The sequence below is a fragment of the Elaeis guineensis genome, chromosome 11 (assembly GCF_000442705.2).
Source record: "Elaeis guineensis isolate ETL-2024a chromosome 11, EG11, whole genome shotgun sequence".
Taxonomy (NCBI): Eukaryota; Viridiplantae; Streptophyta; class Magnoliopsida; order Arecales; family Arecaceae; genus Elaeis; species Elaeis guineensis.
This window is the reverse complement of record NC_026003.2, coordinates 64838654-64910742: the sequence shown is the minus strand read 5'-3', so window position 1 is coordinate 64910742 and position 72089 is coordinate 64838654. Positions and strand designations below refer to the sequence as shown.

The window sequence follows — 72089 nt, the reverse complement described above, 5'->3', positions numbered from 1 at the left end:
CCTACAGCCAGAGTCGGGGATGAGGTCCGGCTCCCGTAGGAGTCCGGGCAAAGTCTACCTGCAATTAAAGTCGGAGGCGAAGTCCGGCTCCCGTAGGAGTCCGGACGAGGTTTCCCCGTGGTCGGAGTCGGAGATGAGGTCCGACTCCCGTAGGAGTTCGGACGGAGTCTGCCTGTAGCTGGAGTTGGAGACGAGATTCGACTCCCGTAGGAGTTCGATCGAAGTCTACCTGCAATCAAATCAGGGATGAAGTCCGGCTCCCTTGGGAGTTCAGATGAAATTTACCAGTAGTCAAAGTCGGGGATGAAGTCTGACTCCCGTAGGAGTCCGGACGGAGTTTCCCCGTGGCCGGAGTCAGAGACGAGGTCCGACTCCCGTAAGAGTCCGGACGGAGTCTGCTTGTAGCTGGAGTTGGAGACGAGATTCGACTCCCGTAGGAGTTCGATAGAAGTCTACCTGCAATCTAAGTCAGGGATGAAGTCCGGCTCCCTTGGGAGTCCGGACAAATTTATCAGTAGTGAAAGTCGGGGATGAAGTCCAGCTCCCGTGGGAGTCCGGACGGAGTTTCCCCGTGGCCGAGTCGGAGACGAGGTCCGGCTCCCGTAGGAGTCCGGACGGAGTCTGCCTGTAGCTGGAGTTGGAGATGAGATTCGGCTCCCGTAGGAGTTCGGTCGAAGTCTACCTGCAATCAAAGTCAGGGATGAAGTCTGCTCCCTTGGGAGTCCGGACGAAATTTACCAGTAGTCAAAGTCGGGGATGAAGTCCGGCTCCCGTAGGAGTTCGGACGGAGTTTTCCCGTGGCCAGAGGCGGAGATGAGGTCCGGCTCCATAGGAGTCCGGACGAAGTCTGCCTGTAGCTGGAGTTGGAGATGAGATTCGGCTCCCGTAGGATTTCGGTTGAAGTCTACCTGCAATCAAAGTCAGGGATGAAGTCTGGCTCACTTGGGAGTTCGGACGAAATTTACCAGTAGTCAAAGTCGGGGATGAAGTCTGGCTCCCATAGGAGTCCGGACGGAGTTTCCCCGTGGTTGGAGTCGGAGACGAGGTCCGACTCCTATAGGAGTCTGGATGGAGTATTCCTGTAGCTGGAGTTGGAGATGAGATTCGGCTCTCGTAGGAGTTCGGTCGAAGTCTACCTGCAATCAAAGTCAGGGATGACGTCCGGCTCCCTTGGGAGTTCGGACGAAATTTATCAATAGTCAAAGTCGGGGACGAAGTCTGTCTCCGTAGGAGTCCGGACGGAGTTTCCCCATGGCGGAGTCGGAGACGAGGTCCGGCTCCCGTAGGAGTCCGGACGGAGTCTGCCTGTAGCTGGAGTTGGAGACGAGATTCGGCTCCTGTTGGAGTTCGGTCGAAGTCTACCTGCAATCAAAGTCAGGGATGAAGTTCGGCTCCCTTGGGAGTCCGGACAAAATTTACCAGTAGTCAAAGTCGGGGACGAAGTCCGGCTCCCGTAGGAGTCCGGACGGAGTTTCCCCATGGCAGGAGTCAGAGATGAGGTCTGGCTCCCGTAGGAGTCCGAACGGAGTCTGCCTGTAGCTGGAGTTGGAGACGAGATTCGGCTCCCGTAGGAGTTCGGTCGAAGTCTACCTGCAATCAAAGTCAGGGATGAAGTCCGGCTCCCTTGGGAGTCTGGACGAAATTTATCAGTAGTCAAAGTCGGGGACGAAGTCCGGCTCCCGTAGGAGTCCGGACGAAGTTTCCCCATGGCCAGAGTCGGAGATGAGGTCCGGCTCCCGTAGGAGTCCGGACGGAGTCTGCCTATAGCTGGAGTTGGAGACGAGATTCGGCTCCCGTAGGAGTTCGGTCGAAGTCTACCTGCAATCAAAGTCAGGGATGAAGTCTGGCTCCCTTGGGAGTCCGGACGAAATTTACCAGTAGTCAAAGTCGGGGATGAAGTCCGGCTCCTGTAGGAGTTCGGACGGAGTTTCCCCGTGGCCGGAGTCGGAGACGAGGTCTGGCTCCCGTAGGAGTCCGGACGGAGTCTGCCTGTAGCTAGAGTTGGAGACGAGATTCGGCTCCCGTAGGAGTTCGGTCGAAGTCTACCTACAATCAAAGTCAGGGATGAAGTCGGCTCCCTTGGGAGTTCGGACGAAATTTACCAGTAGTCAAAGTCAGGGACGAAGTCCGGCTCCCGTAGGAGTCCGGACGGAGTTTCCCTGTGGCTGGAGTCGGAGATGAGGTCCGGCTCCCGTAGGAGTCCGGACGGAGTATGCCTGTAGCTGGAGTTGGAGACGAGATTCGGCTCTCGTAGGAGTTTGGTTGAAGTCTACCTGCAATCAAAGTCAGGGATGAAGTCCGGCTCCCTTGGGAGTCCGAACGAAATTTACCAGTAGTCAAAGTCGGTGACGAAGTCCGGCTCCCGTAGGAGTCCGGACAGAGTTTCCCCATGGCCAAGGTCAGAGACGAGGTCCGGCTCCCGTAGGAGTGCGGACGGAGTCTGCCTGTAGCTGGAGTTGGAGACGAGATTCGGCTCCCGTAGGAGTTCGGTCAAAGTCTACCTGCAATCAAAGTCAGGGATGAAGTCCGGCTCCCTTGGGAGTCCGGAAAAATTTACCAGTAGTCAAAGTCGGGGATGAAGTCCGACTCCTGTAGGAGTCCGGACGGAGTTTCTCCATGGCCGGAGTCGGAGACGAGGTCCGGCTCCAGTAGGAGTCCGGACGGAGTCTGCCTGTAGCTGGAGTTGGAGACGAGATTCGGCTCCCGTAGGAGTTCGGTCGAAGTCTACCTGCAATCAAAGTCAGGGATGAAGTCTGGCTCTCTTGGGAGTCTGGACGAAATTTACCAGTAGTCAAAGTCGGGGACGAAGTCCAGCTCCCGTAGGAGTCCGGACGGAGTTTCCCCATGGCCGGAGTCGGAGATGAGGTCCGGCTCCTGTAGGAGTCCGGACGGAGTCTGCCTATAGCTTGAGTTGGAGACGAGATTCGGCTCCCGTAGGAGTTCGATCGATGTCTACCTGCAGTCAAAGTCATGGATGAAGTCCGGCTCCCTTGGGAGTCCGGACGAAATTTACCAGTAGTCAAAGTCGGGGATGAAGTCCGGCTCCTATAGGAGTCCGGACGGAGTTTCCCCATGGCCGGAGTCGGAGATGAGGTCCGGCTCCCGTAGGAGTCCGGACGGAGTCTGCCTGTAGCTGGAGTTGGAGATGAGATTCGGCTCCCGTAGGAATCTGGATGGAGTCTTCCTGTAGTTGGAGTTGGAGACAAGATTTGGCTCCCGTAGGTGTCCGGTAGTTGTAGAAATCTGTTGTTGGTGAAGTTCGGCTGTTGGTGAGGTCTGAGGCAGTTCGGGTTGGAGTTGAACCTGGCTGGAAGAAGTCTAAAAGTTATTTGGGGAGCGACTGACGGCCGTTGGAGGTCGGCTGGCAGCAGAGCTTAGTGAGCACTTGGGGCGGCTTGATAGACGACTGGGAGAACTCATGTTGAAGGAGTTTGAGGTGGTGCAGTGGGAGTTCATCCGTCGGTGGAGTTCAGTCAACACCGTGGAAATCTGGCTGTTGGAGAAGTCCGGAGAGGTACCATCTGCAGTCGAAAGTCGGAAGAGTCTCGGGAGGATCAATCCTGCTGTGAACTTCGGCTGAGGTTATTTTATACCCAACACCAGTCCCCCTACTTTCGAGTTCGAATTTCGAATGAAGGAAGTACAGAGAAATTTTCGCAGCCGAAGTTATCCCCTTGAATCCTGTGCGTGACCACCCCCAGATATTTTGGCATTAAATGCGCGCGTGATGGAGTCTTTTCGAATCGGGGTAGTTCGAAGGGACCCTTCGGAATCCCCGCTGGCACGCTGGCCCAGATACGGCGTAATAATGGATCCATCAGCTGTCAGCCACTTTTAGCCGCCTGCCGAGGTGAGTGGGACACGTGTCGAGTGTGGGTTGGCCTGGGGGGATTCGCGATCATTATGGTGCCGGATCCCAGGGTCTATTTAAACTCCCCTTTCCGCCCGAAAGTTCTACCGGTATCTGCCTTTTCTTTGAGAGCCCTGACCTCAATTGGCGTCTTCCTTGGCCCTAGGCGTCTTCCGAGTCATCCCTGTCCTCGCCCTTCTGCATCCTCCAGAGCGATCTAGGTTAGTCCCAGAACCTTTGTTTTTCTTCTTGCCACCTAGGGGGCCTTTTCTCCTCCATTTTCCTCCGATTTGGTCTCCCGCAACCTCTCATCCTTTGTCTCATCCGATTTCTCTGGGATCTTTAGGGCTTTCGTCTGAAGTCATTCGAAATGTCTTCCAGCATCTCCGCCCCTAGCAGTTCAGGGAGTTCTTCCGCCTCAGCCCCCCAGGACCCCCATTCTGTAGACGAACCCACATCTGGGACTGGGCTTCGCCCAATTTTTGCACCGAGCACTATTTCCTGCTCCCTGACTCCGGATGAACTCCTGCTGATAAGCGTTCAGTACGGAGTTCCTCCGGAGTATGACCTGGAGCTTCTTGGCCCCTCCGATCGGGCTAGCACTCCCCCACCCGGTCATTTTTGCCTGTATCAGGAGGCATTCCGTGCCGGACTCCAGCTTCCGCTTCCGCCCTTTGTTGTTGCCCTTTTCCGCTTCTTAGATAGCTTTTTGGCTTCAGTGGCTCCGAATTCCTTTAGATTTTTGATAGGGTTTCTTTTCTTTTGCCATGTAGTTGAAGTTCAGCCATCCCTTTCTTTGTTTAGGCATTTCTACACTTTCAAGCATCACCCTTCGACGAAGGACTGGTGGTATTTCTCTCCTTAGTTTGGCAAAAAGGGGTTGCTGAAAGGTGCTCCCTCTTCAATCCATAACTGAAAGGGGAAATACCTCTTCGTCCACTGCCCGACCCTGAGGCTGGCCTGCCCCCTTGGGGCTCTCTGAGGGACTCTGTCCGCCGGGCTCCCAGCCTGGGAGAGGATGACCTTCCGACCGTCCGGAAGCTTCTTGACTATTCCACTCCTTCCCTTCCCAACCTTCTAAGGGAGCAATTTTTGTTCAACATCGGCTTGAGCCCCCAAGATCCTGCGAGTATTCTATCTTTTCTCTTCTCTTCTTTTCCTCCGTCCTCCTTCTTTCTCTTTTCTTTCTCTTTTTTTTTTTTTTTTTGCATGCCACTTCTTCCTTTTTACCCTATCACTGATCTTCGATTTTTTTTTTTGAGAATGGACGCCGAAGCAGCACGGATGCTCGCCAGGGGCCTCAAGGCCCACAAAAGAAGAGGTGCCGCGGCCTCCAGATCAGCAAAGAGGGCCAGAGTGGAGGAGACGAGCTCGATCGTGCCTACCCAGGTGGCTCCCGTGATCGACGTTCCTTCGGACGCCGAACCGTCGGCCCCCCGGGCCTCTTCAAGGAGCCCGCCGACTGGGGCTCCCGTTTTGGGGGTCCGTTCCATGGAGGCACCCGGAGTCGAGAGGGGGATGAGAAGGAAGTCGACGGCCCGCAGGGGGAGTAGCCACCGAGCCGCCGTTGAAGAGTCCCTCTGTTCTGAAGAAGGGCTGGAGAACCCCTTCAATGACAGGGACCTGATCAAGCGGCTGATCGACGGCTGCATTCTGCCCGAAGTCGTCGAGAGGATCGACCACGCTGATCCTGAGCAGCGGGTTTGGGACTCCTTAGGGTCCTTTCTCGAGGTAAACAAATCTTCATTTAATTGACATTTCGACCCCTACTCTGATCCCCAAGCCACCCTTGCAGATTGGGCACCAGCTCCTTGCCAACATCGAGGCGATGAACTGGGCGAGGAGGAACACCGTCCAAGTGGAGGAGCATCGCCGGGCCGAAATCGTTCGTCTCGAAGAGAAGGCAGCCGAGGTAATCGCCCTCCAAGAGGCCCTGGAAAGAGAGAAACAGGCCCGGGAGGAAGAGAAGCAGACCTCAGAGGAGACGGTGAGAAAGGCGGAGGTCGAGGTCGCCAATTTGGCTGAGCAGATTCCAGTCCTGGTCTCGGAGGCCAGGGTTCTTGCGGTAGAGGAGTTCAAGGCCTCCGCGGAGATGAGGGACCTAAACGTCCGATTCAGCCAGGAAGCATTCATCAAGGGGTTCGAGCTCTGCCAGGAGAAGATGGCCAAAAAATTTTCAGAGCTCGACCTCAGCTTCCTGGGTGAGGAGTCTGAAGATGAGGCCGGTCCCTCTCTTGCAGCCACCGCTGCCGTAGCCCCCCTTCTAGGGACACCGAGCTCCCTCACCCCTACCACAGAGGTCTGAGACCTCCGACCTTGTATTTTTCTTTTACTGTAATTTTTCTTTTTCTTTTTATCTTTAAGAAATATTTAATCAATAAAGTTGAATTTTTTGTCGTGGATGGCTTCTCCTTCCTTCCTTTCTTCTTTCTGCTTTTCTTTCTGTGATGAGACGCGCCTTGACACTTTTGCCTCCCAATGGCAGTACCCTGCTGAAGTACTTTCCCTGCCCTTGGGGATCTCACTGAAGTCCACGATCCGGCGACTGAGGAAGGAAGTTCTTCACTTGACAAAAGGGGCAAAGAAGATGGAAGGCGAACTTCGCAGGTTGAGAGAGGGTCACTCTGAAGCCACCGCGGAGGCCACCCGCTTTCGGAATCTCCACGTGAAGGGGATCATGGAGTATAGCCAGAGGAAGGCGGACTTCGCAAAAGAGCTTGAGGAATACAAGAAGAGCGCCAGCGATCGAATTTGGGCTCAAGTTACCAAGATCAGTGCTCTCAGGGTGGAACTGTTGGCTGCGAAGGAGAGGATCGGCCAGCTGGAGGAAAGTTCATCCCAGCTCTTGGCCCGGGCCGACGGTGACGAGAGTGGTCGAAGAAGGTCTCTGACCTTCAGCAGTAGCTTCAAGATGCTGAGGTGAGCTATGACGTGCATCGGGCCGGCTGGCGCAGGCAGGTGGATGAATACAAAGAAAGACTCAGGGTGGCGACCGACGAAGTCGCCCGTCTTCAAAGGCAGTTGGCTGACAGCGCTCAGCTCGCTTCCTCTCGGGACTCCAATGAACTCCAATCCTTAAGAAGAACTGTAAAAGGGCTTTCTGTCACCCTTGGGGAGGGGAAGGCCGAGCTGCAGCAGTTGAAGATCCAGTGGTGTGTGAGCAGCAGGCCGTCAAGGACGCTGAGGCAGAATCCGAGGTCCTGAGGAAGAGGTGTCGAGAGGCGGAGAACGAAAGCCAGCGACTCTGTCGGGCACTCCAGATGCGCTGCTGAAAAAGGGAGAGCTAGAAGAAGAAGTTGAAAATCTGAGGCAGTCCTGGATAAGGGGCGAAGCAGACAATTTGAGATCGGAAGGAGCAGAGCTTCCCTAGGGCTCTTTTTGGCCTTCCATCTTTCTATGCATACATTTTCTCTTTTGTTGTTTTGTTTTGCTCTCGTCATTTTGTTTTGTTTTGCTCTCATCATTTTGTTTTTCTTCCTTTGGCCTTCTGGGCTTCGTGGTGTATATTTCGCAAATGGAATGAAAAGGGGATTTTGTGTTACCTTTTCCATGTATTGTGTTGAATCATCGCCTGTCGAACTTCTTTCGTCTTTTGACTTGTCCGACTCTGACGTCGCTTGGGGGTGTCCAGCCGTCGCTATGCTGACTTGCTTTTCTTGTCATCCATGGCCGTGGGCTCGAGCTTGGTGGTCCGAACTCTGTATTACCTCGAAGGTGTCGCTGCTTTCTTGACCTATGTCGAGAGCCTTCTTAGAGGCCGGGGATGTTTGGTAAGAACTTCCCATCTTTGTCGAGGTGAGGCTCCTTAGATCTTTGGTGCGGTTTATTTTTCGTCTGTTGCCGACGTTATTCGCCACTTTCCTTTTTAGTTTTTCTCCTCTCTTCAAGTGAGGATCCTCCCCTTGCTTTTTGAGGGGTCATGTAGAAGTATTGAGGTGCCATTGAGGGAACTTTTCCCTTTACCCAATTTTATTGGGCGGCTGAGTTTTTGTCATCGTCGGGATAAGGTTCTCCTTCTGTTCTTGATGTAGTCGACCTCCGCTTAGGTTAGGACGAGATTCTCATCCTGTCCCCAATGGGGCTGTGGGGGCACATAAGGGTCGTTGCAAGGGCCTCTCCCCCCACCCGGTCTAAAAGAATCGGGCCTTTGACTTTGCTCATATTAGGGCGAGGTTCTCCTCCTATCCTTAACAAGGCTGTGGGGTGCATGTGGGCGCTGTTCGACCTCTCCTCCCATCCAGTCTAAAAGAATCGGGCCTTTGACTTTGCTCATGTTAGGGCAGGTTCTCCTCTTGTCCTTAACAAGGCTGTGGGGGTGCATGTGGGTGCTGTTCGGCCTCTCCCCCCATCCAATCTAAGAGGAACGGGCCTTCGACTTTGCTCATGTTAGGGCGAGGTTCTCCTCCTGTCCCTAACAAGGCTGTGAGGGTGCATATGGGCGCTGTTCGGCCTCTCCCCCCATTCGATCTAAAAGAATCGGGCCTTTGACTTTGCTCATGCCAGGGCGAGGTTCTCCTCCTGTCCCTAGCATGGCTGTGGGGGCACGTTAGGGCATTGTAGGGCCTCTCCTCCCATCCGGTCTAAAAGAATCAGGCCATTGACTTTGCTCATGTTAGGGCGAGGTTCTCCTCCTGTCCTTAACATGGTTCAGGGGGTATTCGAGAGCTGTTAAACGGGCCTTCCCCCGATCCGATCTTACAATAATCAGACTTTCATTTGGCTCATGTTAGGATGAGGTTCCCCTCCTGTTCTTAACATGACCTTGTGTTAATTGTTCGAAGGGGTCATCCCCAATCGTGACAGATCCATACCAAAAGGGAAATACATGCAAAGTTCGAAAGAAATTTAGATTCAGAGCAAAGTCGTGAGCAGTACATTTACAGTTTCTCGAGTTCCGCGGTCATGAAAGGTCCACCCCTCTTTGAGGCCCTCCGGTGATGGAGTCGATGGTTCTGATTGAAGGCCGATCTCTGGGCTGCTCCTCCCTTTTTGGTGGTTCGGGTTGCAGTAGGGCCCTTGGCCGATCTTCTCTACCTTCAGGCCGATGTCGAATGAACCTATCGAGTCGACCTCACCGGATGAGCTCCTCGATCTCATCTCGAAGTTGGATGCATTCCTCCATGTCATGGCCGTGGTCGCGATGGTAGAGACAGAACTTGTTGGGGTTGCACTTCCCGGGGTGTGTGTGCATCCTCTCAGGCCTGGGGAGCTGCTCCCTGACCTCCATCAGCACCTGGGTCTTCAAGGCATTGAGGGGGGCATAGTTGCGAAATCTTCTCGGTGGAGAACTCCGCCGAACCCCACGATCCAAACTTCTCTGCCTACATACCCGAGGTGGAGTTTGGACATGCTTGTGCCCAAGAGGGGATCGAGAGCGTGGCCGAGCTTCTCTCGACCCTTTTTCGACTACGGGCTTACCTGAGTCTCCCGCCTGTCGTTCTCTCACAATCTCCTCATCCTTCATTTTGATGGCTTCTTCCGCTCGGGCGTACCCTTCGGCCCGAGCCAACAGATCAGCAAAATTTTTGGGGTACTTCTTCTCCAGGGAGAACAAAAGGTCATTCTTCTGAAGGCCGCCCTTCAGAGTGGCCATTGCTACTGACTGGTCCAAGTTCCGAACCTCCAGCATGGCGACATTGAAGCGGTTGATGTAGGCTCGAATGGACTCCCCCTCCCTCTGCTTGATATTGATGAGGGACTCCGAACCCTTCCGGGGGCGTCGGCTGCTAACAAAATGGGCCACAAATTGGTGGCTCATTTGATCGAAGGAAAAGATGGTACCTGACTTCAGCACTGAGTACCAGTTTCTCGTCGCTCCCTTCAAGGTGGATGGGAAGGCTCGGCATAGAATGGCGTCGGGTGGCCATGAAGTAGCATCATCGTCCGGAAGGCCTCCAGATGATCAATCGAGTCCGAAGTCCCATCGTAGCTTTCGAACTGGGGGAGTTTGAAGTTCGGCGGAATGGGTTCCTGCATGATCATTTGAGAAAAGGGAGGGTCGGTGCAAATATCCTCACCATAAGCGGGGGGTGCGTGGCGGAGTTCTTCGATCCGTCAGATCATCTCCTGGAGCCTCCGGTCTAGGAAATCCTCTCGACTACGGGTCTCGAGGGTCCTCTGGTAGAATGGGGGTAGAGATCTTCCAGGGGTGGAGTCGTGGTCGGACTGGGGGCTTTCCACCCTTGGATTCATCTTTCTGGGAAAGACTGGGTGGCTGGCCCAAGTGGCACATCCCGTCGTCGGGTTTTGGAGTTCCGACGATGCTCTTTCCGACTGCATCGATGCCTGCGGCTGCCGCTGCTATTGCATGGCCTGCACAGCTTCAGTTAGGCCTCTGACCTACTGCACCAGTAGGTCGAATTACTCCGTGCCAACTGCCGTCGTCGGAGGAGGAGGCAGAGGCTGGGAGACTGGAGGTGAGGCCAGAGCCTGTGATCTGGCCGTAGAGGCCGTAGATCGCCTTGTGGATGCCTTGCGGAGAGGCATCGGGCGAAGATCAGGTGGGAGAAGGAGGAGTGGATGTCGGAGAAGATGACCAGAGGTGGTCCCGTTGAGCGCTCCTTTAAGAACAAGGGTACTGTGAAGGTTCAGCCCTTCCTCTAGCGCCAATCCTGTTGGTGCAAAAATCCACTTGCGCTGGAGAAGCTGGAGTCGAGGGAGTCGCGGTCGCCGTCAGGACCTACAAAAGAAGTCTAAACCGGAGGTGGGGTTGCTCCGGCAAGACCCTCTGATGCTTAAGTCAGTCTCTGCCTCAACAAGAATGGAGTGCTCTAACGAAAATTTTAGCAGAGTTTTGGGTAAGAAAATGAGAGCTTATCGAATAACGTATCTGGGGTCCCCTTTTATAGGCAAAAAGGGGGCAATAGACTGATAGTGACATCTGTAACCATCTGGCAGTGGACTGTCCGGAGTTAGGCGGAGTTTGTTGCAAAGAGTAGTGGAGTGGGATCGTGGCCACCGTCGAAACGTGACATGTGGAGTCCGTTGCGGGTAGTGGAACGGCGCCCGTTGTCGCGACTTGCCAGGAGGTGGGAGGAATCGCGCGGTATCCATCGCAGGGAGTGGAGCAGAATCATGGTCATTATAGCAATCTGCCAGGGAGTGATGGAGCCACGTGGAATACGTCGCAGGAGGTGGAGCAGTATCTTGGCCGTTGCTGCGGCCTACCAGGGAGTGATGGGGCCGTGCGGAATCCATTGTAGGAAGTGGAGCTGAGTCGTTGCCATTACTGTGGCCTGCCAGGGGGTCCAGGCCTGTCGGTCAAAGTTTGGTTGGGGTGTCTGGCAGAGAGAGGTGGCTAGCTACCCATCTGAGAGGAGCTCGGATGCTGCAAATCCTGTTGGGTGCCTTGGGCGTTAAGGCGGCAGGCGAGGACCACTTGCCGTAGGAGCTCGGTCAGAGGCTTCCGCAGGTGTAGCCCGATTTCGTGCGGACATTGGCAGAGGGCCGATCGGTGGTGGATGTCGGATGGTGCTGGAGAGGTTCGTCCGCCGGAGGGGTCCAGCCACTGGATTCCGTGAGCATGGCACTTGCCCGCTTATAGAAGTTCGGTCGGAGTCCATTCTCCGTAGAAGCCCGGATGGGGATCATTTGTCGAGGAGTCTCGGCCAAGGCCTGTCCGCAACAGAAATTCGAAAGGAATTCATCCATAATGGAAGCTCGGGTGAAGGCTTACGATGGAAATCCGGCACGGATCGCTCGTGGTAGAAATTTGAAGTAGATCGTTTGCAGTGGAAACTCAGAGTAGGTCGCTTGCAGTAGGAGCTCGGAGTTCGGCTCCCGTAGAAGTCCGGACGAAGTCTTCCTGCAGTCGAAGTCAGAGATGAAGTCTAGCTCTCGTAGGAGTCCGGACGAAGTCTTCCTACAGCCGGAGTCGGGGATGAGGTCCAGCTCCCGTAGGAGTCTAGGCGAAGTCTACCTGCAATTAAAGTTAGGGGCAATGTCCGACTCCCGTAGGAGTCTGGACGAAGTTTCCCCGTGGCTGGAGTTGGAGATGAGGTCCGGCTCCAGTAGGAGTCCGGACGGAGTCTGCCTGTAGCTGGAGTTGGAGATAAGATTCGGCTCTCGTAGGAGTTCGATCGAAGTCTACCTGCAATCAAAGTCAGGGATGAAGTCCGCTCCCATGGGAGTCCGGATAAAATTTACCAGTAGTCAAAGTCGGGGACGAAGTCTGGCTCCGGAGGAGTCCGGATGGAGTTTCCCCGTGGTCGGAGTCGGAGATGAGGTCCGACTCCTGTAGGAGTCCGGACGGAGTCTGCCTGTAGCTGGAGTTGGAGACGAGATTCGGCTCTGTAGGAGTTTGGTCGAAGTCTACCTACAATCAAAGTCAGGGATGAAGTCCGGCTCCCTTGGGAGTCCGGACGAAATTTACCAGTAGTCAAAGTCGGGGACGAAGTCTGGCTCTCGTAGGAGTTCGGATGGAGTTTCCCCGTGGCCGAAGTCGAAGACGAGGTCCGGCTCCCATAGGAGTCCGGACGGAGTCTGCCTGTAGCAGGAGTTGGAGACGAGATTCGGCTCCCGTAGGAGTTCGATCGAAGTCTACCTGCAGTCAAAGTCAGGGATGAAGTCCGGCTCCCTTGGGAGTCCGGATGAAATTTACCAGTAGTCAAAGTCGAGGATGAAGTCCGTCTCCCGTAGGAGTCCGGACGGAGTTTCCCCGTGGCCGGAGTCGGAGACGAGGTCCGGCTCCCATAGGAGTCCGGACGGAGTCTGCCTGTAGCTGGAGTTGGAGACGAGATTCGGCTCCCGTAGGAGTTCGGTCGAAGTCTACCTGCAATCAAAGTCAGGGATGAAGTTCGGCCCCCTTGGGAGTCCGGACGAAATTTACCAGTAGTCAAAGTCGGGGATGAAGTCCGGCTCCCGTAGGAGTCCGGACGGAGTTTCCCCGTGGCCGAAGTCGGAGACGAGGTCTGGCTCCCGTAGGAGTCCGGACGGAGTCTGCCTGTAGCTGGAGTTGGAGACGAGATTCGGCTCCCGTAGGAGTACGGTCGAAGTCTACCTGCATTCAAAATCAGGGATGAAGTTTGGCTCCCTGGGAGTATGGACGAAATTTACCAGTAGTCAAAGTCGGGGATGAAGTTCGGCTCCCGTAGGAGTCCGGACGGAGTTTCCCCGTGGTCGGAGTCGGAGATGAGGTTCGGCTCCCGTAGGAGTCCGGACGGAGTCTGCCTGTAGCTGGAGTTAGAGACGAGATTCGACTCCCGTAGGAGTTCGGTCGAAGTCTACCTGCAATCAAAATCAGGGATGAAGTCCGGCTCCCTTGGGAGTCTGGATGAAATTTACTAGTAGTCAAAGTCGGGGACGAAGTCTGACTCCCGTAGGAGTCCAGATGGAGTTTCCCCATGGCCAGAGTCAGAGATGATCTCCGGCTCCCGTAGGAGTCCGGACGGAGTCTGCCTGTAGCTGGAGTTGGAGACGAGATTCGGCTCCCGTAGGAGTTCGGTCGAAGTCTACCTGCAATCAAAGTCAGGGATGAAGTCTGGCTCCCTTGGGACTCCGGACGAAATTTACCAGTAGTCAAAGTCGAGGATGAAGTCCGGCTCCCGTAGGAGTCCGGACGAAGTTTCCCCATGGTCGGAGTCGGAGATGAGGTCCGGCTCCCGTAGGAGTCCAGACGGAGTCTGCCTGTAGCTGGAGTTGGAGACGAGATTTGGCTCCCGTAGGAGTTCGATCGAAGTCTACCTGCAATCAAAGTCAGGGATGAAGTCTTACTCCCTTGGGGTCTGGATGAAATTTACCAGTAGTCAAAGTCGGGGACGAAGTCCGGCTCTCGTAGGAATCCGGACGGAGTTTCCCCGTGGTCGGAGTCGGAGACGAGGTCCGGCTCCCGTAGGAGTCCGGATGGAGTCTTCCTATAGCTGGAGTTGGAGACGAGATTCGGCTCCCGTAGGAGTCCAGACGGAGTCTGCCTTTAGCTGGAGTTGGAGACGAGATTCGGCTCCGTAGGAGTCCGATAGTTGTAGAAATCTATCGTGGGTGTAGTTCGGCTGTTGGTGAGGTCCGAGGCAGTTTGGGTTGGAGTTGAACCTGGCTGGAAGAAGTCTGGAAGGAATTTGGGGAGCGGCCGACGGTCGTAGGAGGTCGGCTGGTGGTAGAGCTTAGTGACGCTTGGGGCGGTTTGATAGTTGACTGGGAGAACTCATGTTGAAGGAGTTTGAGGTGGTGCAGTGGGAGTTCGTCCGTCGGGGGAGTTTAGTCAACACCATGGAAATCCGGCTGTTGGAGAAGTCTGGAGAGGTACCATCTACAGTCGAAAGCCGGATGAGTCTCGGGAGGATCAATCCTGCTGTGAACTTCGGCTAATGGTATTTTATACCCAACAGATCCAATCCAAATTGACCCAATCTCATTAGGTCAAAGCCAACTGGTCTAGGTTAGCTCAAATACTTTGAACCAAACCAATTTGGGAACTTGGGTTAATACAATGTGCTAGCATATCAAATTAACCCATAGAATTTATATTAAACTCGAATTAAATTAGACTGAGATCAAATTTCAAAATGTGTAACCCATTGGGTTTCAAATCTAGCCAATAGTGGATCCAGACTTTCAATGTAACCCTAATCCGATGAGATTGGATCACCCGAAGAGTCCTAATCATTTTGGACTCTTTCAAATTGATTCCAGAATCAAATTCTTTCAATTTTTATCAAGCTTGCAAGTTAAGATTGATGCTAGCAACATATCATGACTACTCAAAAGATTTAAAATTTTGGTGAAAAATTATCAAAATATCCTTCAATGGCAAGCTCCTGTGTAATTCAATCTTTTAGTCAAACAATATCCCAGATGAGCTATGGGTATGTAAATATATCAAACTCAATTACTTATCTTTATATATGTCGATCTGAAGATGATGATTCAGTTGATGATATATTAGAAATCTTTTTCTAATTACATCTTGCTTTGGCCAAAGACTTTCAGAATCACCATCCTATGAGATCACATAGGATGTTCGCTCCCCTTATTAAGAGTGACTGATCTATTATTGATCATTCACAACCTTCATGCATACTTTATCATATCCAAAATACCCCACACAAGGATCAGAGAATCAAGTTAGGTGTGAACCAAAATATGGATCCATATACACAAGGTACCAAGGTGACCTCAGATCAAAGGATCACTTACATAACTCCCACTAGAGAATTATCAGTTGATATGTAAATAAGACTCCATCTAATTATTCTCTTGTAGGATAATTTAGTAAACTCATTCTCTAATGAGCATCCATATTCTTTTATTAGTGTCACCACACAAGTAGTTGTAAGATCAACCACCTTCATTTCTGAGCATACATAGGATATGCCAGTCTTACCGGTATCATTGATCCCTGACTCAATGTACCATCGATTAAGAATATTTTAGATCAGAACTATTAAAAATTTATATCTCACTGATGTGATCTCATCACGACCCTAAAACCATTGTCTAGACCTATAGGGTTCATTATAATCTTAAGAATAATAAGATACAGTATATAATGAATCAAAAAGCCTATTTATTAATAATATTAATATCAATTACATGAGTTTGGAAGATAAATTATAAAAACTATTCTATCACATCTCATATGCGATTGGCTTGTAGGATATTATTCTTTCAGTTCGAACCTACAAGATCACACTCAAAAAAAGTTTCTAACTGATCATATGGCTAATCAGTGATTGAAAATCATTCAAGGATTTAATCATCAATTCGATTGATGGTTAATCTTGTGCAAAAGTTGAAATTAATTGATTCACTAAGTGTTAGTAGATTAATAGAGAATTAATTAGTAATTAGATTTTGATTAGCTTAATTTGATTGAGCAAAGAGGATTAAATCAAATCAAATTAAATTAGATTCAATTAGGTTTGACCCGATTAGGTTTGAGATGACCTAATCGCTAAGGAAGAATTGTCTCTGATTTGATCAGAATTTTGATTCAATCAATTCTAAATTAGATTAAAATTTGATAAAAAATTTATGAACCTAATTACATTGGGTTTCATCTATCTATTTGGGCCTAACCAAATATGATTTAGTTTGAAGTCAAATAAGGAAACCAAAAGTCCATGTAGTGTTGGACTCTTCCCATGCGCCACCCAAATATTGGATGCCCCCCTTCCTCATGTTAAAAGTAGTTTCGCATGAGGTTTCTCCACGCTAATAACATAGATGTTGCCCCTTTCTCAACACCAAATATGGATTGGTTTTGATAAGGAAAGGTTTGAGATTTGATTTCAAATTTGATTCCTTATAGGAATTTGTTCTCATTCCAACCACCTTCACGCCACACCTTGATTTCCTTTTCTTGTGTGTGATAAAAGGGAAGTTTTCATTGTGGGAAATCAGACGAGGATCTGATTTACCCTAAAAATAATTTGGTTTGGGGCGTCCAATATTTTTTTGGATGTTGGTTTTGTAAGAGGGGGCGACAACACATGCAAGAGTCCAAACATTGTTGGACTCTTCAAACCCTATCCACTTTCACATCAAAATAAAAGGATTTATTTTCTTGTGTGCATGTAAGGGAGAGATCCAAAAGAGGTCTTAATGGTGGTGGGTGGGGGCCTGACATATCATGGCATGAGAAAGAGGAGAGCCCTCTCCTCTTTGGGTGAGCAATACATAGAAACCCTAGGGTTTTGTTCCTAAGGGTTTGGGAAGAGAGAAAAAGAAGAGAGAAGAGTGTCTCTTCTTCATATTTCTTCTACATATTTATCTCCTCTAGATGTCCTTCTTCAACCTCTAAAAGGATTTGAGAGATTTGAAAAAAAGATCCATAACAGCCAACAAGGTGGTCTTCGTGCGAGCTAGCACTCTCAAGGAGATTGATCAAATCGGAGCTTTGAGTGGACTATGTATAGAGGTCAGACACATATGCAGCTGCAAGCAACTAGCGAGGACCCTCTTTATCATGTTTCTTAGTAATGGCGATCATCGATCTACACTCAGGTATAGAGTTTTGAACTCGATTAGAAGTAAATTTGATCTACTGCTTACATGTATGCATACAAATTTTATCTTCTAATTTTTTAGATTTTATATGCAACATATCATGTCATAGATCCTAGAGTAGGTTGATTTATTAATCTGATCATATGCATATTAGATTAATATGATTAATCTTGCTGCTTTTCACTACGATTTATTTCAAAAACTTTTGAAATACATGCATGAAATCACCAATGTTTTCCAACAACCCCAATAATCATGTGGATTTCTCTTTGAATAGGTTGCTCTTCTTCTGCCATTTGCCCTCCGACCTGCTATCATTCTTGCCATGTTGGTGCTTGCTATGGCTGATGTTGAGGTAGATGCTACTGAGGCAGAGGGGGTGGCTACTAAACTCTCAGAGCTCGACATTGAAGGACCACTCTTCAGACAAAATGATTCATCACCCCTACCCATAAGTCTCTCGATCTCATCGTGAAGCTGGTGGTAGTCTTTAGTATCATAACCGTGGTCATGAAGGTAAAACCAATGTCTACTCAGATCTCGATGGTATTTCGGCCTTGTTCTCATCAGTTGGGGCTCAAGAAACTCAGGCCCCACTTGTAGCAACACATCCCTCTGAGGAACATTCAGGGGTGTGTAGCTATCATACTGCCTAGGAGATGATGGTTGTCAAATCCTTCTCGAAAGACTATGGGATCAATGATTTTGATCCCCATTATTCCACCACGAGGGTGGGGACTAGGAGTGTTGGCATCTTTTTTTTCTCACCTTGGATGGCACTCCTTACTAGGTCCTGCTGTGGTTGAACCGACAGGAGTATCCTCGACAAAGGCCTCTTCCATGTAGACATACTTCTCTACACAGATAAGCATATCCAGAAGATCTTGAGGATAAGTCTTAACTAATGACTTTTCAAGTCATACTTTAGGAGATCGCTTATCATTATAGCCATCATGGTTGATTGATCTAGATTTTGGACCTTCAAGATTGTCATGTTGAATCTATTCATAAAAGAGTGGATTGACTCATCCTCCTTTTGCTTGATAGTATGGGGGTAGTCGGATCGCTTCTACTATCATCGACTGTTAATGAAATGATCAATAAAAGACCAGCATAAGTCTTCTAAGGAATGGATAGACGTTGGCCTTAAACTCGAGTACCACTACCGAGTGACCCCCTTAAGAGTTGGAGGGAACGCTTGACAGAGGATTGCATCCGATGCTCTCTGAAGAAGCATGACTACCTTGAATGTCTCTACATGATCGATGGGGTTGATGGTGCCATCGTAGACCTCTAGCTGAGATAATCTAAAGTACAGAGAAGTGGTTCCTGCACAATCTTCGGGACAAAGGGCATCTGGTTGTTATACCCTTCATAGGGCAGCGCTGAAGAGCCATTATTGTTGAGAGCCTTTTCAATTTTCTGGCCCAACTACTGGTTGAGCTCCTGAAACCATCTTTCAAAGTTAATTTCATGGACAGTACCAACCTCGAAGCGTAGAGGAGATCAACATCCAAGGGTTGAGTCATGGCCTGATTGTGGGCTTGGAGATCGCCATCTGATCGGCTGCTAGATCTTAAAGTGACTTTGATGAGTCAACCTCTCTCTAAACTTTGAGGAGATGCCTGCGGCTCTGGTTGAGATGGTGATTGTGGAGCCGTAGTCAAAAAGGATTCTATGGAGGCACCACATGGAAGGCATAGACGGCACCACCAAGAGGATTGTATGACGCACCACCATAGACATGTAGGGACAACCTAAGGAGGCTATGGCACTACCTAAAAGGGCACGAGAAAGGTCTAGACCGCTTGGACTGCGGTCATCAGTTATTGAACTTGCTAGAAGAGTTGACCGAATTGATCGACTGTGACTGCCATTGATAGGAATGGTTAGACTAGTAAAGGGATGACCGATTGAACCGATGGAGAGATTTTCAGTGCCAGTGGCTAAACTTGATTGTCAGCCTGGCAAGCCATCCATCAAAAATCGACGGCATTAGAAAGTCAAGAAGATATTTGTCTTAGAGCCATGAATGCGAATGTAGCCCTTCCTTTATCTATTGTTGCTTAAATCAATTGGAGTTGGAAGACAGACACTTGAAAACCTCGAGCGGAGATGCTGGTGTTGGAGCCACCTACAAAATAAGTTTCAAACTGGAGGTTGTGACTCCGACGAGAACCCTCCGATGCTCAAGTCAGAAAAGTAGAGAACAAATAAGCAGCAACGGATTCTGTGAGAGGAATTGATTGGACTTACTTGGGTCCTCAAGGCTTTGGTTGTTTATATAGAAAGATATCGGACAACTGGATTGTTAGCTATGAGATAGCATGATCCCGAGATTGTCAGGCCATTGGACATATCAAATTGGGTGAGATAATTTAGCCCTTAATCACTCCCATGAAGTGAGGACATCGTTGCTGGTAGCATATTGAGTGGAAGATTTAAATATCCCTTTTGAATAAACTCGAAGGTTGTTCCTGATCTTTTGGCCTTGTTGAATAAGTGGTGTCACCTTATGGCAGATGAGGGTCCCATCTATTAATTATATAGGCTGTCAGTTAAGAGAGATTTTAGCCTTCATATGCTCTTTACGTGAGGATATTTATTGCTTTTGGCCTCAGCTCATATCAACATAGATGCTTAGAATACCTCGTATCAGTATAGAGGAGCTCATATCAGGATCAGCTCAGTTCATATCAGGATCAGCTCAGCTCATATGAAGGTATCTCGTTACAACATAGTCATAACCCATAGAGCTGTAAATCCAAGGCATCTATGATACCACCGTAATAGAGACTAACCCTCCAGAGACCCTACATGGCCCACTAAAATCGACAAGGACTAACCCTTTGAGGACACCGCATAGCCCACCGAATCTTAGGGGCTAACTCTTTGAGGACCCCACACGATCGATTGAAGCTAATAGAGGCTAACTCTCTGGGGATCCCACACAGCCCACTGAAGTCGATAGGGGCTAACCCTCTGAGGACCTCACACGGCTCTAGTCCTTTAGAGACCCACACGGCCCATTGAAGCCAACAAGGGCTAATCCTTCAGGGACCCCACACTGCCAGCAAAAGCAGACGACGATGAAAATAGAGGGCTTAACCCTTCAAAGACTCTCCCAGATGGAGGAAAGCTCTAACATTCCCTTAGCACTAAATGAGACGATGCCACCATGACATTCTAAAGGATGATCAGGGCAAGACTGGGTTGGAGCAGTAGGACCCCTATTATAAAAGAAAAGCAAGCCCGAGTAGATTCAAGCACCCTATTAATGGCGTGACAAGTGTTGCCATCTGAAAGGCCTCAGAAACTATCCTTATTAGTATTAAAAATGGAGCCTCACTAGGCCTCTGGATTATACAGCTCTCTGCCACACGATCCCTAAGATGCATCATCTTCTTTGATCCATAGAATGTGATATGGCACCCATCAACATCCAGCATCTGACGAGCAAACAAGTCTATGGTTTTCAAAAGTTCACCCATTGTATATTAGTGAAGAAAGCACTTTAAGGGGAGTCAAGGGAGACCCTAGCTTAGTTATGGGAACTAACCCAACCGAGCCACCCAAGCCCTTGATCACAATGAGAGCTAATTAGTACAACCATCACAAAGAAGCATGAGACTTCATGTGAAAGGTAAACAAGGTGAAAATATATTTTTCATTAATCAAAAAATTTATTTACAGAATTTTGTCAAAGAGAGGGCACCAAAAAGAATACAAAAAAGAGGAAGAATCAGTCATCCGAAGAAAATGCCCCAACTTCTTCATCACTATTCTTGGGGCAAAGGTATCTTAGGTCTAACTTCGGGACCATCCACTGCAAGCATGCCTTGTAGTCCTAAATGATGGCGGCCAAAGATGTCTCGATGATCTCATGCTTAAAATCCATCGAAGCCTTATACTTCTTGATGCATCTAAACCTAGCCTCGATGGAAACCCCTACTACAGCCTCGGTGAACCCTCCTCTATTCTTAGGCAAAGAAGGGTCCACCCCAAGCGTCGCCAATCCATTTGACCCCATGCAGGGAGGCTAAACCTAGCCCAAAAGAAAAAAAGCCTGAAGTGACTCCAATGCAACTGATGCAGTAGCATGACCACAACTGAGTTATCTTCACTTCCCACTAGGGGCAGTGATAGATCAAAAGTAGGAGGCTCCGACTGGGTACTCATCACCTTCTTGGATGAGGACTCTCTATCTGAGGAGTTCATCTTCTTCTTCATCACTAGTTTGATGGATGACAATGACAGCTTCATTACTCCAAGACAAGAAAAAAAAAATTCCTCCAATGGCTATAATGACAAAATAGTAACTGGCAATTGGATGATAAGAAATCTAACCAGATGGGTGATCTATTTATACAAACCACCAATGGTATGGATTGGCCATCAAATCATTTGATTTTGTCATTTGGCCAACCTTGGGAGCAACAAACCTTGCGACTCTTCATCGCACCCTCCCATCATCGAGCCATATGAGGCAACCTATAAAGTGCACCTCAAGACTTACTGCCACATGGTGAGTCCCTGCAAGTGCAAAGATAATCCCCAGATTTCTTTTCTTCAGAAGCATCATTCCATTGCACCTCAAATTTCCTTCCTAATAATGGCAGCACGGGTCACAAAATGATGCATCATTAGTCCTCAAAAGCTTTTTCAAAGCATAGTAATGCAAATGCATCCATGTGAGAATCGGGTCGGCAGTTCGACCACCAAGGTAAGTACTCCCTTCATCCAAAGTTGAAAGACCACTTTGAACTCGAGAGTGGGAGGCAAGTATTGTACAGATGACCCAAAGACTAGATCAACTATTCTCATGGTGAGCATCCAAAGTAATTTGGCGAAGCCACATCGGATGGGGGCTCAAGACCTCAACCCTGCGCTCACTTCAAATCGCTAGCTCGACTAGCCACCCAAATGAAGGCCATGATAATGCCCATGACTAACAACCTTCTTTTATGACTAGCGAAAGATTTTTCTTCAAATAAATAGCCAGAATAGGTTCCAATGGTCGACAGAATCAGGCCTTACAAACTTACAAATTTCGACTAACAACCTATGGGCTCAACTTTCAAATAAAAGAGGTATGAAGGGGATCCTAATGTAAGAAAAGCTGAAATGGGAGGAGAAGAAGGGCATCCTGCACCACACAATCTCACTTCCTCTTTTCTCTCTACTATTCCTAAAGCTCTAGCTAACTTAAGCATTGAAGGGTCCTCCGCCAGAATGCTTTTGGTGAGTGTGGACTTTCCTTGCAGGTTCTCAACATTCCAAATTCCAGGCGATGCCTGTCTCTAGCCACATTAATCATCTTCTGAAGCCTTGCAGCAACAGTCTCCATGACAAAATGATGAAAACACTATCATCTATCCATTGTCTAATTAATCCAACCATCTTTTTATTTATTTTTTGCTACTCTTATTGAATTTTTTCACTTGGTTTGGTATTATCTTCTTCAGTGGAATCATACAAATCTTTGTAGAATAATAAATTTTCCTTTTGAAACTTTTAAATTGAATAATTAGAAGATGTAAGTTTAACCATACTTCCATTCATATATTCTTTCATTTAATCAATACAAATAGCTTTAACGAGTAACAAGCTTGCTTTGATACCACTTTATTAGACAAAAAACTGCAATCAAGAATAATAAAGTTGCAAGCTTCTTTTCCCTTTTTGTGCAATTAAATAGGACATAGTAAAGCAAAATAATCTTCACAATTTACTCAAATAATTTAGTAAGCAAAAAGTAATCAAGCAACCCACAAAAAGAGACATCATAATTTTGATATGAATCTCCTACTCTTTAGAATAATAGGATCAAAATCTTCTCTAGATTAACTAAAGATTACATAAATATATCATTAAAAATAAATCTTAGATTTCATAATAAAAATAATCATTACTAATAATACAAATTTCAACAATAAACAAAATTAGAGGACAAATCTTATCAAATGTATGGATACTTGAAATAATTAATGGAGAAGGCTTCTCAAAAATCAAAATCATTCAACTTGTAGCTCTCGATGCTCAAAATAATATACTGAGATTTTGTGAAAATTGAGATATGATTAACCATCCAATTATTTGATAAAATAGCATCAAAATTTCTTTTTTCTTCCCTATTACCATTATCTCTATTTTCATGCCACACAAACTCTTTATTGTCCCAACAATGCGTGACCTCAAAACACCATCTCATCCTTTATGTTTTATTTTAGGAGGGTATGAGTCCTACATGAGGAGAAACCACACCAACATAACGTTAGCTCTATTTTTAGCAATTGCTAATAACCAATATCTAACACTATATGAATTTTCTTTTTGGTGGAAAGGAGAGAAATCCACCTATACTATAGTTACTCATGTTTAGAGTTACAAGGATGCATAAACCAAGAATCAAATTCAGATTCCGCTATTACTGTGAGAAAGAAAATGATATAACCACTATGACAAGCCCCAACTCATGTGTAATACTTTTAGGGGGTGTTTGACTAGAATAATTTAAGATCTGAAATGAAAATTAGAATGGATGACTCCCATTCCAGCTATTTAATTGGGGAGAATCCCATGTCGATTCTCATTCCATAGAGCAATGAAAATAATCCATTCCTTCCCTAATTGAATCCGGATCCACCCCAATGAAATCAAAATCTCATTGCATTGGAATGAGAATAAAAAAAAAAATCATCTTCCTCATTTGCTCCCCTTCCTCCCTTGAGGCCCTCACCCTCAAGGCCATCTTTCACTCTTCCATTGAGTAGAAGAATGCCACCGACACCTACCGCCAGATCTGGTTTGAACGTGACATCCTCAGTAGAGTCAGAAATGACAAGGGGGAGCTCAGGGATGAACTCGATGTAGTGGCCTCAAGCCATGACCCAGGAGGGGATGGTGGAGGCAGTGAGGGCAGAGACTACGTCAAAGCGACGCTGGTTGACGTTGATGCGGCAGTGCCAACGATGCCAGATCTTTGTGGCAGCGAACATCCAGCCACTGCAGACCATGTTGACGAATGCTTCTTGGCCGGCACAGTGGGTGCCACCATCAGAGATGCAGGGGATATGGGAGATGGTGTGATCGGTGCCCTAAGACTCCACAAAGGTCTGGTGATCGAGAAGTTTGGAAACAGCATAGGGCTGGTGGTGGTTCTTGAAGAGGTTGGGGTGGACGAAACGGATGATGTCGGGGCAGATCAAGGCCTTGAGGATGTTGGGATGGGGGACGGAGTTGGATCCGTCGGTGGCCATGTCTCCCTCAGGGGGCTAGACGATAACGAGGGGGCAGATGGTGGCGGCCATCATGGTGAGAGGGGGAAGAGTTAGGCTTAGGGTTCGATGTCATGGGGCTAAAATAATTTTTTTAAAAAATAAAAATTTTATTATTATGTTTATTTTTTATTTAATTTTAATTTTAAAATAATTAATTTTAAAATATTTTAGTTAAAAGTAAAAATAAAAATTGAGTTGACTACGATTCCTATCGTCAAATAAACGAAGCAATAATAATGGGAATCATCTATTTCAATTCTGATTCAAATCACAAACCAAATGCTTTAGGAGATCAGGCTATTTCAATTTCGATTCGAATCCAATCTGATTTCTATTTTGATTTTGATTTCAATCGTGAACCAAACACCCCCTTATATTATTTGACATGTCTCTTAGTCTGGATAATACTTCACATTAGGTTTCAATATCGTTCCAAGGGCTCAGAATAACCTACAACCAATTAGAGCAATGTTACCAATATACCAGGCCTACAACGCAAACATGCCATCGAGAGAGACCAAGGCCTTACCCTTCTCACAAGAAATTATTAGACAGATCAGATCTGATGCCAATCCAAATCCTGGAGCATATGTATAGTGGATAATACGATAGGTTATCACCTCTATTTTAATCTTGAATAGTTTAAATAATATAAGGGGAGATAAAATGGGAACTGAGTATTGGACTCGTCCATTGGATCTGGGTGAGTGATTAGTGGTCCATTAGATCTGGGTGAGCCACTATTAGGCTGGTCCACTGAATCTTCTCCATCTAATAATTTTTTTTTCTTTATGTGACTAAATATCTAAGATGGCAACCATACTGCAACACAAGGGACCTTGGCCTTTTTGGGAAAAATTCAGTGCAGGGGTAAAATGATAATTTTAAAACTTTTTCAAAATTATGATTTTATAGCAAAAAAATATTAATTAATTTAATTAATTAATATAAATTTATCCTACACTAGGATCTAAATATGATATATAGCATGCATTCATTTAAATTTGAATTTCAAATTCAAACAGTAAACACTTTACTGTAATGTGTTCAGAACACAATACCTTTGTACGGGTAGTAGATCATCACAATCTGATCACCGTCGGGAGAGTCTGATCATTGCGACGTAGCCACATAGTGTGTCTGGCCTCTGTGGATCATCTACATGAAGCTCCTAGTCTGATCGACTCCTCACGAGTGCTAGCTCATTCTAGAGCTCTTTTGACGATCGATGCTGATCGAACTCCTTCGATCGATGTCTGTCGATTCTTCGAATGCTCCAGATCGTCAATAGATGTGCTTGAAAGGATGTTGAAGATCTTTTTAAGATTTTGTGGGCTCACGATACTCGTAGCTCACTTTCTCTCTTCCCGAACCCCAGGCTAAAACTCTAGGGAACTCACCGAAAACCTTGCACCTACTTTTCTTTCTTTTCTTTTTTTCTCTCTTGGAAGGATATGGACTTCCTTCTCATGCACAAGACTTCTCACACCCTAGAATTTTTCTTCAAAAATCTTCTTCTTGCATGCCCCACTCTTCTCCTCCTTTTATAATCACGTCAAACATCTTATCCAAAAGAAAGGATAAAGATGAGTAATTGCACATTTGAATTCAAATCAAATTTTGAATTCAAATAGACACCAACTCATCCCTTATCCATTAAAGGCATGAGGCATGGCTTAAAATGTGCATGGAGTAATTTCATGAGAAACTTTTTCTCATGTAATAAATGGGACATAAAAAAAGGGATAAGGTGCAAAGATTGATTACCCATTCAAATTCAAACTTTATTTTGAATTTGAATGGCCAACCAATCATCCTTATCTATTCATATGGCACATTAAAGTGGGGCATGGAGAGGGCATGGCGTGAGGAAATAATTCATGAGAAGTTCCTTCTCATGAATTCAAATGGGTGCAATGGAAGTGAGGTGGCGCATGGAGATTGGGTCAAGGTGGTTTAATTATTTAAACCAACCTAATTGAACCAAATAATTTAGATCCAATTAGACTAATTTAAATCCAACTAAATTAGGCTTAATTAGGCTCAATAAAATCTTAATCAAATCAAGAATTGACTAAGCCCAACCCTTGATCAAATCAGGGACCAAACCATCTCGATGATTAGGTCAACTCTTAACCTAATCGGGTCAAACCCAACTGAATCCAATTCAATTGGACTTGATCCAAAAATAATTACTCAATCAAATTGAGTTAATTAGCGATCAAATCACTAATTAAACCTCTCATAAATACTAAGTCCAAATTCAATGGGCAATCGGGCATCAGAATTCATCGATATGTAATCCTGATCGAAAAGTCTCAACCAGTGGGACTCATGACCCCGGTACCCATAATGTATGGAACTCATGATCAGAGAATCCTGATTCTCGATCATTGAGTCCCAAACATGAAGGATTCTACACCAGCCATCAGATCAGATAGGAACCTCTAATGTGTGTGACCCCGCAGGTTCGAACCTAAGCTGGTAGCACAGGAACCAATTCCTGTACTAATCGAAGTGACCATCTAGCAATGGTACCCGACGTTTGGATAGGTCGAATAGTCATAATCACAACACTCAGAACCTACATGAATATGGTTATTGTATAATTCATCCTTTTAACCCCTGTGTTTAGGATATCTCAGGGTTAAACTGTCAACCCTGATCAGATCATCCGAATCATGCTCAACTCAAACAGTCCTGTGACTCCTCACAAGGACTACATTGGCCAAGGTTTTACTAAATTGAAACACGACTGTACACAGCTCCTAAACTGGAGTGGTCAATCCCATCTTGACACACGCACCGACAAGTCAATTACTTGACTACACCCAGCAGCCTTCCGTCACTGAATTAAAAATTCAGGTAGTCTAGTGCCTAAGTGCAGTGAGTTGCTTGCAGGTCACCGTGGCGGTCTCAGGTCGGATTGATATTTATACCCATATTCCATCGGAGCAAATCTTGACAGCAGAAATAGCTCCGAAGTCGGTCATGTTCAGTGCAGATGTACCCTTACATCTCACCTATATGCCATACCAGTGTCTCCACACTCATTGGTTAAGAGGACAACCAACCTATATGGCACACAACTACCTATGCTTGATAAATGTTGTCATCCTTGGTAACAACGTATCATTTGATCGCAAACAGATTTAAGGACAAATGACAAATCTTCCTTTATCAAGTCTAAATAGTCCTAAGGACTTCACCACAACATAGAAGTTCATTAGAAGATGAAACATTTTGTGATGAAAAATTTTAAAATAATTTTTATTAATTCATAATTCATGTACAAATATAAAAATGAGCACAACCGTCAACAGACTGATGATTGGCTTTGGGATACTATTCCCAACAATCTTTCACTTGGCCTAAAGCCAATCGGTGCAGTATCTAATACCCATCTTTGACTTGTAGTTGTCGAACTCCTTCACCGCAATGGCTTTAGTGAATGGGTCAGTCAGGTTCTTCTTTTCCGTCGATCTTCTTAAGATCGACGTCATCTCGATCCATAATTTTTCGAATGAGATGGTAGCGGCGTAGAATATGCTTCATCCACTGGTGTGCCTTTGGTTCTTTCACCTAAGCAATGGCTCTAGAGCTGTCACAGTAAAGCAGAACTGGACCAATAATGAAGGGTGCTACTCCGAGCACGGTGATGAATTTTCTCAGCCACACCGCTTCTTTGGCAGTATCTGATGCAGCGACATACTTCACCTCGCAAACTGAATCAGCCACTGTGTGCTTGTTGGGAAATATGTCCCAAAAAGCCAATCGTCAAGCTGTTAACGGTTGAGCAACCAAGTATTGTAATTGATTTGTTAATAAATAAAATATATTTGGCATCTTCATCATAAGCTTTCATCTTCTAATGAACTCCGTTGTTATGATGAAGTCCTTAGGATTATTTAAGTTCAATAAAGAGAGGATTTATCGATTAGTCCTTAAAATTATTCATGACCAAATGATAAGCTGTTAATAAGGACGACAGCTTCTATCGAGCATAGGTCGCTGTAGGCCATATGGGTTGGTTGTCCTCTTAACCAAGGAGTGTGGAGACACTGGTATGGTATACAGGTGAGATGTAAGGGTACATCATCATTGAACGTGATCAACTCCAGAGTATTCTGCTGTCGAGAATATCTCTGATGGGATATAGGTATAAGTGTCCCTTAGACTTGAGATCGCCTCAGTGACTTGCAAGCAACTCACTGTGCTTTGATACTGGACTAACTAAATTTCTAATTCAGGGATGGAAGGCTTCTAGGCACAGTCAAGTACTTACGAAGTCAGAGTGTGTTCGAGATGGGATTGACCACTCCAAGAGTTGGAGAAGAATGAGTCGCTGTATTTCAATTTAGCAAAATCTTGGCCAGGATAATCCATCAGATGGATTTGATATTTTGAAATACAATGTGGACAACCTGATCAGAGTTGATAGTTGAACTCTGGGGTGTCTTATGATCATTTTGGTCAAGGGGATGAATTATATGAAAACTATATCCGCATGGGTTCTAAGGATGTTGTTCTACACATTCGACCTATCCGGTCATCGGGTACCATTGCTAGATGGTCACTTCGATTGGTATAGAAATTTATTCCTATGCTACCGGCTTAGGTTCGGATCTATGAGGTCACACACATTAGAGTTCATGATCCGATCGGATGGTTGATCAACGATTAAGAATCGTTCTAGGGTTAAATGATCAATACGATTGATATTTAACCCAGTGCAAGTGTTGCAGGAGGATCGATTAGCAATTTGATTGCTAATTGGCTTAATTTGATTAAGCCAATGGGCTGAAATTAAGTCTAATTAAATATGATTTAATTAGATTTAGTTTGGGCTTGATTGGATCCAGTCTAATTGGTTTATTGGATAAGCCAAGTGCAAGGAAAAACTAGTCCTAGTTCAACTAGGACTTGGGTCAATCTAATTTCTAATTTGATTAGAAAATTAAATTAGATTTAAATCTAATTTAATCTGATTAAATTAGATTCTTAATTGGGTTAAGACCTATTTTAATTGGATTGATCTAATTTTGATTTGATTTGGTTTGGGAAACCAAATTAAAACAAGTCATAAGACAGAATCCTAGTAAGACTAGGATTCCACCTTGCGCTACATAAGCCTTCTCCACGCCCTCTCTCTTATTCAATGCCAATCTCCACTTATTTTGTGCGACAAAAGCCCTCTCCCAGATCTCTCCCACATTCACAAAAGGTCTCCTCTCTTCTTTCTTACATGGAAGGTGGTTTGGATCAAATCTAAAAGGAATAAGTTTGGATTTCAAATTCTATAAGATAGAGTTTTAGAAATCCAAAACTCTTTCAATTTTGCACCAAATTTATCCAAATCTTTTTTGGAATTTTTATGGCTTTTAGGGTATATATTGTACACCTTTTTCTGGTGATCCATGCACAAAAATATGAAGGAGGTGCTCAAGAGTTGGGCGTCCCTTAACTTGCCATGTTTGGATAAGCCTTGACTAGGTGTTTGACCAAGACAAGGACTCTATCATATCTCTCTATATAAGACAAGTTTCTTCATGAAATTTTAGTAGAAGACAGTGATTTGAGAGAATTTTGTGCCATCCAAAAATCAAAGAGAAATACCTTTGGGTCGTAGAGATATAAAAGATGCAAGTTTGAGTGTCTAGAGAGAAAAATGTGAAGAAGAAGAGGGTCTTCTTCTAGGGTTTTTGTTTTCATATCTTTCCTCCCTCCATCTTGAGTTTTCTGAGAGCGTCTCAGATTTAAAACTCCTTCTACTTTCCATCTTTGGAAGAGTCCAAATCAAGAAGAAGGAGGCACTTGATCAACCATCAAAGAAGGATCAGCGCAGTACTAGCATACTGTGTTGATTTTTTGAAGCAGGACTTCTGATCGAGATTCGTGGGCTCGTGTGGATGACTCCTAGAGGTCGGATGTGTGTGCGGCTTGCAACATCATCCTCAAGCCTAGATCAACAAGGTTAGAATATCTAACTTGCAAGGTAATAGATCTGATCTATTGTTTAATACATACATTAGATGTAGTATAGAAACATGTTGATATGATCAACATGTAGTTCATGCTATATTTATATATTTTAATTTTTGATTTAATACTATGTAATAATCATGTAATAGGATCTTAGATCTAGAGATTTTCTGATTTTAAAAAATAAATTTTGATTTATTTTAGTCTTTCGCTGTATGATCTTGAAAAAGTTTCAAGATCTAACCCTGAAACTCTAGATCTGGTTCCTACAGTGCTGCTTGGAATTTTTCCAACAGATAGCCCCACCATTAAGGGTAAAAATAAATTCTGACATACTTTTGCTATCATCGTGATCAGATTGGAAACTAGAGTCTGTAAACCCTATAAGTCTCAAGTCCGATTCACCATAAACAAGCCATTGATCCTTAATATTTCTTAAATACTTCAGGATGGTTTTAACAACCTTCCAGTGATTCTCCTCTGGATCAGATTGGTATCTACTCACTACCCCTAGTGAGTATGCCACATCTGGTCGTGTACATGTCATGGCATACATGATAGATCCCACTGCCGAAGCATATGGAATCCTACCCATACGCTCTCTCTCTTGAGGTGTTGTCGGACAATCCCTCTTCGAGAGAGAAACTCCATGGCCTATCGAAAGATAGCCTTTCTTGAAATTCTCCATGCTGAACCTCTTCAGCATAGTATCAATGTATGTGAACTGAGATAAATCAAGCAACTTTTTAGATCTATCCCTATAGATCCTCATCCCTAGGATGTAGGAAGTTTCTCCTAGATCCTTCATGGAGAACTGTGACGACAACCAAATCTTTATTCCCTGTAATGCAGGGACATCATTCTCGATTAAGAGAATGTCATCCACATACAATACAAAAAATACTACTACTAGACCATTAGCCCACTTATAAATACAGAGCTCTTCTCCATTCTTAACGAAGCCATACATCTTGATCGTCTTATCAAAATATATGTTCCAACTCCGTGATGCCTGCTTAAGTCCATAAATGGACCTCTATAGCCTGCACACCTTAGACTCATCTGTGGACGTGAATCCTTCAGGTTGTATCATATACACCTCTTCGTCTAGCTCTCCATTTAGGAAAGCTATCTTTACATCCATCTACCAGATTTCATAGTCCAGATGGGCAGCTATCGCAAGCATAATCCAAATAGATTTGTGCATTGCCACAGGAGAAAATATCTCATCATAGTCTATACCATAATGTTGACGATATCCCTTGACAACCAGACGGGCTTTATAGGTTTCCATATTTCCATCTGTGCCCCTCTTCCTCTTGAAGACCCACTTACACCCTATGGGTTTTACTCCTTCGGATGGATCAACCAATATCCACACATCGTTGACCTTCATGGACTCCATTTCGGATTTCATGGCCTCTAGCAATTTCTCAGAGTCGAGTCTCTGCATTGCATCCATGTAGGTGATCGGATCCTCATCATTTTCATCAAGTTTGATAGGATCATCATCCCGGACCAAGAAACCATAGTATCTGTCCGATTGACGTGGTACTCTACCAGATCGTCTTAAGGGTGCTTGAACAATGGGCTCCGGATCTGATCTAATCAAATCTGGTTCAGGTTCAGCAACTTGTGTCAGTTTTTTCACCTGTCGAACTTCATCAAGTTTGACCTTAGAAGCAACAGTCCCTTCACAAAGGAACTCCTTTTCCAAAAAGATTGCCTTAAGGCTGACAAACACTTTTTGCTCATCAGCTAGGTAGAAGTAATACCCTTTGGTCTCTTTTGGGTATCCTATAAAATTACACTTATCAGACCTAGGTCCAAGCTTGTTCGTAATTAAATATTTAACATAAGTTGGATACCCCCAAACCCTAAGGTGCGAGAGTACTAGCTTACGTCCTATCCATATCTCATATGGCATTTTAGTTACAGACTTACTCGAAACTCTATTTAGAAGGTAACAAGCCAATTCGAGTGCATATCCTCAGAGAGAGATCGATAGACCAGCAAACCCTATCATGGATCGAACCATGTCCAACAAGGTCTGATTCCTCCTTTCAGACACACCATTATGCTGTGGTGTTCCAGGAGGTGTCCACTGAGAGAGAATCCCATTCTCCCCAAGAGATGTCAGAAAATCATTGGAAAGGTATTCACCTCCTTGATTAGATCAAAGAGTTTTAATACACTTTTCAGTTTATTTTTCTACCTTATTTCGGAATAGTTTGAACATTTCAAACGACTCTGACTTATGCTTCATTAAATAGACATACCCATACCTCGATAGGTCATCTGTGAAGGTTATGAAGTAGAAATATCCACCTCTTGCACTTGAGCTCATGGGTCCACATACATCAGAATGTACCAGAGCCAAGAGTTCACTAGCTCACTCATCTTTTTCAGTAAAAGGTGACTTGGTCATTTTACCAAGAAGACAGGACTCACAGGTTGGAAGTGATTCACAATCATCTACTTCAAGAATTCCTTCTTGAGCCAACATATTTATCCTGTTCTTATTGATATCACCTAGCCTGCAGTGCCAAAGGTAGACTTCTGACACATAATCTATTCTAGGATGTTTACCGGAGGTTTGAACCATATTAACAGGTTGTGATAGAAAGTAAATTTCATTATTAAGTTGTCCAACAAACATTGTAACACCATTCAAAATGATATTGCAAGCATTTTTTTTTATTAAAAATTGATAACCGTTCATAGCCAAAAGGCCTACAGAAATAATATTTAATAAAAAGCTTAGACAATAGTGACATTCACTCAGAATTATATTTCGAGAATTGATTACAAGGTTCATGATTCCTAATGCTAGAACTGGAACTTTGCTTCCATCTCCAACGTTCAGGAATCTCTCGCCTTCATCAAATCTCCTACTGACCTGCAGACCCTACATCGAATTGCAAATATGATAAGGGCTTTCGGTATCCAATACCCAGGCAGTAGTATCACAAATGGAAAAGTTGCAAGGTGTTATCATATAAGTACCTTGCTTTTTCATCAGCCTGTTCGGGTCCAGGGAGGCAATGTATAGAGGACAGTTCCTCTTCCAGTGCCCCTGCTTCTTGCAAAAGAAGCACTCTGCCTGGCTCTGGTCGGGCTTGCGCTTCTTGGTCTGACCTTGTGCAGACATCCCAGCATGCAGCTGCACCTTCTTATTCTTCTTCTTCTTGTTCTTCTTCTTTCCTTTCTTAAAGGGTCGATGACCAGAAGAAGACCCTCCCATAACATTCACCGACTCCTTATGGAGCTGGTGATCCTTCTCAAAGTTCTGCAGCAACCCCAACAAGCCGTGGTAGTTCACTATAGGCTTTGTCATCCAAAAATGAGTAAGGAAGGGGAGGAAGGACTTGGGCAATAAATTAAGGATCGTATCCTTACCGAGTTGCTCGTGCAAGGGAAAGCCCAGTTTACTTAGGTGCTCAATCATTTCGATCATGTACAGTACATGATCAGTGACTGAGGCTCCATCCCTCATCTGAACATTGAAAATGGCACAACTAGTTTTGTGCCTTTCAACATCATCAGGCGTGCCAAAGGAGTCATTCAATAATTGAAGCATCTCCTGGGGTCGGGCATTCTCGAACCTACAGCTGAACTCATCATTCATTGCCGCCAGCATAATGCACCGAACGGTGTTGCGGTCATCGAGCCACTTCTGGTAAGTGTCTCGGACCGTTCCTCTAACGTTCGGGGCTGGCTCCTCAGGTGCCAGATCCGTTACTACATAAAGGATCCGCTCATGCTCAAGGACGATTTTTAATTTTCGATACCAACTATCGAAATTAGGTCCCATGAGCTTATCATTATCTAATAATGACCGGAGGGACAGGGTAGTGGCCATAGCTGCATAAAGGAAAACCAGACCTCTATTAGTACATAAATTATAAATACTAAAGACTTGGACTTTAGTCTAAAGTTTCTCCCAGTATTTTTACGAACTGGTAGCCTCAACCTCCAATTCGAGGAATTACTTTAATTCCTTAGTGGGTACTAGAATCCACACAAACTACACACGAGCCCAACTTTGGTTGGTCAACCCATGTGCATCTATGGGTAGGTTCATAACCAGTTATTTCTCTAAACAACTTCTAGTAATTGATTTTACCTCAGAACCTAATCAGTAGGCTTTAGCCTCCACTGAAAAGATCTGGTTAGGTCCAACCATTAACATGATTTGATTTGGTGAATCGGACCAATGAATGATCAGGCTCGACTTTGGCCGGCTAACTTGATCACCATCAGAAAGACTCAAATCAAATTATTATATTATGAATGATAATTCTATTAGTCAATAAGCACCAGGCCTTTGGGCCTCCAATGATTATTAAACTAATAGACTCATTATTGTTGCTCCTTAGATTGATTTTGATGATTACAAAGCAGTTGAAGGGGTACTAATATTTCTCACTTGAAAAAGACTTATTGCTCCTCAGGAGCAAAATTGTAATTTTACCACAACCCTGATTTGATAGTATCAAATGATAGAACAAAAGATTTGTGATCCAATGGTGAAAATTTTATTAATTTTGGACTTGTATTTTGAAAGATATGCATGATTGAAAATCATGAGTCGACCCATGAGTCGACTCATGGCACATGAGATGACTGGCACGCTGAAATTCCTGGCCGGCACAGACTTGGCACACCTTGTGAGTCGACCCATGAGTCGACCCCCAAGGCATGAGTCGACTCATGAGTCGACCTCTGCGGGTCTTTTTGCCAGTTTTACAGAACCTCGGATCCTGTTCGATTCTGTGATGATTTTTCACAGAGGTCGACCCATGAGTCGACCCCCAGGCATGAGTCGACTCATGAGTCGACCCCTGTGACGGGATTTTTCTGCAACGGCTAGTTTTTAACCCATTTTAAATGCTTTTAATGCTCATTTAATGCAGTCTAACGGCTCTTTTTCAGTCTAGAATGATTTTCACTATTTCTTAAAGCTATAAAAGGGACAAAAAGGTGGGAATCAAGAAGTGCATTCAAGTAGAGAGATTTTGAAAAAGAGATTTCAAGCAAACTTTTCAGCCCTAAGCAAGAGCTCATTCAAAGTATTCAAGAAGCCATTAATCCAAGCTCACCAACTCCTCAAGTGCACATTCAAGTCTCCAACCACCTTGAAGAAATCCAAAAGGGTCTTCTTCTCTTGAGTAAAGTGTATTTAAAGTCATATTCGCTCATTAAAGGAGCTTTCTTTGTACTTATTTGAGCTATTGATTGTTATTCTCATTTTGAGTTATTGTTTTTGTTTTGGAAGGGTTCCAAAACAAGGAAAGATTGATCCGAACCTAGATTCAGAGTGTATTGGGTTGGTTTGTACTCGAGAAATAAGTGGACTAGCTTGGGATAGCTAGAGTCAGAATTTTCAACGTTTGTATTCTGGTTGAATATAAGATTAGTGGATTGAAATTCTCAAGTAGGAGCTTGGGGAGTGGATGTAGGTGCAAGATTGGCACCGAACCACTATAAATCTTTTTGTTTGGTGTGTGTCTAATTGCTCTTCTTTATCTCTTCATTATTCTCTTGTATTCTTGCTCTTGCTATTAGCCTTGAATTAATTCTACTCACCCTATCTATTTAGCTTTGTCAAACTTTTTTCATAAGTCATAAGTTAAGCTTAAAATTTTTAGAAACCCAATTCACCCCCCCTCTTGGGTTGCATAGCTGGGCAACAAGTGGTATCAGAGCCCGGTGCTCTAGCCCTTCTTTGATCTAAACAATCAAAGAGCCAAAGATCTATGGCAACTCATGTCGGCACTTCTCTAGCCGAGGGCCAATCCACCAACCGACCTCCACTTTTCAATAGGTCTAATTACACCTATTGGAAAGCTCGGATGAAAATATTCATTCAAGCACTCGACTATGATATGTGGAGTATCATAGTGAACGATCCTCACACACCTACTAAAATTATAGATGGTGAGGAATCAGCCAAACCCGAGAAAGAATGGGATGAGGTTGATAAGAAGATGGCCCAATTAAATGCTAAAGCAATAAATGTTCTTTATTGTGCTCTTGATGCTAACGAATTTAATCACATTTCTACTTGCTCATCTGCTAAAGAAATATGAGATAGGTTAGAAGTAACCCATGAGGGAACCAATCAAGTAAAGGAGTCTAAAATCAACATGCTTGTGCATAAATATGAATTGTTTAAAATGGAGCATGATGAGTCCATAACTGGAATGTTTACTCGCTTTACTGATATTATTAATGGTTTAAAGAGTCTTGGTAAATCCTATACTAACTGTGAGCTTGTAAGAAAGATTCTCAGGTCCTTACCAAGAACTTGGGAAGCAAAAGTGACTACCATCCAAGAAGCCAAGGACTTGAACATTCTACCCTTGGAAGAGCTTCTTGGATCATTGATGACTCATGAGCTAAGCATGAAGCAACATCAAGAGGAAGAAGTCAAAAAGAGAAAGCAACCTTCCAAGATATTTTTGGGCAGAAGCAATTAACACAGCATGTTACATTTTAAATCATGCTTTGATTAGACAAATTTTAAAGAAAACCTCCTATGAGCTTTGGAAAGAAAGAAAACCTAATATTACTTATTTTTATATTTTTGGTTTCTGATGTTTTGTGTTAAATAATGGTAAAGAAAGACTTGGAAAATTTGATGCAAAATTAGATGAAGCAATCTTTCTTGGTTACTCCTCCACTAGTAAAGCTTTTAGAATTTTTAACAAAAGAACTTTAGTAGTAGAGGAGTCCATACATGTTGTCTTTGATGAATCTAACAATCTTCCTTCAAGGAAGAATGAAGGTGTTGATGATACAGATCCTCTTATAGAAGGAATGAAGGAGATCACTCTGAAAGATTCAACAATTCAAGAGGATGAGGAACATGAAGACAAACAGGATGAGGGAGGTGAAGAACATCAAGAATAACCTCAAGGTACAAATGACCTACCCAAAGAATAGAGGTATGTTCACAATCACCCTAAAGAGCTAATTATTAGTGATCCTATGCATGGGGTAAAAACTCATTCTTCACTTAGAGAAGTATTTAATCATTGTGCTTTTGTATCTCATCTTGAACCAAAAACTATTGAAGAAGCTGAAAATGATTATAATTGGATTAATGCAATGCAAGAGGAACTTAATCAATTTGAAAGAAATAATGTATGGACTTTAGTATCAAGACCTAAAAATTATTCAATAATTGGCACAAAATGGGTCTTTAGGAACAAATTAGATGAACATGAAAATGTAATAAGAAATAAAGTAAAATTGGTTGCTAAAGGTTATAATCAAGAAGAAAGAATTGATTTTGATGAGACCTTTGCACCTGTTGCTAGATTAGAGGCCATTAGACTTCTACTTGCATATGCTTGCTTTATGAAATTTAAATTATTTCAAATGGATGTCAAAAGTGCATTTTTGAATGGATATATTGCTGAAGAAGTCTATGTAGAGCAACCCCCAGGTTTTGAAAATCATGCTTTTCCTAATCATATTTTTAAATTAAATAAAGCTCTATATGGATTAAAACAAGCATCTAGGGCTTGGTATGATAGGCTAAGCAAATTTTTACTAAATAATGATTTTTCAAGAGGTAATGTAGACACAATCCTCTTTATTAAAAGAAATCAAAATGATATGTTAGTTATACAAATTTATGTTGATGACATTATCTTTGGGTCTACTAATGAATCTCTTTGTCAAGACTTTGCTAAGCTCATGCAGGGGAGTTCGAGATGAGCATGATGGGAGAACTTACATTCTTCCTCGGACTCTAAATCAAACAAACAAAGGAAGAAATCTCCATCACCCAAAGCAAGTACACCAAAGAATTACTCAAAAGATTTGGAATGGAGAACTCCAAAGCAATTGGCACACCCATGAGCCCCTCATGTAAGCTTGACAAGGATGAAGAAGGTAAATGTGTAGACTTAAAATATTATAGAGGTATGATTGGCTCTCTATTATATTTAACTGCAAGTAGGCCTGATATCATGTTTAGTGTTTGTCTGTGTGTTGATTTCAATCTAATCCTAAAGAGTCTCACCTGAATGCTGTTAAAAGAATTCTTAGATATTTAAATGGTACCCAAACTCTAAGATTATGGTACTCTAAGGACTCACTAATTGATTTATTAGGATATTCAGATACTGATTTTGCTAGATGTAGATTAGATAGAAAAAGTACTAGTGGAACTTGCCAATTTCTTGGAGTTAACCTAATCTCCTGGTTTAGCAAGAAACAAAATTCGGTAGCACTGTCTACGGCTGAGGCCGAATAGATTACAGCCGGAAGTTGTTGTGCTCAAATCTTGTGGATTAAGCAACAACTCGAAGACTTTGGTATCAAACTTAATGAAACACCCATAAGATGTGATAACACTAGTGCCATAAATCTTACTAAAAATCTAATTCAACATTCAAGGTCTAAACATATTGAAATAAGACATCATTTTATAAGAGAATATGTTCAAAACAAAGATATAACTCTTAACTATGTTTGCACTGAAAATCAATTAGCTGATATCTTTACAAAGGCCCTTAGTGAGGATAGATTCTGTGAAATTAGGAGAAATCTAGGAATTCTTGATCCATTTGCCTAAATGTTTCTCCAATTCCAAGGAATCGATGTCAAAATTTCTTTGAGCTCAATTTTCATCATCTCTCTTGGACCTAAAAGCTCAAGATTATCATTCTCACAACTTGTCATTGAGCAAAAATTTTTCTCCCAAAATTTTGAATTTTTTCAAAATTTATTCATATTTTTTTTGAAATTTTGTGAATCATGAGTCGACCCCCTAGGGTCGACTCAATGGCATACTTGAAATTCTTGGCCAACTTCCCACAGATTCATTTCTTTTTAACTTAAAGCCTGTTCATGAGCCGACCCCTCCTTCTTCTTCGTCTTCCTCCCTCCAAGACTCATCGTCCTCATCTTCATTCTCTCCAAAACCAAGGATTTAGCCCAAGATCATTCTCCCATCACCTCTCCACCTCAAATCACCCCTTGGGAAAGGAGCTTTTCGCATCTTTCTTCCTTGATTAAAGTGGTTGGAGCGTGCCCTAGCTTCCACCGTTCTTCTCAAAATTGTGATTTCTCTCCGCCAAAATCCCTTTCCATCCTCTAGTAACCCTCCTTCTCCTCATCCATTTGATCTTCCGAGTCTCCTTGCTTGCTCTTGTGGTGAGAATGGCCCCAAAGATGAAACTCCCTCAAAGAAGGAAATCAGTCCGTGAGCTGGAAGAAGGCATCCGCAGAAAAAGGCAAGCTTCTCAGACCTCCTCTGCTCCCATTCCAGCTTCAGCGTCTGCACCAGGTCCCTCTCAGTCTCCTCTTAACCCTAGCAAAATCCCTCTCTCTGACAGAAAGGTAAAAACCGGCAAGAATGTGGACTTCAGATTCTTTGAAAAAGAAGGTTTCTCCTTTGGGTCAAAGATCAAAAATCAAGGTTGGAGATTTTACTGTTCTCTCAAGGAAGTTACATATGTAGACTTGGTTAGAGAGTTTTATCTAAATCTGCACTATGGCAATGGAACAGTAACTTCTACTGTTAAGGGAATTGATATCTGCTTAGATCCTATTATTTTGGGAGAGATTCTACATTTGCCCTGTGAGGGATATTCTAACATGGAACTCCCAGTGAAGGAAGAAGGGATCAATGTAATTTTAGGAGGAACCTACTCGGGAAGTCTAAATAAATTAGAAGCCAAGATCTTGTCAATTGAAATGAAATTCTATATCAATTAGTGACAAAGCTTTTCTTCCCGAGAAGTGGTAGACATGACCTCCTTTCTGGCCGAGACATATGTATAATGTTTCATGTGATCACCCAAACCCCCTTAAACCTTCCTGCTTTAATGATTGAGGCCATGAGAGAAACACTGAATAGATCCAAGGCACATCTTCCTTTTGGTATGGCCCTCACACTAGTATTCAGGAGGTTTGGAGTCAGTTTTGAGGGGGAAAAATCTGCTAGGCTTTCTCACGCTAACACCATCAACCAACACACTCTGCACCGCATGGGATTCACTAAGATTGATGGTGGTTGGATCAAGGGTACAGAAGAAAGAGCTGAGGAGAGAGCTAAGGACAGAGTTGAGGACAGAGCTGAGGAAGAAGGTCCCTCATCACCTCTCCATGACTTTAGGGCAGCATCTCTAGACATCCAGTTTGTTTCAGATCCAGAGGCTGGCCCTTCAGAGTCCACCAGGAGGCACACACCAGTTCAGCAGCCAGACAGCAGAGCACCTCCCTCAGAGTTCAGATTGGCTGATGATCAGATTGAGCAGATTTCTCAGCGTGTGGCTTCCTTGCTTTTTCGTCAGTGGAGCACTTCTGCGTTTGCACCGGGATCAACATCATTAGATGCATCTGATCAGACCTTGATCCCCCATATCTCCACTGTATTTCAGATAATCTCAGATCAGTCAGTTCGGATTCAGCAGCTCGAGGATTACATTTTGAGACTGACTGGGAGAGTACTTGACTTGCAGGGCAAGTCTTAGCTTTGGCCCATCCTCAGCCACAGGAGTGCACTATTGAGGTCACAGACCTAACTGCGGAGGCTGGCAGACTTAGAGGTGTATTGGAGGATGGATTTGATTTCTTGAGGAGAGAGATCAGAGGTTTAAGTGAGCATGCTTCTACACAGTTCACTGCACTGCTTCAGTCTGTTTCGAGAGCCCTGAACCTTCTTGATACCATCAGACTCTCTTTTGCAGTCCAGTCTATGGCTTCTCAGCCTTCAGGATCATCTCGCCCACCTACTCGTGCCAGAACCTCCACTCGTGGCAGAGGCAAACGGGGTAGAGGACGAGTCCTTGGTCGTGATCCATCATCTCTCCACCCCATCTCTGATACATCTGATTCTGATCCATCTAGTCATGAGCTCTACTAGATCCTTGTTGTTAGTCATGTCTGTTGTTCTTTCTAGGATCTGTCTCTTGGGCCATGTAATGATGTTAACTAGTTGACTTTTATATTATGGAATATGTATTTAAACAACTATGGTATCAATCATCTTTTAATTATATATCTACTCTTTGTAATGGTATCAATCATCTTTTGATTATATCTTCTCTTTGTTGCTAATTCATATCTATAGTACTCAATGGCATATTTTGTTTTATGATTGCTGTATTCAGGGGGAGTAAACATTAATGATTAGCATAAGAAGTTTGAAGAAACACTAAAGAGAAAATGTATTCAAAAAGAGGGAGAGTTAACAATGTTTAATGATGTCAAAAAGGGAGAGAAATTAAAGAAAAATATCAAAAGCAAAATTATTAAATGACTTAAAAAAACAATGAGTGAATTGCTAAGCAAAAGTATCAAAAGAAAGATAAATAAAAGACTTAAAAATAAAATGAGTGAATTGGGAGAAACTAAAATATCAAAAACAAGATTGCTAACAAAATGAATGAATTGCTAAGCACAAAGCAAATGAGCAACTTTTAAAATTACTTCTTAGACATGCTCTGATATGCTTTAAAATTAGACATGCTCTGATACATCTTAAAATTTGACATGCTCTGACATGCTTTAAAATTAATTCTTAGACATGCATTGATACACTTAATTGTTAAACATGCTCTGATACTAAAACTAAATAATCAAATGAGAATGAGCAAATTTTCAAGAAATTTGAAAAATAAGCAAATGAGCAAATGAGAAATCATAAGGTAAATTCTGCCTTGCTCTGATAACAAAAATAAATTTTCTACTCTGATACCAAAATCACATAATCAAATGAGCAAATTTTCAAATCATCAAGCAATAGGCAAATTATTTATGCAAATGGGCACATGTATCACATGCCAAAAGAATCAATCTTCTTTTCAAGCAAATGCACTTATAAGTTGGTAGTAAATTTTCTATTTATCTTCAAACTACCTATAATGCATTTCATTCCTTTGAAATTCATGATCATTGATTCATATAAATGCTTTTGTTCAAATATTTTATCATCATCAAAAAGGGGGAGATTGTTGCTCCTTAGATTGATTTTGATGATTACAAAGCAGTTGAAGGGGTACTAATGTTTCTCACTTGAAAAAGACTTATTGTTCTTCAGGGGCAAAATTGTAATTTTACCAAAATTCTGATTTGATAGTATCAAATGATAGAACAAAAGATTTGTGATCCAATGGTAAAAATTTTATTAATTTTGAACTTGTATTTTGAAAGATATACATGATTGAAAATCATGAGTCGACCTATGAGTCGACTCATGGCACATGAGATGACTGGCACGCTGAAATTCCTGGCCGGCACAGACTTGGCACACCCTGTGAGTCGACCCATAAGTCGACCCCCAAGGCATGAGTCGACTCATGAGTCGATCTCTGCGGGTCTTTTTGTCAGTTTTACAGAACCTTGGATCCCGTTCGATTCTGTGATGATTTTCCACAGAGGTCGACCCATGAGTCGACCCCCAGGCATGAGTCGACTCATGAGTCGACCTCTGTGATGGAATTTTTTTGCAACGGCTAGTTTTTAACCCGTTTTAAATACTTTTAATGCTCATTTAATGCAGTCTAACGGCTCTTTTTCAGTCTAGAATGATTTCTACTATTTCTTAAAGCTATAAAAGGGACAAAAATGTGGGAATCAAGAAGTGCATTCAAGTAGAGAGATTTTGAAAAAGGGATTTCAAGCAAACTTTTCAGCCCTAAGCAAGAGCTCATTCAAAGTATTCAAGAAGCCTTTAATCCAAGCTCACCAACTCCTCAAGTGCACATTCAAGTCTCCAACCACCTTGAGAAAATCCAAAAGGGTCTTCTTCTCTTGAGTAAAGTGTATTTAAAGTCATATTCGCTCATTAAAGGAGCTTTCTTTGTACTTATTTGAGCTATTGATTGTTATTCTCGTTTTGAGTTATTGTTTTTATTTTGGAAGGGTTCCAAAACAAAGGAAGGTTGATCCGAACCTAGAATCGGAGTGTATTGGGTTGGCTTGTACCCGAAAAATAAGTGGACTAGCTTGGGATAGCTAGAGTCGGAGTTTCCAATGTTTGTATTCAGGTTGAATACAAGATTAGTGGATTGAAATTTCTAAGTAGGAGCTTGGGGAGTGGATGTAGGTGCAAGGTTGGCACCGAACCACTATAAATCCTTTTGTTTGGTGTGTGTCTAATTGCTCTTCTTTATCTCTTTATTATTCTCTTGCATTCTTGCTCTTGCTATTAGCCTTGAATTAATTCTACTCACCCTATCTATTTAGCTTTGTCAAACTTTTCTCATAAGTCATAAGTTAAGCTTAAAATTTTTAGAAACCCAATTCACCCCCCCTCTTGGGTTGCATAGCTGGGCAACAATTATCACTCACTTAATGGAGGCTATGACTTAGTTATCAATATAACTTAATCATTTTTAGAGACCTAATAATTTTTTTGAGGATTTTATTAAAAGATAGATGAGAAAAAAATATCCAACCAATTTCAATCCTCCCACTGACTTCACCAAGTCAGATTATAAAAAAAAAAGATTTAATTAAAGCTGGCATTAGGAGCACCTAAATCAGTCAAACTGATTTACCTAATGACATGGGTGAGCCCTAATCACCAAGTGATCTAATCAAAATCTAATTCACCAGGTTGGCCAGGTAAGTGAGATCAGTGATGGGGATATGCCATTAACTCGTCAGAGATCGAATCACTGCGAGTAGCTCCTGCTTAAAAATCACTGGTCAAACTGCCAAACTTACCTTAGACAGCAACCGGTTCATTAGTTTTAATTTGATCAACTTAGTAAATTGGATTCCACCATGTAGCCATGAATTAAGTCCATCTTGGTCTAGTTAAAGACGTGGACCCATTCAACTACAACTATTGGAGTTGAGTCTAGAGTATCCTTGACCTAATCTAATTCAACTTTTGATTAGATTTGACCAATTACTCTAGTTTAGTCCATTTCTTTAAGCTAACCTTAGGTCTAACCCAATTATGGACCTAATCCATCTAACCCATTAACCCACAAGTTTATGCAATTATCTTAGGTCTTAATTCATAATTCTAGACCTACTAGACAACACTTAACTCTTTTAATTAAGTATTGGGCTGATGGGTCAGGATTTGGTATTTCGAAAATAATTTTCAAATTTGAAAGGTTTTATTTTCTGTTCACCAAATATGTTGACTCATTTCACAAATAGATCAGCACATTTCATAAATAGTAATCCTATTACTAATTACATAACAGAAAATAACTCAATCAAAATAAATCATGAATATTCTTTAGATCTAATCTAACTCATTCATGATAAGTTTCACAATTGAACCTTTACAATTAATTTCTTTCGCTGCTTCATCTGCATGGGATATAATTACAGCGGTACCCCTACCGCCATAGGAGACCCCATCGAATGGGAGGAGAGGGCCTTTAAACCCTGCTTTTCTCCTATGACCGGATGGCCATGGCAACCAATCCAGTTCGATTACTTGCTACTTGGATCAAGTATATCTAAATATACCAATTTCAAAATTTAAATTTCAAATTTCAAATTTTAAATTTTGAATTTCAAATTTTAAACAAATTTCAAATTTCAAATTTCAAATTTAATTTCAAATTTTGAATTTCAAATTTTGAATTTCAAATTTTGAATTTTAAATTTTGAATTTTAAATTTGAAATTTCAACCAAATTTCAAATTTCAAATTTCAAATTTCAAATTTTATTTTTTTTTTAAATTTTGAATTTTGAATTTCAAATTTCAAAATTTAAATTTTGAATTTCAAATTTTTAAATTTTGAATTTCGAACAACTTTCAAAATTCAAACTTCAAATTTTGAATTTTAATTTTTTTGAATTTTGAATTTCAAATTTCAAATTTAAATTTTAAATTTCAAATTTTGAATTTCAAATTTTTAAATTTTGAATTTTGAACAACTTTCAAAATTCAAATTTTGAATTTGGAATTTCAAATTTTAAATTTAAACTTTTAGATTACAACTTAATCTACGCATGCAAATATATATATTATATCTAAGAACCCGCTCTGATACCATTTTTGGAGAAAATTAGTGCAGGGGTAAAATGGTAATTTTAAAACTTTTTCAAAATTATATTTTATAGAGAAAAAATATTAATTAATCTAATTAATTAACATAAATTTACCTATACTAAGATCTAAATATGATATATAGCATACATTCATTTAAATTTGAATTTCAAATTCAAATAGTAAACACTTTACTGTAATGTGTTCAGAACACAATACCTTTGTGCGGGTAGCAGATCGCCATAATCTGATCACCGTCGGAAGAGTCTGATCGTTGCGACGTAGCCACACAGTGTGTCTGGCCTCTATGGATCATCCACATGAAGCTCCCGATCTGATCGACACCTCACGAGTGCTAGCTCATTGTAGAGCTCTTTTGACGATCGATGCTGATCGAACTCCTTCGATCGATGTCTGTCGATTCTTGGATACTTTGGATCATCAACAGACATACTTGAGAGGATGTTGAAGATCTTCTTGAGATTTTGTGGGCTCACAACACTTGTAGCTCACTTTTTTTCTTCCCGAACCCCAGGCTAAAACTCTAAGGAACTCACCAGAAACCTTGTACCCATTTTTCTTTCTTTTCTTTCTTTTTCTCTTAGAAGGATATGGACTTCCTTCTCATGCACAAGACTTCTCACACCCCAGAATTTTTCTCCAAAAATCTTCTTCTTGCATGCCCCACTCTTCTCCTCCTTTTATAACCATGTCAAACGTCTTATCCAAAAGAAAGGATAAAGATGAGTAATTGCACATTTGAATTCAAATCAAATATTGAATTCAAATGGACACCAACTCATCCCTTATCCACTAAATGCATGAGGCGTGGCTTAAAATATGCATGGAGTGATTTCATGAGAATCCTTTTCTCATGTAATAAATGGGGCGTAAAAAAAGGGATAAGGTGCAAAGATTGATTGCCCATTCAAATTCAAACTTTATTTTGAATTTGAATGGCCAACGAATCATCCTTATCCATTCATATGGCATATTAAAGTGGGGCATGGAGAGGGCTTGGCATGAGGAAATAATTCATGAGAAGTTCCTTCTCATGAATTCAAATGGGTGCAATGGAAGTGAGGTGGCGCATGGAGATTGGGTCAAGGTGGTTTAATTATTTAAACCAACCAATTGAACCAAATAATTTAGGTCCAATTAGACTAATTTAAATCCAACTAAATTAGGCTTAATTAGGCTTAATAAAATCTTAATCAAATCAAGAATTGACTAAGCCCAACCCCTGATCAAATCAGGGACCAAACCATCTCGATGATTAGGTCAACTCTTAACCTAATCGGGTCAAACCCAACTGAATCCAATTCAATTGGACTTGATCCAAAAATAATTATTCAATCAAATTTAGTTAATTAGTGATCAAATCACTAATTAAATCTCTCATAAATATTGAGTCCAAATTCGATGGGCAATCGGGCATCAAAATTCATCGATATGTAACCCTGATCGAAAAGTCCCAACCAGTGGGACTCATGACCCCGATACCCATAATGTGTGGAACTCGTGATCAGAGAATCCTGATTCTCAATCACTAAGTCCCAAACATGAAGGATTCTACACCAGCCATCAGATCAGATAGGAACCTCTAATGTGTGTGACCTCACAGGTTCGAACCGAAGCTGGTAGCACATGAACCAATTCCTATACTAATCGAAGTGACCATCTAGCAATGGTACCCGACGTTCGGATAGGTCGAGTAGTCGCAATCGCAATACTCAAAACCTACATGAATATGGTTACTGTATAATTCATTCTTTTGACCCCTGTGTTTAGGATGACTCAGGGTTAAACTGTCAACCCTGATCAGATCATCCGAATCGTGCTCAACTCAAACTGTCCTGTGACTCCTCACAAGGACTACCTTGGCCAAGGTTTTGCTAAATTGAAACATAACTGTACACAGCTCCTAAACTGGAGTGGTCAATCCCATCTTGACACACACACCGACAAGTCAAGTACTTGACTACACCCAGCAGCCTTCCGTCATTGAATTAGAAATTCAGGTAGTCCAGTGCCTAAGTGCAGTGAGTTGCTTGCAAGTCACCGTGGTGGTCTCAGGTCGGAGAGATATTTATACTCATATTCCATCAGAGCAAATCTTGACAGTAGAAATAGCTCCGGAGTCAGTCACATTCAGTGCAGATGTACCCTTACATCTTACCTGTATGCCATACCAGTGTCTCCACACTCATTTGTTAAGAGGACAACCAACCTATATGGCACACAATGACCTATGCTTGATAAACATTGTCATCCTTTGTAACAACGTATCATTTGATCGCGAACAGATTTAAGGACTAAACGATAAATCCTCCTTTGTCGAGTCTAAATAGTCCTAAGGACTTCACCACAACATAGGAGTTCATTAGAAGATGAAACATTTTATGATGAAAAATATCAAAATAATTTTTATTAATTCATAATTCATGTACAAATACAAAAATGAGCACAACCGTCACTAGGCTGATGATTAGCTTTGGGATACTATTCCCAACAAGCCTAATGGCTTCACTATAACTTTTGGGATAGGATATCTAGGTTTGCTATTCCTCTTCGACTGAGCATCCATCATGACAATCTATTCTGGGAAAGTAGAGGGATCGAGAAGCGGGGCAAAATATCATCAAGAAAAAATTTGAACCAGAAAATCCCATTGGAGGATATCCAGCCAAGTTGGTGTGTTCCGGGTTGGTTTTTATCACCTTATCCAGTCACACTATCCCTTTTATAAGCCCTCCCCCTCCATCCTCCGATGCCTCAATGGCTCCTCGCTCTACTACCAACCACTCTTTGACACTAGAAATTCTTAATGGCCCTCCCGACTTCCTTCTTTCCTTTAGCTTTCTCCACCCACAAAGAGGTGAGTTTGGAGACACATGTAGTCACGCTTTTTTTTTGTTCCTTCTTGTCCTTGGAATGGGTGATGTGAATATGGTTAGCCATGTGTGAGGTGTTCATGGTGTAGGGGAAGGTCAGTGGTGGTATTAAGGACTCGGCTTTTTTTGGAGCTTCACTTTTGGACCATGTTAAATCTGACTTGAATTGTTCAGCTCTTAGGTGCAGTAAGGTACGGATTCCTCCTCCTTTGCTTTCTAGATTCATTGGTAGGATTTCTTTAGACATGAACACATCTATGACTAAAGTATTCGCATTCAAAATTTGGTTTTCGTAGCCAATTGCATACTTTCCATTGTCAAATGGTTATGATTATCTAGTGAGTTCATGTGGTTGAAATGCTGGTGATCATTGTGAAGAATTGTAGTATTGTTGATCTTATGTCAGCTGAGAAAACACTCCTTGTGGAGGATAAATTGATCATATGGGAATGGAACTACTCTATCTCAGGACAAAGACATGGACCAATCTGATGAAATGCTGATATTTGAGAGTATATAAAATTTGAGGTTCTCAATATGTAATTTTTATCTCATCGCCCATACTTCACATCTCAAACTTTGACTTGAACACTGGATGCTATGATTTGTTATCCTTCTAAGGCAAGTTGGACTACAGCCAATCAGAGCATTCAAAAGAGAGTCCAGAATTAGTGGATATTTGCTAGTTGATGAAACCAGCTTCATTAATCCGAAGTGCCTTTTTTATTTTTTCAACTGAGAAAAATTTCAAAGTACATGGTCTTCTAATAGGCTATCATTGCTTTTAACTTTATGGTATCTGAAGCTCAATTTAGCTACTTTGCAACACAAAGGACATCAATTCCTCTATTCATGTTTTACAAATTGGCTATTTCAAAGCATGTAGCTCAAATTGTATATGTAATATAGAGGGCTTCTCCTTTCCACCATTCATGTAGCTCATATGACCTGCAGTTGTGTTCTCATATCCTCGAAACACCTTACTCTCAATTATACCTGTAATGTAATGGAAGTAGATACATATGCCTGCTGGTTGGTTAATTCAGACCACATGGTCTGCCGATATTAGGCAGGCCTAACTCCTTTGATCGATGAGTTCCTCATTTTTTTTTTGGCTATGAACTATGTGTAGAGAGTGAATAATAATGTAGTGGTGGGAGGAGTAAGAGCAGAGATAGTAGCAGCTACAGCCTCCCCAACAATCGATCGAGCCACTCTGAAAGGGAAGAAAACACTGCGAAAGGAAAATGTAGTGATCACAGGGGCATCCTTGGGTCTTGGTCTCGCAACAACCAAGGCATTGGTCGAGAGTGAGAGATGGAATGTGGTGATGGCCTGCCATGACTTCCTCAAGGCAGAGAGAGCAGCCAAGGCAGCGGGCATGTCCAAAGAGAGCTACAAGATCATGCACCTCGACCTCGCATCCCCAGAGAGCATCCATCAGTTCGTCAACAACTTCTAGCTCTCTGGGATGCCGCTGGATGTGCTGGTGTGCAATGCTGCTGTCTACCTTCCAATTGCAAGGGAGCCCACTCACACAACCGATGGATCTGAGATGAGCACCAGGATCAACCACCTCGGCCACTTCTTCCTTGCTCAGGAGCTCCTCGAGGACCTGAATGCATCTGATTACCCCTCTAGGCACCTCATCATCATCGATTAAATAACAAGTAAAATTAAATTAAATTAAATTAAATCAAATTAAATTAATGGTAGAGAAATTAAACTACTAAACTAGGCTTCTTGAAGCTTAATTTGAGTTGCATGCATGGTCATGGTCATGATCATGGTGGAAATGCAAATTTTTCTCTGTTTAATTTGGTGCTAATTGATCTGACCTGACCAGGTAACATGAACACTTTAGTGGGGAAAGTGCCACCTAAGGCAAACCTGGGACCTATGGGGGCTCGCAGGGGGCTTGAATGGAATGAATGGCTCCACCATGATTGACGGGGGAGAGTTCGATGGAGTGAAAGCATACAAGGATAGCAAGGTCTGCAACATGCTGATGATGCAGAAATTCCACAGGCGGTACCACAAGGAGATGGGCATCACATTTGCTTCCCTTTACCCTGGCTGCATTGCCACCACTAGCCTCTTCAGGGAGCACATCCCCTTGTTCAGGCTCCTTTTCCCTCCGTTCCAAAAGTACATCATAAAAGGCTTTGTTTCCGAGGATGAAGCCAGGAAACTTACACAGGCATAATTAGTCCTATATATAACGAACAACACCTCTTCAAACGTGTGTCAGAGAAAAAAGAGTTAAATTAATTATAGGCATGGAGGCTCCACGTACGTACTAACCTAAAGGATTTCATCTATTTCAGGTGGTGAGCAAACCCAGTTTGACCAAATCTGGTGTATACTGGAGCTAGAACAAGAACTCCGCATCATTCGAGAATCAGCTGTCGCAAGAGGCCTGCGATCCTGAGAAGGCTCAGACGGTGTGGGAGATCAGCGAGAAACTGGTTGGCCTGCAGGCTTGATGCCTCTTCATCTCATCATGTGTGCTCTTTTCTGTATCACCTCTGGTGGAGTGCTCATCAATCACCACTAACCGATCTTGTGGGTTTGGTTCTAGAATTTGTTGGTTGAAAAAAAAAATTGTTAAAGAGATAATAAGAGTGCGAACATCCCTTTTTTCCAATCTGAAATGATACAGAGGCTACCTTCCATTGATTTAATAAGAAGCAACAGCTATTAAAAAAAAAAAATCAAAGAGCTGTATCGATTGGAGTTGAATATTTAAAATGATGTGCTTCTGTCTCTGGCATGGATGATCCGAATTAGGCAAAGAATTGCTACAAAAACTCAGGTTGATCATCAGAGAACGGACAATTGAGTGGTCGTAAGTCAGAATTCGATGGGTGAATTGGAAGAATGTTGCGTCTAGTCGACACATTGGCTCAAATTTTGAACTACATATAGCACTCAAAATATATTCATGTCTCCAGAGACTTGTAGGGCTACCAAATGAGAAATTTGTTCACAAACAAACTTACGTCCGGTTCAAAATTCAGCTCGAGTTTGACTTATTCAGCTAACAAATAAACCAAGCTAGGACTGACTTAGTTTGCTTTAGCTCATCTTGATTAAGCTCCTAGTGAGAATACATATACATGCACATATTTTGTATGTATAAAATTTTTATTATTCTTCTCTATTGTTAATGTATACAGACATGTAAAATATTCCCTAACCATAAAAGTATGTAGGTAATATTCTCTAAAATATTATTATATTTTTTTACTACAAAAGTATGTAGAGAATATTATCTAGAATATCACTATATTTCTTTACCACAAAAGTGTGTAAGAAATATTCCCCATCAAAAAAAGACCCTTCTACATTCTCTATATATGCAGGCTCTTGTACATTCTTTTGGAGTATTGAAAATAAAAGATTATCCCTTTCTCTCCATCTCTCAACATGACTTTAGAGCTCCAAATCCTAGCCTATTTCTCTTACACCACTTAGATCTAGACCGTCTTTTTGGATTAGATTGTCTGATGTGTCTATACATAAATTTTCAGCCCCCGCTTTGTTGTCAAGTGCCCCATGTGCCGATAGAATTTCTCTACTCTAGTCTTGCTGTCGTGTATGCTTTGATGCCTCCATTATTTGGTTTTTATATCATTTCTTTTGTATCTGTATTGACTTCTCTTCATTATGAAAAAAGTTGATGCTAATTGGCCTATTATCACTATTATAAATGGCAAGATCATCCATTACTTGATAGTAATCTTAACCCAAAAAATGATGATGAGAATTTGCAGCCTCCATCTATTAAAAAACTGCCCAAAAGATCAAGAAAAAATAGAAAAAAGTAAAAAGATGAACCTGTTTGGAAGAAGAGGTTGACCACTATGAGGTATGATAATTATAAAGGATTTGGTCATAATAGGAGGACTTGTTAGCATTCTTTGATGATAAAAAATATACAGATTGTGATTTTTTTTTAAACTTTATTGCATCGAGTTACTTACCTTGTTTTCTTATGATTTTTCTAGAAAAAAGTACAACAACACTCCCAAGCATATGATAGAATGGCTACAACTGGATCCACTTTAAGGGGAAGAGGTAGATCTGCTTCAAGGGGAGGAACTGCTTCATTGGTTCATCTACTTTAAGGGATGGAGTTGGCAGAAGGGGAAGGCATCGAGAGGGCAATAGAAATGCCAAATCTACTTTAAGGAAGAGAGTGCAGATTTATTTTATAGCCAGCAAAATAGCATTGGAGGATGTTAAAGTACATTATTAGGATTCTGATATTTTTTATCTTTTTACATATAAAGGATGGATAATGCTTTTGATGCAATGTGGGTTGTCTGCGACAACTATGCTTTATGTTGTCAGTCATCAGGTTAGGGAATGTGTCTATTCTCTATATGTTTCTATAATGACTGTGGTTGTCAATGATTAATCCACTATTGTTGTTGATGTTAAACACTATTTTTCTTCAATATATTCTAATGTTTTAGCTTTTCAATACATGTGTTATGAAACATGTTCGGTTACATATTGTATGGTCTACTTTAGGTTGTTAAAAGTGTATAGCACAGGTTGCTGGTTTAGGACATATAGACATTTAGTGACTGCTTCTCACTGAAAGTGGTTCATGTTGGTTATTGTTATGATACTTCTTGTTATGATATGAAATAGTGAAAGGTGATATGATGATTCTTATTGTTGATTCCGTGATTGATTTTGATGATTGTCAAATTTTGAGTATATCATATATCTAATCATGTACTTTAAAAATATTTTAGATCTTTTTAAATATTAAAATTAAAAAAATATTCATTCAAAAAGATCTCCACAAAATTCACTAAATCAAAATCTTTAAGGAAAAAAATTCAAGTGTAGACTTAGTGGAGTCGACCCCATAGCAAGATGAGTCGACTCCACTGAAATAAGAATGGCTTATTAAGAAAAAAATAAAATTGGAAGATGAAAATATTATTTAGAAGTGATTGAGGCCAAGAAATTCAAATTTGGAAGGTCAAATGAGAAAAAATGCCATTGAAAGACTCAAAGTATAATTTAAGATTAATTAAGTCAAGTGAAATTATATTTGAAGACTTTCAGTATAAGAAAAACTACTTAAAAGAATTAGAGCCGACCCATCCAAAAATCAAGCTAGCTCTGGCATAGAACACCCTTGATACTTTGGTTTGGCACATTGCCAAGCTTGCTCAAAATGGATCAAACCAACTCTCTCAGGGTGACAGAGAAGAGATTTTTGGATTCTGCAAGTCGAACCAGCTCAAAACAAGATCTGAACCAATTCTCTCAGGTTGATAGAAAGTTAGTTTTTCAAATCTACAGTTTGAGGTAGCTTAAGATAAATTCGAGCTAGTTCTGTTGGGTGGACAGAAAGCTGAAATTCGAGTTCTACAGCTCAAAGCAAGATCCAAACTGACTTTGTCAGTACTCTAAAAAATTAAATCTTTATTTCTGCAATTCGAGCCAACTCGAAACAAGCTCGAGCTAGCTCGAATCTAAATCGAGCTGACTTGAGATCAGTTCAACCCGACTTGACGGCTCCTAACAGGCTTAACGGCTAATTTTTTGATCGTTGCTCAATGGCTATTTCTCCACTCCAACAGCTATTTCAAAGCTTTCAATGGTTAGAACTTACTCTTCATCCATATCTAAATATATTTAAGGTTAGATAATCAAATTAGAAGTAAGTTTTTGAGAAAATGAGAGCTTAAAGTGAGACATCTTCAAGAATAAGAGTGTGCCGCATTGCACATCTACAATAAAAAAAAAAAGAGATTTTTAAGTGCTAAATTTAGAGGGCATTTTAAGAGCACTTATCCACAGCATTTTAAGCATCCTCTCAATATTTAAAGAAGAGAAATCAAGCTTCAATCAAGTGATCTTTTAGCCTCTTCTTCACGCATAAAGGAGTTCATTGTTTATTTTTATTTGAACAAAAATCTTTATCTTATTTTATAAATTTTTTACTAATTTTTTTGGAAGAAAAAAAACTTTGAATTAGGCTGGTTCAAGCCCGAAATTAGATGAGTGTAAGGTTTGGTTAGTGAGCCTAAAAAATTAACTGGATTGTTAGTGGCTGGAAAAATAACAATAAAAGGTTTTGATTGGTGATTCTGAAAAATCAACTGAATTTTATTTGTAAGCTTGAAAAAACAAACATACTATCATCAAAAAAGAATTATAGTGAAAATTTCAAGAGAAACTTGAAAAATGGATGTAGGTAAGATTGTACTGAATCACTATAAAATTTTATGTGTTTGTGATTGTGCATTGTTGTTGCTCCTTGAATTAATTTTGATGATTACAAAGTATTTGAGAGGGTTACTAATGATTTTTGCTTGAAAAAGACTTATTATATTTCAGGGGCAAAATCATAATTTTATCAAATTCTGATTTGAAAGCATCAAGAGCAAGAATAGAAGATTTGTGATCCATTGGAGAAAATTTTATAATTTTTGAATGTATATTTTGAAAGATATTCATGTTTGTAAACTTGAGTCGACCCCATGAGTCGACTCATAGTAAAAAGGGCTGAATGTCATGCAGAATTTTTTGCTGGCACAGTCTATGAGTCGACCCCATGGGTCGACCTCTAGGCATGAGTCGACCCCATGAGTCGACCTCTGTATTTTTAGGCTAAAATTATAGAACCATTATTTTCTGCTGTTTTCCACAAAGGTCGACACCATGAGTCGACCCATGAGCATGAGTCGACCCCATGACTCGACCCCTGTGATGGAAAAGTTCCGCAACGGCTAGTTTCTAACCCATTTTAAGTGTATTTAATGCTCATTTAATGTGGTCTAACGGCTCTATTTCAGCCCAAATTACTCTCCACCATTATTTAAAGATATATAAAGGGACTTAAAGGTGGGAATCAACAACAAGAAGTTTGAAAAGAGGATTTCAAGCATACTTTTCAGCCCTAAGAAAGAAGCCACTCAAAGCATTCAAGAAGCTTTTAATTCAAGTTCACCAACTCTTCAAGTACTCATTCAAGTCTCCAACTACCTTGAAAAAATCAGAAAGAGCCTTCTTCTATTTGAGTAAAGTGTATTTAAAGCTTCATTCGCTCATTAAAGGAGCTTCCTTTGCATTTTCTGTGCTATTAATTATAATACTCTTTTGAGTTATTATTTTTATTTTAGAAGGGTTCCAAAATGGGAAGGTTGATCCGAACCTTGAATCGAATTGTATTGGATTGGCTTGTATCCGGGAAACAAGTGGACTAGCTTGGGATAGCTAGAGTCGGAGTTTCTGATGAGTGTATTCAGGTTGAATACAAGTTAGTGGATTAGAATTCCCAAGTAGGAGCTTGGGGAGTGGATGTAGGTGCAAGGTTGGCACCGAACCACTATAAATTCTCTTGTTTGTGTCGTGCTTAATTGCTGTCCTTTTAGAACCTCTTTATTCTCTTGCATTCTTGTATTTAACCATTAGCCTTGAATCAACTATACTCTCCTTATTCTTCTTGCTATTGTTAAACAATCTTCATAAGGTATAAGTTAAGTTTAAAATTTTTAGAAATCCAATTCACCCCCCCTCTTAGGTTGCATAGCTGGGCAACAAGTGGTATCAGAGCCCGGTGCTCTAGCCCTACTTTGATCTAACCAATCAAAGAGCTAAAGATCTATGGCAACTCAAGTTGGCACTTCTCTGGCCGAGGGGCAGTCCACTAACCAACCTCCACTTTTCAATGGATCCAACTATACCTATTGAAAAGCTCGGATGAAAATCTTCATTCAAGTACTCGATTATGATATGTGGAGTATCATAGTAAACGGCCCTCACACACCCACTAAAATTATTGATGGTGTGGAATCAGCCAAACCCGAAAAAGATTGGGTGAGGTTGATAAGAAAATAGCCCAACTAAATGCTAAAGCTATGAATGTACTGTATTGTCTCTTGATGCTAATGAATTCAATCGTATTTCAACTTGCATGTCTGCTAAAAAATATGGGATAGATTAGAAGTAACCCATGAAGGAACTAATCAAGTAAAGGAGTCCAAAATTAACATGCTCGTGCATAAATATGAACTTTTTAAAATGGAGCATGATGAATCTATAACTGAAATATTTACTCACTTTATTGATATTATAAATGGTTTAAAGAGTCTTAGTAAGTCCTATTCTAACAGTGAGCTCGTAAGAAAGATTCTCAGGTCCTTACCAAGAACTTGGGAAGCCAAAGTGATCGCTATCCAAGAAGCCAAAGATCTGAACATCCTACCTTTGGAAGAGCTTCTTGGATCACTGATGACACATGAGCTGAGCATAAAACAACATCAAGAGGAAGAAGTCAAAAAGAAAAGAACAATCACCCTCAAATCCATAGCTCAACTTGATGAAGAAACTGATGACACCGAAAATGAAGAGCAGGATGAAGAGATGGCTCTCATTACCAGAAGGTTCAAGAAGTTTTTGAGAAAAAAGAAATAAAGAATGAGGAAGAGGCCACTCACAAAAGGGGAACATAGCAAAGAAAAGGATAAAGACCAACCCCTTATCTGCTATGAATGAAAAAAATTGGGACACTTCAAGTCTGAATGTCCACAACTGAAGAAGGGTCTCAAGAAGTACAAGAAGAAGGCCATGATGGCCACTTGAAGTGAAAGTGATGACTCAAGCTCTGAAGAGGAAGACTCAACTAAACAAGCCAACTTGTGCCTTATGGCACATGAAAATGTGGTAAATTTCGAAACTTTAGTGACTTTACCTTTGAAGAACTTCATGAAGCTTTTTGTGATTTAATTGATGAACTAAAGAAACTAGGGATAAAGAACAAAGATCTAAAATCAAAAAATCAATCTTTACTGAAACAAAATGAGAGCATTTCAATTGAAAAATCTACCCTATTTCAAAAAAATCAAAATTTAAAGAATGAAATTGCCAAGCTAAAACCAATAGTTAAAAAATTTACCTTGAGTTCTAATAAACTTAATATGATTCTTAAAAATTAAAAGGCCGTGTATGATAAGGCTGGACTTGGCTATAACCCCTTGAAGAAATAAAAGTATCTAAAAAATATCTATGTAAACTCTTCAAGTAACAAGTTTTCTAATATTACTTGCTTCAAATGTGGTAGAGTAGGACACAAGTTATACACTTATTTCTCTAACAAATCTGTAAACTCAAATGTAAAACAAATATGGGTTCCAAAAAGAACCATTATGACTAACCAAAAAGGATCCAAGAAAGCTTGGGTACCTAAAGCAAAAACTTGACTTTTGCCTGCAAGTGTGTCTAGCATCCCAAGGAGCAACAGAAAATGGTATCTTGATAGCGGATGCTCGAGACACATGACTGGTGATGAATCCCAATTCATCACACTTGATGCTAAGAATGGAGGGATGGTCACCTTTGAAGACAATGGTAAAGGAAAGATCATCGGTATAGGTAACATTGGTATCACTTCCTCCAAGTACATTGAAAATATTTTGTTAGTAGATGGTCTAAAGCATAATTTACTAAGCATTAGTCAATTTTGTGATAAAAGATATAAAGTTATTTTTGAATCTTCTGTTTGCATTGTAACTAGTCCCATTAATGAAGGCATTAAATTTGTTGGACATAGACATGGTAATGTTTATATGGTAGATTTGAATGATCTATCCAAGATAAACATGCAATGCCTAGTATCCTTGAATGCCAAGATTAATGAGACTAGTTGGTTTTGGCATCGTAGGCTTGCACATATTAGCATGCATTCACTTTCAAAACTCATTAAGAAGGAATTGGTTCTTCTTTGTCAAAATTGAACTTTGAAAAGGATAGAATCTGTGATGCATGCCAACTAGGTAAACAAACAAGAGTTTCATTCAAATCTAAGAATATTGTTTCAACTTCTAGACCATTAGAGCTATTGCATATGAATTTATTTGGACCTACTAGAACCACTAGTCTAGGAGGAAAACGATATGGTTTTATAATTATTGATGATTTCTCTCGTTTTACATGGATTTTCTTTTTGGCACACAAGGATGAAACTTTTCAAGTTTTCTCTAAATTTTACCGAAAAGTCACAAATGAGAAAGGATTTTCAATTCAAAATATTTGAAGTGATTATGGAACCGAATTTGAAAATCAAGATTTCGAAAAGTTTTATGATCAAAAAGGAATAGGCCATAATTTCTCAGCACCTAGGACACCCCAACAAAATGAGATAGTAGAAAAAAAAATAGAACCCTAGAAGAAATGGCCCGTACCATGCTATGTAAAAGCAACCTTCCAAGATACTTTTGAGCGGAAGCTATTAACACAGCATGTTACATATTGAATCATGCTTTAATTAGACAAATTTTAAAGAAAACCCCCTATGAGCTTTGGAAAGGAAGAAAACCTAATATTGTATATTTTCATGTTTTTGGTTGCCGATGTTTTGTATTAAACAATGGTAAAGAAAGACTTGAAAAATTTGATGCAAAATCCGATGAAGCAATTTTTCTTGGTTACTCCTCCTCTAGTAAAGCTTTTAGAGTTTTTAACAAAAGAACTTAGTAGTAGAGGAGTCAATACATGTTGTCTTTGATGAAACTAACGATCTTCCTTCAAGGAAGAATAAAAGTGTTGATGATGCAGATCCTCTTATAGAAGGAATGAAGGAGATCACTCTGAAAGATTCAATAATTCAAGATGATGAGGAACATGAAGACAAACAGGATGAGGGAGGTGAAGAACAACAAGAACAACCTCAAAGTACAAATGATCTACCCAAAGAATGGAGGTATGTTCATAATCACCCCAAGGAACTAATTATTGATGATCCTTCACAGGATGTAAGAACTCATTCTTCACTTAAAGATGCATTCAATCATTTTGCTTTTGTCTCTCATCTTGAACCTAAAACCATTGAAGAAGCTGAAAAAGATTATAATTGGATTAATGCAATGAAAGAAGAACTTAATCAATTTGAAAGAAATCATGTATGGACTTTAGTATCTAGACCTAAAAATTATTCAATAATTGGCACAAAATGGGTTTTTAGGAATAAATTAGATGAACATGGAAATGTAATAAGAAATAAAGCAAGATTGGTTGCTAAAGGTTATAATCAAGAAGAAAAATTAATTTTGATGAGACCTTTGCACCTATTGCTAGATTAGAAGCAATTAGACTTCTACTTGCATATGCTTGCTTTATGAAATTTAAATTATTTCAAATGGATGTCAAAAGTATCTTTTTAAATAAATATATTGCTGAAGAAGTCTATGTAGAACAACCCCCAGATTTTGAAAATCATGCTTTTCCTAATCATGTTTTTAAATTAAATAAAGCTCTATATGGTTTGAAACAAGCACCCAGGGCTTGGTATGAAAGGCTAAGCAAATTTTTACTTAATAATGATTTTTAAGAGATAATGTAGATACAACTCTTTTCATTAAAAGAAATCAAGATGATATATTAGTTATAAAATATATGTAGATGATATTATTTTTGAGTCTACTAATAAAACTTTTTGTCAAGATTTTGCAAAGCTCATGCAAAGGGAGTTCGAGATGAGCATGATGGGAGAACTTACATTCTTCCTCGGACTTCAAATCAAACAAACAAAGGAAGAAATCTCCATCACCCAAAGCAAGTACACAAGAGAATTACTCAAAAGATTTAGAATGGAGAACTCCAAAGTAATTGGCACACCCATGAGCCCTTCATGTAAGCTTGACAAGGATGAAGAAGGTAAAAGTGTAGACTTAAAATTTTATAGAGGTATGATTGGCTCTCTACTATATTTAACTGCTAGTAGACCTGATATTATGTTTAGTGTTTGTCTTTGTGCTCGATTTCAATCAAATCCAAAAGAATCACACTTGAATGTTGTTAAAAGAATTCTTAGATATTTAAATGGTACACAAACTCTAGGATTATGGTACTCTAAGGACTCATTAATTGACTTAATAGGATATTCAGATGCTGATTTTATTGGATGTAGATTAGATAAAAAAAGTACTAGTGGAACTTGCCAATTTTTTGGTGTTAACCTAATCTTCTGGTTTAGCAAGAAACAAAATTTGGTAGCACTGTCTACGGTCGAGGTCGAATACATTGCAGTCGAAGTTATTGTGCTCAAATCTTGTGGATTAAGCAACAACTCGAAGATTTTAGTATCAAACTTAATGAAACTCCCATAAGATGTGATAACACTAGTGCTATAAATCTTACCAAAAATTCAATTCAGCATTCTAGGTCTAAACATATTGAAATCAGGCATCATTTCATAAGAGAACATGTTCAAAATAAAGACATAATTCTTGACTATGTTTCTACTGAAAAATAATTAGCCGACATCTTTACAAAGGCCCTAAGTGAAGATAGATTTTGTGAAATTAGGAGAGAACTAGGAATCCTTGATCCATCTCCTTAAATGTCTCACTGATCCCAAGGGATCAATGTCAAAAACTCTTTGAACTTAATTCTCATCATTTCTCTTGGGCTTAAAAGCTCAAAACTATCATTCTTATAATTAATCCTTGAGTAAATATTCTTCTCCTAAAGTTTCAAATTTTTTAAAAATTAATTCATCATTTTTCTGAATTTCTGTGTGCCATGAGTCGACCCCTAGGGTCGACCCAAGGGCAAACTTGAAATTTTTGGCCAAATCCCATGGGCTCTCTCTCTTTTTGTTGAAAATCCCTCCTTGAGCCGACCCGACACACCATCTTCTTCCTTCCTCCAAGCCATAAGTCCCCTTCTCTTCTTCTCCAAACCCAAGTTTTCCCTCAAGACACTTCTCCCACCGCCTCTTACTCCTCAAATCGACCCTTAGGAACCAAGTTCCTCCCCTTCTCCCTCTTCTTTTGGAGCGGTTTGAGCGTGCCCTAGATTCTACCCGTCTCTTCCAAATTGGGGTTTCACTCCTCCAAAAATCCCTATCCTTCCACTAGAAACCCTCCATCTCACCCTCCCATTTGCTTTCCCAAGCTCCATGCTAGTCTTGTCAGTGCAAATGGCTCCAAAAATGAAGCTTCCATAAAGAAGAAAATCGGTCCGCGGGTTGGAAGAGGGTATGCGCCGGAAGAGACAGGCAATCGAAACCTCATCAGCTTCAATCCCTGCTCCGACATCTGCTCCAGCTACTTCTCGGTCTCCAATAAGCCCCAGTAAGCTTCCCTTATCTGATAGAAAGGTAGAACCCGGCAAAAACATAGATTTCAGATTTTTTGAAAAGGAGGGGTTCTCTATTGGATCAAAAATCAAGGATCAAGGTTGGGAATTCTACTGCTCACTTAACGTAAATACCTATGTGGATCTGGTTAGAGAATTTTATCTGAACTTGAGCTATGGCAATGAAACAGTAAGATCCACTATTAAGGGTATAGAAATCAGTCTAGATCCTATACTTTTGGGAGAAATTCTTCATTTACCCTGTAAGGGATACTCAAACATGGAACTCCCAGTTAAGGAGGAGGGAATTAATATGATTCTAGGAAGAACCTTCTCGGGAAGCCTAAACAAATTAGAAGCCATGATCCTTTCCATTGAGATGAGGATACTATATTAGATGGTAACTAAGTTATTCTTCCCTAGAAGTGGTAGACATGATCTTCTCTCCGATCGAGATATCTGCATTATGTTTCATGTGATTACCCAAACCCCCTTGAACCTCCTAGCTTTAATGATTGAGGCTATGAGAGAAATCCTGAATAGATCCAAGGCACATCTGCCTTTCGGTATGGCTCTCACTTTAGTATTCAGGAGGTTTGGAGTTAGCTTTGAGGGGAGGCAGTAGCTAGGCTTTCTCACTCTGACACCATCAACCGCCATACTTTGCACCGTATGGGATTTGCTAAGACTGATGGTGGTTAGACTAAAGGTGTAGAAGAGAGAGCTGAGGATAGAGCTGAGGAGGAAGGTCCTTCATCACCTCTCCATGATCATAGGGCTGTATCTCCAGACATTTAGTTTGTTTCTGACCTTGAGGCTAGGCCATCAGAGTCTACGAGGAGGCACACTCCAGTCCAGTAGCCAGACAGCAGAGCACTTCCCTCAGAGATCAGATTGGCTGACGACCAGATAGAGATGATATCTCAGCGCGTAGCTTCTATACTATCTCGTCAGATGGGTACTTCAGCTTCTGCTCAGGGATCGACATTTCATGATATATCTGATCAGACACTGATCCCCCACATCTCCACTATGTTCCAGATGATTTTTGATCAGTCAGTTCGGATCGAGCAGCTTGAGGGTTGTGTGGTGAGACTGACTGCCAGAGTATTCGACTTACAGAGGCAAGTACTAGCTATAGCCCATGCACAGCCACATGAGGACATTACTGAGGTCTCAGACCTATCTGCGGAGGCAGCCAGACTGCGAGGAGTCTTGGAGAGTGGATTTGACTTTCTGAGGAGAGAGATCAGAGGCTCTAGTGAGCATGCTTCCACCCAGTTCACTGCACTGCTACAGTCTGTTTTGAGAGCCTTAAACCTTCTGGATACCATCAGACTCTCTCTTGTAGCTCATTCTGTTGCTTCTCAGCCTTCATGATCTTCTCACCCGTCCACTCGTGCCGGCACCTCCACCCGTGGCAGAGGCAGACGGGTCGAGGTCAAGCCCTTGGTCGTGATCCTTCATCTCCTCATCCCATCTCCGATTCATCTGACTCTGATCCATCCAGTCATGATCTCTACTAGATCCTATGTAGTTAGTCTTTTCTTTAGTTTATGTTGACTGTTTGATTTTTGGATAGTCTCTATCCATGTCTTTTGTATTCTAAGTCAACATCTATGTATTGAACCATCTTTGTACTCACTCATCTTTTGGATATATATATACACTTTGACTTTCAATGAATATCTCTGAATGTGATCCACTTGAATTACTTTTGAATTATGAAAAACTTGAATAGCAATATCTTTTAAATGAGCAAATTGATATATCTTTTATGATTGCTATATTAAGGGGGAGTACAGCAATAAGCAATACAAAAGAGAACTAAAATTGAAGAGGAATACAAAATTGTAAAGCAATAAGCAATTAAAGAAGGAAGCTAGAGAACTAAAATTGATCCCATCAAAAAGAAGGAATAGAAGATATGTTCAAAAAGGGGGAGTAGAGAATCTTTGTTGATGCTGTCAAAAAGGGGAAGTAAAGAATCAAAAGCAAATGAGCAATAAGCAATAAGCAAATTATTTGGCAAATGAGCAATATAAGCAAATGAGCAAATGAGCAATAAGCAATAAGCAAATTGTTTGGCAAATGAGCAATATAAGCAAATGGGCACATGTGTGTCATACGCCAAAGAATCCAAATTAGCTCTTCTTTCCAAGCAAATGCATTTATAAGCAATTTTCAAATTGGTAGCAAATTTTACATTTATCTTCAAACTGCTTATGATGCATTTCATTCCAATACTTGACTATAATATTTAAATAATGCATCTTCATAAATTTAAAATTTATGTTCAATGCTTTATATATGCTTTTGCTCAAGTATTTTGTCATCATCAAAAAGGGAGAGATTGTTGCTCCTTGAATTGATTTTGATGATTACAAAGCATTTGAGGAGGTTACTAATGATTTTCACTTGAAAAAGACTTATTGTATTTCAGAGACAAAATCGTAATTTTATCAAATTCTAATTTGAAAGTATCAAGAGCAAGAACAGAAGATTTGTGATCCATTGGAGAAAATTTTATAATTTATGGATGTGTATTTTGAAAGATGTTCATGTTTATAAAATTAAGTCGACCCCATGAGTTGACTCATGGCACAAAGGGCTGAATGGCATACAGAATTTTTTGGCTGGCACAGTCTGTGAGTCGACCCCATGGGTCGACCCCAGGCATGAGTCACCCATGAGTCGACCTCTGCTGTTTTTAGGCCAAAATTATAGAACCATTATTTTCTGCTATTTTCCACAGAGGTCGACCCCATGAGTCGACCCATGAGCATGGGTCGACCCCATGAGTCGACCCCTGTGACGGGAAAGTTCCACAACGGCTAGTTTTTAATCCATTTTAAGTGCATTTAATGCTCATTTAATGTGGTCTAACGGCTCTATTTCAGCCCAAATTACTCTCCACCATTATTTGAAGATATATAAAGGGACTTAAAGGTAGGAATCAACAACAAGAAGAAGTTTGAAAAGAAGATTTCAAGCATACTTTTCAGCCCTAAGCAAGAAGCCCACTCAAAGTATTCAAGAAGCTTTTAATTCAAGTTCACCAACTCTTCAAGTGCTCATTCAAGTCTCCAACCACCTTGAGAAAATCAGAAAGAGCCTTCTTCTATTTGAGTAAAGTATATTTAAAGCTTCATTCGCTCATTAAAGGAGCTTTTTTTGTATTTTCTGTACTATCAATTGTAATATTCCTTTTGAGTTATTGTTTTTATTTTGGAAGGATTCCAAAACATGGGAAGGTTGATTCGAACCTTGAATCGGATTATATTGGGTTGGCTTGTACCCGAAAAATAAGTGGACTAGCTTGGGATAGCTAGAGTCGAAGTTTCTTACGAGTGTATTCAGGTTGAATATATGTTAGTGGATTAGAATTCTCAAGTAGGAGCTTGGAGAGTGGATGTAGGTGCAAGGTTGGCACCGAACCACTATAAATTCTCTTGTTTGTGTCGTGCTTAATTGCTCTCCTTTTAGAACTTCTTTATTCTCTTGCATTCTTACATTTAACCATCAGTCTTGAATCAACTATACTCTCCTTATTCTTCTTGCTATTGTTAAACAATCTTCATAAGGTATAAGTTAAGTTTAAAATTTTTAGAAACCCAATTCACCCCCCCTCTTGGGTTGCATAGCTGGGCAACAATTGCTCTCTTCACTTTCTTGCTTTATTTGCTTTTAGTTTTTATTTTTCATTAGATTATTTGTTGCAAAGTTTTGTTGATCATTTACTTTTGCTGCTGCACATATTGATCACATCACGAGTACTTAGTTAACATTCAAATTAAGAAACATTATTGTTTAGAAATAAATTTGATTAAAATTTTTAAACAACCTAATTCATCCTCCCCTCTTAGGTTGCTACCTCTGGGTAATAAATGATATCAAAGCAGGTGCTCTAATATTAGTTGTTGACTTAGCGATCTAGAGTAAAAGATCTTGCAATCTAAAATAGAATCTTTTCTTAATAAAGGTTATTTAATAGTAGACCTCCAATATTTAATGGATTAAATTATATTTATTAGAAAGCTAGGATGAAGATTTTTATACAAGCATAAGATTATAACTTATGAAAAATTATAATCAATGGCTTATACACACCTAATGCATTAATAGATGATAAAGAAATAATCCAACTAAAATACTAAGACTATGAATATTTTTTATTGTTTGTTGGAGTTAATTGAATTTAACTTGATTTTTTCATGTATTTTAGCTCATTAAATTTGGAAAAAATTGAAAATAAATTTTGAGAAAGCAAATCAAGAAAACATATCAAGCTTCCAAGAAGATAAGAAAGCTCACCCCAGCATATGCCTCATGGCTCATGAGAATGAAAGAAAGAAAAAGAAAAAGAAACAAAGAAAAAAGAAATCATTGATTAAGGGGGAGTAAGAGAAACAAAAGAAAAATAAGAAAGGAAAAGAAGCAGTAAATCATTGCCTCGTAGCTGATGATGATGAGATAAATCTTGAACTAAACCTCTTCTAAATTTACTCTCGATGAGTTGTTTGAGGCTTTTAATGATTTAATATATGAATTAAAGTGGTTAAGGCTGAAAAATAAAGAGCTTAAAAAATCTAATCTATCTTTGGCTGAAGAGAAAAATAAAATTTTGAGTAAAAAAAAGATCTTTTGAAGAATATGAAAAACTTGACCAAAGAAAAAGAAAATCTCTTGAAACAAATGGAAGCTCTATCTAAAGAAAAAAAGAGTATAACTAAATCTGAAAAATCTTTAGTGAAAGAAAAAAAATTAATTTTTAAAAAATCTCTTTTGAAAAAAAGATATAAAACTAAGAAAAGAGATTAAAAACTTGAAGCCTATACTTGAAAAATTTATAGTGGGATCTTAAAAACTTTAAGCTATATTAAATAATCAAAGGACTATTTTTGATAAAGCTGGAATTGGCTATAATTCATGGTGAAAACAAAAATTTGTTAAAAACATGTCTACAAAAGCCTTATTTGAAAATTATTCAATGAAATATCACTACAACAGAACATGTTGTTAGTGACGAAAAATTTTTATCGCTAATAACAAATTTTCATCGCTAATTGTTATTAGCGATGAAAATTTGATCGCTAATATTTCATCATAAATAATCGCATCATCGACGAAAAAAAAGTTTCATCACCAATAAAAGATATTTGTGACGAATCTTTTTCATCATTAAAAATAAAAAATAAAAAAATTATTCATAAAAAAAATTATTTGTGACGAAACATACCGTTGCTAATAAATGAATAAATTAGTAGTGATGAAAAATATTTTGTCACTATTAATTCTAAATGTTTTAGTGACTAAAATTTTACATCATAAAAAATATAATTTAATAAAAAAATAAAAATTTAAAAAAATTTGCAATAAAAATTTACATTGTAAATAATTCATTTTTTTATGGAAATTTACATTGTGAATAATTATTTATGACAAAAAAATTTCTGTCACTCTTAATTGTATATTTATTAAAAAATTAAATCATGTTAGTAAAATATTTTTGACGATGAATCTTTTATTGAGAATAATTATGTCGCTAATAATATAGTCATTTTTTAAAAAAAATTTGTAAAAATATATTTTTAAGTTATATGTATAATATTTTTTATAAATTAAATAAATTAAAATAAGAAATTTATATAATAAAATGATAAAAAATTTTATTATTTTATTATATTTAATTAAAATTATAAAAGTTTTGAAAAAAAGTACATCAATAAGCCGTCAAATATCGGCATGTGGAGAACGAGATGGGGATAGAGAGTGCTCGATGGAGCTCAAACTGATGATGGAGTTTGGACCGACCTGCTGCTGCCTCATCAGTTGTATTGTCCACTCCATCATTTGGATCTGGAGCTGCTGATCTCGTCGATGCATGCAGCCAACTTCTGAGCTCGCTGCTCAGCCTGTTGTCAATCCTCGACAGCCTGCCTCTGCACCTCCATCAGCTGAGCCTCGCACACAGAATGGATGTCAATCCTAGATGAGCGTGAGGATGAGGGAGCAGTGATCCCATACCCTAGACCCTAATATAATAGGATCTCGTACGGAGCACCCAATCACAGATCTAATCATCTGTGGGTGTAGTCGAGCCCTCAGGGGTCGGCTGAGATCTTATGTCTGTCATACGATCTTGAAAATTTAAATTAAAGTTATTATAATTTTTAATAAAAATTAGATTATGAATAAAAAAATAATTAAAAAAACTTACAAAGAGCTCCTGGCTCTCCGTCGTCCACTCCCCCGACCATCACTGGTGGGTCCACTGGTAGATATCGATCCTACCAGAAAGCTCGCCACTCTCAGCATCTCTCTGCAATTTGAGAATTAATTAAAAAAAATTAAATAACTAGAGAATTATATGCTAATTAAAAATTAAAAATTATCTACTATGTGCTCCATGTGATGAGCAAACAATCTCGAACCCTCATAATGCGGCACGATCTGTCTCGCCCGGTTCGCTGATTCTGGGCATATCATCTCTGTAAAATTATCAATAAAATTGGTAGATAATAAATTTAATTTAAAAATAAATAATTAAATCATTAAACTCTAAAAAAAATTTAGATGTGTAACCTGATATGTCGGATCGTCATAGTACTGATATATGGTAGTCTAATCATCCATGGTGATGCTGTCATAGGGCTGCTGCCGTGCTGCCTCCTCCCCATGACCCTACACCACCCAGTACCAATGCTGATGCATGTGATGGTGATAATCCTTAAAATGCAAGGATAGATAAGTGTCGACGGCTTGCCTCACAGAATCCTCCTCAAAATCAAAGATGTCAAATACACCCTGCTAATAACAAATATTAGAAGCATACTATGCAAATTAAATATTCATAATATAATTTATTTTACCTGTAAGTGGGTGTAGAAAATCTCTCCTTGAGTTGGTAGAACATGACGCCAATCGAAGAGTGTCACGGGGGCATAACTATGGTATATGATGTCCAGCTCAGTCTGTCATGGCTCACACCATCCCCTAATGGGTTTGGTGTAGTCGACCAGTATCTCGATCCGAAGATGCTGTCCTGGGTGCTCGTATCTCTAACACTCTAGAGTGAGGTTCTTCGATGGACCTCGCCCTCACCTCACCATCGATGAAGACTAACCTAAAACAACAATAAATAAATCATTAGTATGATCCAAATAAAAGAATCAAATTTTATTATATATAAAGTATAATAATTAATACCACTGAGAACCGCCTTACTGGGACCCAGCTAATTGGGACCTGCCAGTGCAGGACCCTCTGATAGTGGAGCTGGTGTAGCAATAGAGATCAATGAAGGCACCTCAACCTTTAAGGTATCTGCAGGTAACTGTAAATGCGAACGTCGTCGTTTGTCTCCTGATGCCATATCTATAGGAATTGAGATATAAATAAATATAATATTAAATAATAATAAAAAAAATAAAATAACATTCTAATGAATACAATTATATCGCATACCATTATTGTAAGATAAAACTGAATGAAGAATATAGATCTACTCATCAATATTCGTATCTTTCTTGATGTGTAGATCCTCATCCGAATTACAGTAATCGATATATATGTTGTCTTCTATCTCATCATCATTTATGAACTGATTGTCACCCTCCGACTCATCAAGATTAAATACAAAATCAGCTTCAACTTTATTGGATGAGAGATCAGCCCTATTCAAAGTTGTTGTTATAAGTTCTTAATCAACCAAAAGCTTGGCTAATGTTTGTTCTTCTTGCTGAAAAGCTTTCTCTTTATGTAAATTCAAATTTTCATCCATCTCTAATCGAGTTGGTATGTCATATATGCCTCTAGATATTATTTTTTATACAACATGCCAATTACTCGATATTTTAGATCCTTCAAATATATTACTTGTTTCACTTGAGTTGCTAATATATACGGCTCATTTTGGTACCATATTCATGCAAGAGTTACACTGATAAATTATGAATTAATATGAATATCGATATTTTTATTAATAATATTCCACCATTCACACTAAAATAAAAAATACAGAATTACTGGACCCATACTTCAGTTCTATGATATCTACCAGTACACCATAATAATCAATCTCTTCTTCTCCTTCATATCCTGTTGTAGCAATTCCACTATTCTGGGTTCATCGTTGCATCTCAAGCTCCCTTATGTAAAACTTCGATCGAGATGTGTATCATTCCTCCAATGATACAGGATGTGTAGTGATTAACACTTCAATCGGGACCACATACTAAATTGTGTAACTCATCGATCGCACCCACTTCTTTATTGAAATACTTATGTTTCATCTACATCATAAGATAAAAAATTATGTTGATTCAAATAATATTATTTATAAGTAATTAAATAAGTATTACTAATGCAACTTACAAGATCATCAAATTATTTTATAATTTTTTTTCTATGTCGATCATCGGCATCCATATTATTCACTCTACATAGTATACTCTTATGCTCACTGTAAAAAGTTATAATTTTAATTTTACATCGATATGAAAACTTTTTTTAATCATTAAACAGTATGGTAAGATGATATTTACTAATAAAATCTTTATTTTCTTCATAATTATTTAAAACATAAAATTATGCCTTGGATAGCTCTTTTATGTCCATAAATGCAAATCTCCTTGCACCAATAGGTCGAATTGTTTGTTTAAATATAGACAACATCAGTTCATTGTCACCCTATTCACAATCTATGTTACGATCTGCACGATTGAATCTTGTTTCGATATCATCAAGATACATCGAGTAGAATGTGACACACTCGGTAGCTACATATGCTTCCACTATAGACCCTTCAGACCTTGCTTTATTGTGCACATACCTTTTTAAGGTGCACAAGAATCTGCAAACAAAAATAAATTTAAATTTTAGAAATATATTTATATCTTATAATTGATATGACAGAGTACGTATAATTTTTTTATCTTTCAATAGGATACATCCATCGATAATATATTGATCCGACCAAAAGAGCTTCCTTTGGAAGATGAACAGCCAGATGTACCGTAACATCAAAAAATGGTGGAAATTTTTTTCTAACTTATAAAGAATGAGTCGATATTTTTTTCAGATCTCTCAAGTAAGTTAATCTTCAATTTTTGGCAACACAATTTTTGAAAGAGCACTCCCAACTCAATCAATGCAGTTGGAACATCACCACCCAAATAGCCATGCATGACCACAGGAAGCAAATATTGCATCATCACATGGAAGTCATGACTTTTCATGCCAGAGATATTACCGTCGTTGTTCCCAACACACCACGATACGTTTGAAGCGTATGCATCAGAAAACTTTACGATTTTGAACCATCCACAAAAATTCTTCTTTTTCTCTCCAAACAGTGAATAACATGCAGGTGGCATAAATAATCTCTCACCTTGACAAACTAAATACAACTTTGATCGGATTTCCATTTTTTGCAAATCAAGATGAGCTTTTGTACCATTTTTTATTTTTTTTAAATATTCAATATAGTATTAATGATATTATCACAAATATTATTTTCAATGTGTATTACATCCAGATTATGATGTAGTAGCTGCTTACAATATGATAGTTCGAAAAAGATGCTTCGCTTCATCCAATTCAGCTTAGCTTCAGTACGCTTCTGCTTGTGAGTACTCGATATTTTTCCAAATTGGATGTTTCCAATGATCTGAAGTTATTCTAAAATTTTTGCTCCACTTAACTCCTTAGGTGGCAGATGTCGATCAGACTTACCATCAAAATATTGATTATAATGGGTTCTCCAATAATGATTAGCAGGAAGAAACCATCGATGTCCTATGAAACATATTTTTCATCAGTACTTTAAATATAAAGAGGATGCATCCCTATTGCATATTGGATATACAAGATATCCTTCGGTGCTCCATCCAGATAAGTCTTTATATGCCAAAAATTTAGTGAATTTCAGTGCAGGGGTAAAATGGTAATTTTAAAACTTTTTCAAAATTATAATTTTACAGTAAAATATATTAATTAATCTAATTAATTAACATGTGTTTACCCTACATTAGGATCTAAATATGATATATAGCATCTGTTTAAATTTGAAGTTCAAACATCTACAGTAAACAATTTACTGTTATGTGTTCAGAACACATTACCTTCGTGCAGGTAGTCGATCGCTGCAATCTGATCACCATCTAGAAAGTTTGATTATTGCAACATAGCCACACAGTATGTCTGGCCTCTGCAGATCATCCACATGAAGCTTTCGATTTGATCGGCTCCTCACGAATGCTAGTTCGTTGTAGAGCCCTTTCGATGGTCGATGCTGATCGAACTCCTTCGATCGATGTCTGCCAACTCCTCGAATGCTTTGGATAGTCAGCAAAGATGGTAGAGAGGTTGATGAAGCTCTCCCTAAAGTTTGGTGGGCTCACGATACTCATAGCTTACCTTCTCACTTCCCGAACCCTAGGCAAAAACCCTAGGTTACTCACTGAAAACCCTGCGCCCACTCTTGTTTCTTTTCTTTTTTTTTCTCTCAAAGTTTTTGAACTTCCTACTCATGCACAAGGCTTCCTCATGCCCACTATTCTCTCTCAAAAAATTTCTACGCATGCCCCACCTCCCTTTCTCTTTTAAAACAGTGCAAGAGTGTCTTATCCGCGTGAAAGGATAAAGATAAGTGGTTGCACACTTGAATTCAAATCAAATTTGAATTCAAATGCAAACCAACTCATCCTTATCCACTCTGGGTGTGAGAAGAGAGGAGGCATGGCTTCTTTGTGCATAGAGAGTTTACACAAGAAACTCTTTCTCGTGTAAAGCGGTGCACAAGATAAGGTGGGTGGCGCATGGATTAGTTGGTTGCCCATTCAAATTCAAACATCCTTTGAATTTGAATGGCCAACTAACTTATTTTTATCCAGATAATTGGTGCACAAGGGTGGGTGTGGGATGCCTTCTGTGTGAGAGAAAATTCATGAGAAGTTGCTTCTCGTGAATTCAAATGGGTGCAGAGAAGTGAGGTGGCGCAGGGAGTTGAATTCAAAAGGTGGTTTGATCATAATCGAACCAACCT

General features: G+C 40.6%; 1 pseudogene; it reads left to right on the top strand.

Moving 5' to 3' along the window:
• The first annotated feature begins 47865 nt into the window (after window positions 1–47865).
• LOC105035963 (protochlorophyllide reductase-like) lies at window positions 47866–50418 on the top strand (annotated as a pseudogene).
• Window positions 50419–72089: the final 21671 nt, after the last annotated feature.